Source organism: Hypomesus nipponensis, chromosome 23 (genome assembly GCF_054491055.1).
Source record: "Hypomesus nipponensis isolate SF chromosome 23, ASM5449105v1, whole genome shotgun sequence".
NCBI classification, from domain to species: domain Eukaryota; kingdom Metazoa; phylum Chordata; class Actinopteri; order Osmeriformes; family Osmeridae; genus Hypomesus; species Hypomesus nipponensis.
This window is the reverse complement of record NC_140383.1, coordinates 22061368-22133456: the sequence shown is the minus strand read 5'-3', so window position 1 is coordinate 22133456 and position 72089 is coordinate 22061368. Positions and strand designations below refer to the sequence as shown.

Genomic DNA, 72089 nt, shown 5'->3' with positions numbered 1-72089 from the left:
GTGTGGGACTGTGTGTGTCTGTCCAATTTGTGTGTGTGCATGTCTGTGTGACCTGGACACCCTCCCGACCTGGTGTGTGTGTCTGTGGGACTGTGTGTGTGTGTGTGTGTGTGTGTGTGTGGGACTGTGTGTGTGGGACTGTGTGTGTCTGTCCAATTTGTGTGTGTGCATGTCTGTGTGTGTGTGGAACTGTGTGTGTGTGTGTGTTTGCTTGTGTGTCTGTCTGACTTGTGTGCGTGTGTTTACGTGTGTGTGTCTGTTCGGTTTGTGTGTGTGTGTCCAGCTTGTGTGTGTGCACTTCTCTGTGTGTGTGCGACTGTGTGTGTGTGTGTGTCTGTTCGGTTTGTGTGTGCGTGTGTTTGTGTAAACGATGTGCATGCACTCAGATCCCACATGAACCTGTAGGATTGTTTATTCTAGTCATTTCTGTTCTCATCTTACAGCTTGTATCACACATTCCCAGAAGTGTCCATGGTGTTCAAATCATATGTCTTCTGTAGGCTGTCATCCACACACACCCTCATCCACCCCTGTATACCTCCTGTAGGCTGTTATCCACACCCTCATCCACCCCTGTATACTTCCTGTAGGCTGTCATCCACACCCTCATCCACCCCTGTATACTTCCTGTAGGCTGTCATCCACACCATCATTCACCCCTGTATACCTCCTGTAGGCTGTCATCCACACCCTCATCCACCCCTGTATACTTCCTGTAGGCTGTCATCCACACCCTCATCCACCCCTGTATACCTCCTGTAGGCTGTCATCCACACACACCCTCATCCACCCCTGTATACCAGTCTCCTCATATCCACACACACTCCTCCGTCCCCGGACTGAGCGCTGACCTTTCCCAGTGATGTTCTTATAATTACAGCACGGCAGCGCCTCTCCCCCACAGCAGGGCCTCCCCCCCAGCCCCCCCGGACCCCAGCCCCCCCGGACCCCCAGCCCCCCCCCCCCACCCCCCCCCAGACTGCTCAGACCGCAGCTTGACTCGCCATGACGAAACCAAGGAAAAGGTTGAGGATGTGTTATTTTTAGGATGTGTTATTTACAGCGGTGGGGGTAGAAGGAGGGGTGGAGAGATGAAGAGGGAAGTACTCTGGGTGGGGAAGGGGGGGATGGGTAGAGAGAGGGAGAGAGAGAGAGAGAGAGAGAGAGAGAGAGAGAGACAGCGAGCTAAAGAGAGAGTTATATGCACGTATAGGTGCGTATGCGAGAGTGTTCATCTCCATATGCCGCACAGTGGAACGCTTCTGTGCGACAGTAGGTTTGTGTGGAGGGTTGGTGTGTGTGTGTGTGTGTGTGAAGGTAGCCTTGCGTACGCAGCGAATGTGGCCCCCTCTAAACCCCCAGAGACTCTGCCAGACTAGAGCTTTCTGAAAAAGGCACTTAACTCAACAATATCACCAGATAGGCAACATTTTTCAAATCATACAGCACATTCCCCCCCCCCCCTTCCGCCATTCTGCTCTGACAGTGTGATGTACCTGACACAGGCCAGCTCACTTCCTCCTCTCTTTCTTCCTCTCTCTCCTCCTCTCTTTATACTCCTGCCATCCATCTTCCTCTCTCTGTTTCTTCTCTCTCTTTTACTTCTCTCTCTTTTTTCTTCTCTCTCATCCTCTCTCTCTCTCTCTCTCTCTCTCTCTCTCTCTCTCTCTCTCTCTCTCTCTCTCTCTCTCTCTCTCTCTCTCTCTCTCTCTCTCTGTCTCTCTCTCTCTCTCTCTCTCTCTCTCTCTTGTACCATCGATCTTCCACTCTCTGGTCTTTCTTTCCCTCTCTTTATCTCTCTCTCTCCTGTCATGTATCTTTTTCTATCTTTTCCTCCTTCTCTCTCTCTCTGGTCTCTCTCTCTCTCTCTCTCTTTGTCTCTCTGTCTCTCTCTCTCTCTGTCTGCTCTAATGAGTGTCTGCAGCCTGACAGGCAGCGTTGGATAACAGACAAGTTTAGAGACAAGCGGAAGTGCTTCAAAACTCTATGAATGTTTAATTTTCTGACAAGAGTTCTCCGCAGAAAGGGAGCAGAAGGAAAGGTAATTGCAACTTAGTTTTGAGGATGATAACCAGTGTAATCAGACCGATAACCAGGGCGGTAACCAGGATGGTAACCAGGGTAACTGGTTCCTCTGCAACTCTGCTCAGACCAACCATACACACACACACACACACACTGACAAATGACAATCTGCTGGAACGCCCTGAGGGTGGAAAAGAGGAGAGAAGGCAGGAGGAGAGAAAAGGTAGAGGAGGAGAGGGGGAAGAGAGGAGAGGAGAGTAGAGGGGGAGGAGAGGAAAGGAAAGGGGGAGGAGAGAGGGAAGAGAGGAGAGGGGGAGGAGAGGGGGAGTAGAGGAGAGGGGGAGAGGTGGAGAGGAGAGGGGGAGCAGAGGAGAGGGGAAGGGGAGGAGAGGGGGAGGGGGAGGGGAGGAGAGTAGAGTAGAGGGGGAGGAGGGTAGAGGAGGAGAGGAGAGGGGGAGGGGAGAAGAGGGGGAGGAGAGGGTGAGGGGGAGGAGAGGGGGAGGGGAGGAGAGGGGAGAGGAGGAGAGGAGAGGGGGAGGGGAGGGGAGGGGAGGGGAGGGGAGGAGAGGAGAGGAGAGGAGAGGAGAGGAGAGGAGAGGAGAGGAGAGGAGAGGAGAGGAGAGGAGAGGGGAGGGGAGGGGGAGCAGAGGAGAGGGAGAGGAGGCGAGGAGAGGGGGAGGAGGCGAGGAGAGGGGGAGGAGAGGAGAGGAGAGGGGGAGGGGAGGACAGGAGAAAATAACGAGAGATGGGATGTGCAACAGAGTGGATTCTGGAAGAGTATCATTGATTGCTGTGCATTTCAATCATATACAGGGCCACAGACACTGGGCCGTTGTGTATCTGTGTGTGCGTGTCTGTGTGTTTGTGTCTGCGTGTGTGTGTGGGTGTGTGTCAGGTCACTTGTGTGTTGTGAGGTGGTGAGCCTGGGTGAATGTGTTGGCATGCTCTCCCTTCCCTGAGGCGAGCCTGTTAACACGCTTCAGGAGCACTCCATTACAACTACACCCATCACACACACACACACACTCTCACATGCACGTACACACACACACACACTCTCACATGCACGTACACACACACACACACACTCTCACATGCACTTACACACAAACACACACACACACACACACATCCGGACAGAACAGCACTGCAGGCTGTATTGTTGGTGTGCCTCTGTTCAGAGAAGGGCTATGTGTTGGGGAGGGAAGGTCAGCTATTTCAGAGTGTGTGACTGACTGCGTTCTCAATGCGTATGCATGTATTCATCAACGCAGAGATTATGCTGCGGCATCTGATTGGATGAAGAACAACAAGCGAGGGGTGTGTGAAGAAACGACCTGTGTGCCACACTTGGACACACACTCCGTCTCGCCAACAAACATCCTCACACACACACACACACACCAGCTCCGTAGCGTGAGATGATGGTGCCATTAGCTAGAATGTGATTCAATGTGGCTGGTTCCTGTAGCCCTAAGCCCCTCAGTGCGAACATCATCGGTAATGAGTTTGTCTGATCCCCTGACCAGCACACACACTTCACCACTGTAAAGGATGTGTGTCTGTCTGTGTGTCTGTCTGTGTGTGTGTGTGTGTGTGTGTGGGGGTCACGTTTTCAGTTTGGTGGCCTACATTGTAACGATCTTCCGGTAATTTCTTTGTCGCAAGCCTGCGTGCACAACGCCTGTGCTCACGATGACACACACCACTCAACTGCTCGGCCAATCACCCACATGGGGAGAAGGGCCGCAGAGCGGGATTGGCTCAGCAGCAGGACCAACGAGATGATTGGGAGGTGCAAATGAGCTTCCTCCGTCAAACCCTCCATCTCTTTATCCAGATAGGGTCCTCAACAGAAATGTCATTTCCCCCAAGGCCGAAGGAAGGGCACCTAAGTACTGTCTGAGGACCCCCGTCCCCTGCTCCCCCCACGCCCCTTCACTTCCCCCTCCCCCCTCCAGCAGGATGGAGGTGGGACCCAAACTAATCCCTCCACTTCTATACAACAGCCCATACTTTGACCTTCTGTGGGCTTAGAGGGACACTGGTACTGCAGAGAAACAGACAGACAGAGAGGCAGGCAGGCAGGCAGGCTGTGTGTATGTATGTGTGAACGCATGAGTTCAAGTCAAATCAAGTGAGAGCGTGGAAACCATTGAGATTTGAACTTCAAAGGAAACAGGGTGCCAGACTGTTTTAGGTCGTGTTGCCTTTTCCACTTCACTGGCTGTGAGAGGAGAGGCCTCAGCAAAACCCCTTGATTTGTCTGAGGGTGTCATCTCTCTGCAAGCACAGCCTGGTTTGTCTTCTGTTTACTAAACAAACACGCAGATCCCAGTCTTCAACTTCTCTGCTGACTTTTACATAGTAAGTTGCACTTTTTACTCCCTTCAATGCCATTAACCGCAATTACAGCTTTCTCTCCCTCTCTCCCTCTTCATTGGCTCCTCTTCCCTCTCCCTCTCTCTACCCTTCTCTCTGTCAGTGTGTGTGTGTGTATGTACACTCATATCTCTCTGCCAATCTCCATTTTTTTGTTTTAGCTTCCAGGGTCTCCAATAAACCAGAATAACTGGAAGTCTTCAAGCCCTCCTCCACCTTCCTGATGAGGATGATGGTGGGGGTGAGGATGGTGAGGAAGGTGACGATGATAAGATGATGATGAAGATGACAGTGATGATGATGAAGATGATGACAGTGATAAAGATGACAGTGATGATGATGATGATGATGATGATGACAGTGATAAAGATGACAGTGATGATGATGATAATCATGATGAAGATGACAGTGATGATGAAGATGATGATGACAGTGATGATGATGACGACAGTAATGATGATGATGATGATCATGATGAAGATGACAGTGATGATGACAGTGATGATGATGACAGTGATGATGATGATGAGCATGATGAAGATGACAGTGATGATGACAGTGATGATGATGACAGTGATGATGATGATGAGCATGATGAAGATGACAGTGATGTTGAAGATGATGATGACAGTGATGATGATGACAGTGATGATGATGATGATGATGATCATGATGAAGATGACAGTGATGATGAAGATGATGATGACAGTGATGATGATGACAGTGATGAAGATATTGTTGACACCCTGAGTGTCCTCCTGTGGCCCTGTGGCATGTGTGCTCCATGATCAGATACCGAATGGCTGAGCAGATTATCAGTGAAGTCATGCATGTGTTCACCATCTGCTGCCTGGCAGGCATGCAGACACACACACACACTCACACATATACACCCCCCACTCGCACACACACATATACCCACCCACACACGCACACGTACACACAGTGAGCTCACAGACCGTGCCTGTGGTCACTGCGAGAACGGCTGAATGCTGCAACATGGAACTACATGGAGGGAGGGAGGGAGGGAGGGAGGGAGGGAGGGAGGGAAAAGAGGAGGGGAGAGAGAGGACAGGAGAGTGGAGAGGACATGAGAGGGGAGAGTGGAAGAGCTGAGACGACCTGATGTGTGAAGCGTGTGTGCTTGGAGATTGAATCTGCGGGGGCACCCAGCCCCTTATCCGAGTGACTGGGAGGGAAGGGAATAACCTCTGTCTGACCTCTGACCTGTGTGGTTGATCATATATCTCTGACTGATCTGAGAATGAGAGACAGTTATGGCCATAAAAAACATCATCTGAATGATTCTTGTGGAGGACAGGGATGACCTGTCAGTCATTGGTGGACATGATTGATAGAGGCTCGGATGCAGTCTTTGCTGAGAGACCGTAGACTGGGACACTGCTGGGCTGAATGTGCTGCTGTATGAATATTAAAGTGACGTGTGTCTGTCTCCAGAGACTCAGTCTCCCACAATCCTCCTCTCCCTCTAATCCCCTTCATTAACACAGCTCAGACCTGCTTGATATGCTCGGCTGAATGATGTGTGTGCGGAGTGTGTATGACTGGCTCTGTGTGTGTGTGTGTGTGAAGAAGGGTTGTGTGACAGAGAGGCTCACCGGAATCACAAATTGACTCGTCATTTATTTTTGGCGCGTCTCATTAACTTTTCGTCTTGTACTGCGAGCTTCTGGGTTACCCCCCCCCCCCCCATCCTCCCCCCCGCCCCCTCCCCCCCCCCTCCTCAACCCCCTTTCACCTGTGCCCCCTCTCTAGGCTGTCCTCACCACACCCCCTCACCCATGCCCCCCAGACCCAGATTGTCTCAATGCATACCAGGCTCACTGCACACCTGTCTCACGGCATACTAGTCTGACTGTCTCACTGCATACCAGTCTCCCTGCAGACCTGTCTTGCAGTTTCCCTGTGGACCTGTCTCATTGTAGGCCTGTCTCACTGTCTAACTGCTGACCTGTCTTGCAGTTTCCCTGTGGACCTTTCTCATTGTAGACCAGTCTCACTGTCTAACTGCTGACCTGTCTTGCTGTCTCACTGTAGACCTGTTTCACAGTCGACCTGTCGAACAGCATACTAGTCTGACTGCAGACCTGTCTCACTGCACACCTGTCTCACTGCATACCAGTCTCACTGCAGACCAGTCTGACTGTCTCCCTGCAGACCTGTCTCACTGCACACCTGTCTCACTTCACACCTGTCTCACTGCAGACCAGTCTGACTGTCTCCCTGCAGACCTGTCTCACTGCACACCTGTCTCACTGCAGACTCTCACGGTGGATGTGTCCACTGCAGAATGGCTGCCCGTCTGTTACCATGGCAGTGGTCTGAGCAGGGCAGAGAGAGCCAGGCTGACATGATAATGTGCTTCATATTAATACTGGATAATGAGTTTCTACCCTGGAGTTCAGCTGACGCTGCAGACACCGCCTCGGACTTTATTACAGCGTGGGTACGTACACACACACACACGCACACACACACATGCACGCACACACCTCCACACACAGTAGATGACACAGACTGATACCCCACTGATTGGACAGGAGACTGGAGGCCGGGACCAATGACCAAGGGAGGAATGACTCCTTGGTCCCTGGTTAGGATAGAAGGTATCAAGCCTCCTGGATCCTGACTGGCCCACAGCACCGCTCCAGTGTCCTGGATCCTGACTGGCCCACAGCACCGCTCCGGTGTCCTGGATCCTGACTGGCCCACAGCACCGCTCCGGTGTCCTGGATCCTGACTGGCCCACAGCACCGCTCCGGTGTCCTGGATCCTGACTGGCCCACAGCACCGCTCCAGTGTCCTGGATCCTGACTGGCCCACAGCACCGCTCCAGTGTCCAGGCCCTGGGTGTGTGTGTGTGCATTCTGGTACGGAACATGGAAAACCTTTGGCCCAGGTTCCCACAGCCTTGCCCAGACGGTAAAGAGAGGAGCAAGACATAAACGCTGAATAACCAATCAACAGGCACATGCTTATGAAATGTGACCTCACCTCCTTTCTCTCTCCTTCTCTATGTCCCCCCCCTCTCTCTCTCTCTTTCTCTCTCTCTCTCTCTCTCTCTCTCTTTCTCTCTCTCTCTCTCTCTCTCTCTCTCTCTCTCTCTCTCTCTCTCTCTGTAGCCTCTCAATCAATGAGCCCTAGGCTGCAGATGCTGAATCGAATCAATATCCATCTCATTTCTCCGAGCCATCAGGCTCACAGAAGGTTTTACCCAGGGTAGGGTGCCAGAAAGCCAGCCTACTGTTCTGCCGTCGTCAGGTAATAGAGATGAATACAGGGCCGGCTGCTGCATCAGCGGGCCAGGTTCCTGAGAGAGAGAGCCCAATCTCCTCTCTGCTTCATGAACATATTCATTATTTCTATTGATCGGTGTGTGGTATCCTTCCCTGAGGAGAACGAGACATGTGTGTGTGTGTGTGCATGCTTGTGTGTGTGCCTGTTTGTGCGTGTGGGGGTGCGCGTGTGTGTGTCCTCGTGTGGGTGTTTGTATGTGTGTACGTGCACCTGTCAGTGTGTAGGTGTGTGTTTATCTGTGAATGACTTGTTCACATGTGTGTGTGTGTGTGCAAGCATGATAAAGAAATCTGTTCAAAACAGGTGGGCAAGGTTCCATCCTTCTACTGAATGTAAATTCTGAGGCGGATTATTCCGGAGACTGGAGACAGCAGAAGAGGTTTGAACTGAGACTCTGCGCCCTTATCAACACATTCCTTTCATGAATATCTTATTCTGTTTAAGATGTCTGTCCAAACGACCCTCCTGTAACCCACACCGGACAGGTTCCGGGACGTTCTCCTGTCACCGTGACAGTGGGATGCGCTTTAGAACCTTTCATCTTGTTATCCCATTAGCTGATAAGGCTGGAGAGGGCTTCTGGAACTCTCCAGGATTCTGACCCCAGGCTTACTCAGCACATTCCCTCCGAGGAATCCTGCCCCCCTCCTGCCAGCGCCTCAGCACACACACACACACAGACACACACACACAGACACACACACACACACAAACGCACACACACACACACACACACATAGACACACACACACACAAACGCACACACACACACAAACGCACACACACACACACATCTGCAGTGTGAATGTGACTGCCTGGCCAGCACCAGAGTGTGCTACCGTAAGCTGGGCCAGATCAGGCAGTGCGGTGTGTGGCTGGGGGGAGACCAGCTTCCTGGCCGCATTGATACATAGCTTCCTACTGGCAGAGTGCTGGGCAGGAACAGTGGACTCATCACTTTCTACTGGGCGAAGGAAGGATGATGTCAGTGCCCTTCACTTCTCCCCGACCCCCTTAAGCAGCTTGCTACCTCTGTGGTGTGTGTGTGTGTGTGTGTGTGTGTAGTATGGACTAGGCTGTCAGTGTTGCTTCCCCGTGTCTTCGTCTGTTTCCCCTCCCAGAACTCCTCCTGGTGTTCCGCTGCTATTGGTTGTCCTGCACGTCACTCATCGTCATCCTGTCTCCCTCGTCCAATCAGAAGATGGTCCGCCACGTTCAACAACATGTTCAAGTTCACCCTGTTGTAAAGGCTGTTGAAAAGGCTGTCATGACAAATGTTTGCCACAGTCACCTTGACACAGTTAAGCGCAGTGGTTCTCAACCCTGGTCCTCAGGGACCCCCTGTCCTGCATGTGTGAGATGTTTCCCTGCTCCATGGGTAACCCATTCAACCCAGGACCAAGGTTGAGAATCACCGGAAAAGATCCATGATTGTTTAATTTCCAGAAGAAAGATCCATGATTGTTTAATTTCCAGAAGAACCATTGAGAGCTTTTCATGGGTTTCAAGCAGGTAACTTTGGTCTAAATACACCAGTCAGTTGGGGGATGTGCCAAGGGTTTTTGTGTTTTTGATTACTTTAGTTGGTAGTTAATTATGATCGTAGATTAGGTTAGGGACTGTTTCTATTAGATTAAATCCTTCCAGCACTATTCTCTTCCCCTTCCTGCTTATTTAATGTGTATAAATAAACGCTCATTGTTTTCATTTTGTTGTCCTTGTTTATTTATTCACACTGTTCTTCACCACTGTCGTCCTTCTGGTATATTTTGTTACCTTTCCCAACATCCTCTAGACTTTACAGGGAAGGATGCATAACAATGTGTTTGAGAGAGCCACTTATGAGAGAGTGCGTGTGTCGGTGTGTGTGAGTGTGTGTGTGTGTGTGTGTGCTGCCTTCACATGAAAATATGGGTATGGGTGCCACTAACTGTGAGCAACACAGTGTGTGTGTGAATGTGTGTGTGTGTCGGGAAGATTAGACTAAGAGAGAGAGAGAGGGCCCGGGGTGTGTGTGTGATGGTGTCTCCTGGGGTTGGTGAGATGAGATTCTCTCTGTGCTGTGTCTACTGTGGAACCCCGCTGAGGGACAGTGTGTGTGTGTGTGTGTGTGTGTGTGTGTTCTGCCGTGTTCTAAGGGTGGATGTGTGTGTGTGTGTGTGCATGTTATTTGTGTTCTCCGACGCGTGTGCATGTGTGCAGGCGTTTAGCGAACCTCCACAACGGCAGCGGACTTCTGACTGCAGTGACGATGCGTCCATTTTAAATCAAGCACATTACCCGTATCCTGCGGGAACCAGTCGTTTTTCATCGTTAACTGAACAAAGAGGGTGTGTTCAGATGTACAAATGAGAATTAATGACGGAGCCCAAAGTCACATGCCTGTCAGACTCCTGAAGCCAGCCCTAATAGCAGGTCTAAATCAGCTCGTGTCTGGAACAAGGTTGGTCTGGGGCCTGAGAGGGCTAATGAATAGGGTAGCTGATTGGGCAGGGTAATACATGGGCAGGAATAGGTCTTTGGTGTCATGCGCACGTCTACCTCGCTCACGTGTACTTCTGTGTGCTGGAGTTCAAGTTCAAGTCTTTTATTTGTCAGGTACACAGAACAACACAAGGTCAGACTGGGCACTGACATTCTTAAGACAAGACAACGCAAGCACCTGGCATAACATAACATGTAAGTACACAGAACATAATTTACATCTATGCTGAGCTTAAATAAGTGAGACTTCCTAAATATACAGATAGAGTCACCATGTGAGGTAGAGGGCTGGATGGGTCTATGTCCTGGAGTCACCATGTGAGGTAGAGGGCTGGATGGGTCTATGTCTTGGAGTCACCATGTGAGGTAGAGGGCTGGATGGGTCTATGTCTTGGAGTCACCATGTGAGGTAGAGGGCTGGATGGGTCTATGTCCTGGAGTCACCATGTGAGGTAGAGGGCTGGATGGGTCTATGTCCTGGATTCACCATGTGAGGTAGAGGGCTGGATGGGTCTATGTCTTGGAGTCACCATGTGAGGTAGAGGGCTGGATGGGTCTATGTCCTGGAGTCACCATGTGAGGTAGAGGGCTGGATGGGTCTATGTCCTGGATTCACCATGTGAGGTAGAGGGCTGGATGGGTCTATGTCCTGGAGTCACCATGTGAGGTAGAGGGCTGGATGGGTCTATGTCTTGGAGTCACCATGTGAGGTAGAGGGCTGGATGGGTGTATGTCCTGGATTCACCATGTGAGGTAGAGGGCTGGATGGGTCTATGTCCTGGAGTCACCATGTGAGGTAGAGGGCTGGATGGGTCTATGTCCTGGAGTCACCATGTGAGGTAGAGGGCTGGATGGGTCTATGTCCTGGAGTCACCATGTGAGGTAGAGGGCTGGATGGGTCTATGTCTTGGAGTCACCATGTGAGGTAGAGGGCTGGATGGGTCTATGTCCTGGAGTCACCATGTGAGGTAGAGGGCTGGATGGGTCTATGTCCTGGATTCACCATGTGAGGTAGAGGGCTGGATGGGTCTATGTCCTGGAGTCACCATGTGAGGTAGAGGGCTGGATGGGTCTATGTCTTGGAGTCACCATGTGAGGTAGAGGGCTGGATGGGTCTATGTCCTGGAGTCACCATGTGAGGTAGAGGGCTGGATGGGTCTATGTCCTGGAGTCACCATGTGAGGTAGAGGGCTGGATGGGTCTATGTCCTGGAATAACCATGTAAAGTGGATAGGTCTATGTCCTGGAGTGTCCATTGAGGGAGCAGTGTCTGCAGAGAGCCGCTCCCTCCACTACCGTGAAGGTGACGGAGTCTCCCTGTTTCCTCCCAGCACGGAACATTTCCATATTATCTTCACGCATCTTAAGATTCGCTGAAGATAGAGATTGGTTCAGTGGCTGTTCCCTGCTTCACTTAATAGCTCTGACTAATGCCAAGTGGATTGGCAATTTTAACAGAAGTGTCGCGGCAACGCTTTCTAAACCTTCTTTTTGAAAGCGTTTGACACTTTAAAATGTATAATTAAGGCTCTGCACTGTTTCAATGCCGTTCACTTTTGTCCCACTCTGTCTCCCCCCCTCCTCCCTCCCCCTCTTCCTACCCCCACCTTCTTATCTCCCTATCTCCACTCCCACCTTCACCCCCCAGTCTCCTCTCCCTCCAACACCTCCTCCACTGCCTGCCCTTCCCCAACTCCCTCCTCTCCCTCCCCCCTCTCCCTCCTCCCCCTCCTCTCCCTCCCCCCTCTCCCTCCTCCCCCTCCCCCTCTCCCTCCTCTCCCTCCCTCCTCCCCCTCCTCTCCCTCCCCCCTCTCCCTCCTCCCCCTCCTCTCCCTCCCCCCTCTCCCTCCTCCCTCTCCATCCTCTCCCTCCCCCCTCTCCTTCCTCCCTCTCCCTCCTCTCCCTCCCCCTCTCCCTCCTCTCCCTCCTCCCTCCCCCTCCTCTCCCTCCTCCCCCTCCTCTCCCTCCCCCCTCTCCCCTCCCCCCTCTCCCTCCTCCCGCTCTTCTCCCTCCCCCCTCTCCCTCCTCCCTCTCCTCCCCGGCTCCTGGTCTGGTCTCCGTGTTCGTGACGTGGAGCAGCGGAGAGGATCAGCAGGGGCCGTGTCGTCGCCTGTCTGGATGTTTACATCTGCCTGAGCTCCAGAGGGACCACTCCTCCCTGGCCTGCTCCCCCGGCCATCCCCCAGCGAGCCTGGGGGCTCCACGCATGGCCGGATGGGTCCGCTGGAGGTGCGGAGTGCTTTCCGCTGTTCCTGTGTAGCGTGTTCGACACGGTGTCTCCCCGTGGGGCTGGGTGGGAGATGCAGGGCTTGGGGCAGGGTTGTACGTTGATGTGAGAGGTGCTGCGTGTGGGTGGGTGTGAGGGAGTGAGTGAAAAACGCGGCATTGATTGTTGCTCGGCTCCGGATTGCCATCAGCCCATCTGAGAACGATTTGTCCTTTTGAACCCTTGTAATGTGTGTGCATGCGTGTTCATGTGTGTGTGTGTGTGTAAGGGTGTGAGCCTGGTTGCTCAAGTGTGAGACAGCAAGGTACAGATTGCGGGGTTGAAGTCGAGAGCCTTTTCAGCTATTGAATTTTGTCCATTCTTCCTTTACGCCTGTGTGTGTGTGTGTGTGTGTGGGGGCATCAGAAGAGGCTATTGATCTCTGGTGTTTCATTCAGCCAGGGTCCTGGTGACTGAGTTGCAAGTAATTCTGTCGATTTAGCATTTCTTCCTGCTCCTTCCCTTCGAGCCGAGTGACCATCAGCTCTGCTCTCACAAGCCGCTCGACAGGAACGCTGACCGCTGTCGGGCTGGGTGTGTCTCCATTGGCCTGATGTGTGCATGTGTGTGTGCTGTGGTCAGGGCTAGTGCTGCAGACTGACATGGGACACCACAGAAACAGACACCGTGACATTGCTGTCTTTCGGGGATAGCTGATATCCTCACCGATACTGCCCTTACACCCCAAACAACACACATACACACACAGACAGATATATACACACGTACACACACAGACAGATACACACACACACATACACACAGACAGATACACACACGTACACAGGCACACACATACATACACATAGACAGATACATTGGACACACATACTGTACACAGACACACACACACAGACAGATCCACGTAGACACACACTCATGCTTGTGCAGTGGAGGATGCTAAGTGCTGGATCTCTCTTTCAATTTTTTACTGGTTTCTTTCCTTCTGTCTTTCCTGCTGCCTCTCTATCTCCCGCTATCTCTCTCTTCCTCTTTCCCTCCCTCCCTCCCTCTCTCTCTCTCTCTCTCTCTCTCTCTCTCTCTCTCTCTCTCTCTCTCTCTCTCTCTCCCTCTCTCTCCCTCTCTCTCTCTCTCTCTCTCTCTCTCTCTCTCTCTCTCTCTCTCTCTCTCTCTTTCTCTCTCTCTCTCTCTCTCTCTCTCTCTCTCTCTCTCTCTCTCTCTCTCTCTCTCTCTCTCGCTCTCTCGCTCTCTCCCCATCTCTCCGACTCTCTCTCTTCCTCCCTCTCTCGCTCCCCGTCTCGCCTTCTCTCCGTCTCCGGGGAATCGACGAGGCAGGGAAAGGACTCCTGACATTTACAGAAATCTCAGAGACAAGTGGCCACTGTGGCCTGTCGGCCTGTCTGGCCTGCTCCTTGCTGAGGTTAAGAGCCGTTGACATTTCACTGCCTGGCGGACGGCATCTGTTGTCGCGGCCTCTGCCGAGGGAGGTTAAAAGCAGGCTGACATTTGGCTGCCATGTCAAGCACTCCCTCCCCCCCCCCTTCCCACATCTTCCTCCTCCGCCCCTTCCTCTTCCTCTTCCGCCGCACCCCCCCCCCCCTTTCCTGTTCCCTCCAGAGGCTTGCGCTTGGTTGCCACTTCAATGGCACACACACACACACACACATACACACACCGCAGGCACACACACAACAGCTGTTACAGAACCGGGATGTTCCCACTGTTCCTCACCTTCTCCCTGGGCTTCATCGGAACCGCCGAACGGCACACAATCGCTAAACCTAAGGACAGACAGGTTTGTCCTCCTCCTCCAGCTGCTCTCCACTGATCACCCCCCGTCCAGGTGAACCTGACTCCCAGGTACGATCACACTGTTCCAGCACTAAGAATCAAGCCGCCTGCTTGGTCCAGGGGCCTGCTTAGTCTTCGTACAGAGCAGTGGATTTACAGTTTGCCCGGCAGCCAGTCTAAATATATGGCTGGCAGTCCCTGGCCACTGAAGTATAAGTGGGATTAAATAGTGTTTACACAGCAGTGTGTGGAGGGAGGCATGGGATGTGTTTACTGTGTGTGTGTGTGTGTGTGTGTGTGCCTGCGTGCCTGCAGTGAGGTGCTGCAGTCCTGCCATCCGTGCAATAGTGAAAGACAGCGAATGGATAAAGAAGAGACGATAGAGAGAGACAGAGGAGGGAGAGACAAAGAGAGAGAGAGGCAGCAGGAAAGATAGAGAGAGAGAGAGAGACGGTGAGGGAGGGAAAGAGGAAGAGAGAGAGGAAAAGAGAGAGATAGATAGATAGGAGAAGGAGGGAGAGAGGAGAGTGGGGTAGAGGGAGAGGAGAGTGGGGGTAGAGAGAGAGGACCTCCACATAGCTGTCCGAACTCATTACGAACAACGATCACAGTGCGCCACATTAGCATAGCATTCACGGATTAAACCCCAACCATTACACCGCCGCATTCACAGCCATAACAGGCGAATAATCTGGTCATCAAACAGAGTTCTACACTGAGCGTGCAGGTTGACTGGAGCGTCTGTAATGTATTCACAGTCCAGCTGCGGTGCAGCTGAGACGTGGGCCTGTTGAGGGGCAGAGCAGGGCTCAGGCTGGGCTCAGGTTGGGCTGCTCCAGTCTGCAGGCGGAGGGGGGGGGGGAGGTGGGTGCTAGGACCACGGAGAGCTCCACAGAGAGACATCTGCTCTCGTCGGCACGCCACTGGAGACACGGCCTCCTCTCTATGACGCTTCTCTCCTTTTACGCTTTGCTCTTCTCTTTTCCTCTCCTCGCCTCTCCTCTCTTCCCGTCTTTTCTCTCCTCCTCTCTTTACCTCTCCTCTCTTCTCCTCAACCTCTCCCCTCCTGTCCTCTCCTCCTATATGGTAACTTGAAACCGGTCGCTGGTTCAGGTAAAAGCTCAGCAGATGGATCTGCTCTTGAGCTGCTCTGCCTTTAAATCATAGTCAAACACACGCACACACACGCACACACACACTCACGCCAAGACGTACACACACGTACACACACGCGGGCATACACAAACACACGCGGAAAAAGAAACTGTGTGTGGGGGCGGTAGCAAATCTCTCTGCGCTGTAAATATTTATAAAGCATGAGCTGTGCTCAACTCAAATCAGGGAGTACATGCCAGCATCAAGGGGAAGCTGGGTCTCATGGAGGGAGCCGTTCACTCGGTCCCTGTACATCACTTCATTCTGCCTCTCTTAAACGCTAAGAGCTTCTTAGGAGCGTTCTAAAAGCGCTCTTAGAATGCTCTTCAAACGCTCTTCAAACGCTCCTAAGAAGTTCTTAGAATTTAAGAGCTTCTTAACGAATCTGGGAAACGCGACCAAGGACTGTAAGAAAAAGTATTGGTATGTCAAAAACAGGCGAAATACTAGAAGCATGGAATGAATTAGCTGGTCTCTCAATGCAATTGACACCATCTTCTCGAAGAGGAGCTCGGGTTCGGGGGAACCCAACTGTCCTGATGGGGCGTTCGCAGCTGGCTACACGTTGGACGCGTGGGCGAATTGGCGTGTCGTGTGTCTAGCGGCGCTTTCCGTGGAGGACGTTGAGGACATCTTCATATTCGGAACCGTAATTACAGGCTTTCTGCTGTTTGGAGTAGGCGGTTGGTTTGTATATCGGAAAGTCAAGGAGGCGGCTGCGGCCATCAAAAGCCCCGTTAGGCTGCCGACCTGGTTGATTCGGTGGGCAGAGCTGTTGGAGCTCAGACTGTGAACTTACAACGCAGGATGGATTACAACAGGGATAAGTTTGCGGCTCTGCAAAGGAAGATGGAGGAGTTGGAGCCCTTCCTGAAGGGTGGACGTGAAAATTGAGTCGCGGCTACTTGGCAAAACAACTACACCAATCTTATCTACTTTCGGCCCCGTAACCAGCACAGGCCTTGGCCAAGGCCGTTGCTGGAAAACAACTCCCCTGGAGAGCGCTGACTATCCTGCTCTTCCCTCCCCCCCCCCCCACCGACATCTGTGGTTTGGTCTCTACCCGGGTCATGACCAAGGATGTCTCCTTGCCAACACAATCTGCATAGGGAGAATCAGACTGATTGTGGCCTAGGTCGAGGGTGCCAACCCAGACCTACTCACACACACAAACTTTCACCTACTACAGATATCACCCATCCAACGCCTTCGCTTGCTTGTTTCCCCTGGGTGGCTGGCGGGTCTGTGTCCAGCGCCTACCATGGCTGCAGGTCCAGATGCTGCTGTCCTCCCCCCCCCCCCCACTCCCCATTGCAAGTGTCTTAAATGTTGTTGGGCTTATGTGCTGAGGTTTTGGCCTGTTCCCACACTGTACTCCTCCAGGAGCATTGTCTGGGGGTTGCCTTTTTCCCTCCTCCTCTCTCCTCATGTTATGGTGAAACTTTTCTAGTTGGCGCCGAAAATGGCTGCCTAGGTAGGCTCTCCTGCCAAAGTAAATTCCTTGTCTGTGCAAACTTTCATGGCGAATAAACATCAATTCTGATTTGGATTCTGAAAACACTGCACGGCCATCAAAATGACTGGAGATGGCTGGCTGAGAATGTTGTGAAACCACAACACAATTCCTCACAAAGAACAAAATAAACTGACTAAATAGGGTGCTCTAACGAGCGGCAGGTGAAAATAATCAACTAAACTGAACAACCGAACTGAACATAGACAATGGAGGACCGAGATTGTAAACATAGAAACAAACTAGACAAGTTTGCAATAAAGGACAAAACCCCAAAACGGACATGAAAACAAAGCCCATGGATGAACAGAACCTTCCATACTGTAGTCCTAGACCAGGTGGTGGTGCATGTGTTTACTATGTTGGGGCTAGTGTAAAGCAGAGCTGTCATAGTATTAATAAGTCCATGAGAGAAAATAGATATTATGGAATTAAGGGTTGTGTGTCAGTGGCAGTGATCGGGCAGGATATGACATAATCATGTGTTCCAGTGAGTAATCTATCAGAGGGATTATATTCCTCAGTGGAGAATGTTCTGGTCTGGCCGGGTCTGGCTGGGTCTGTCACACCCGCATTAGCAGATTATGCTGCCTGTGTCGTCACGCTACATTTGGCAAATCACACTAACGTCTTAATGAGTGGGGATGAGAGGATGTGGTGGTGGGGGGGGGGGGGGGGGTGAGATGGGGGGTGAAAGGGGGAGGCATGCCAACATTCCCTCAGTGTTTGCCAACAATAGAGGAGTAGGAAGGAGGGGAGGAGGGGAGGAAGGGAGGAGGGGAGGAGGGGAGGAGGGGAGGAGGGGAGGAGGGGAGGAGGGGAGGAGGGGAGGAGGGGAGGAGGTTAGGGCAGAGGGAAGGAGGAGAGAGCAGGGGCAATGAGGGAATAAGGGAATAAGGGACAGAGGACGGAGGGGGGGTGGGGGGAGGGGGGTGGGGGTGCCAACGGTAATCACTGAGGGCCACATGGCGGATCGTCATGGTTACCGCCCTGGCGGAGAGTGGACAGCTTGAGCAGAAATCTCGTCTCTGCCAAACACACACACACACACACACACACACACACACTCACACACACACACAGAATCAACTGTTATTTTGTGGCAGTATGGAGTTAGATTCCTCAGGGCTCGAATAGGCCATTTACAGAATATAGCACAGAGTTACATAGTTGACCATTTAACATGCTTACATCACATCCCCAAACATGCCAACAACATATCATGCCAACAACATGCCAACAACATGCCCACATCAGAGCCATGATCAGAGCTGGACGGCCCAGGTATAGAGATGGGTGCCGATACGTTCTAGATGTAGGTCAGCACCACCAGATCTACACAGTAAACAGCTAATTGGTAGCTTTTCTCTCCTCCCAGCTGTGCTGCAAGGTGATGCGAAGACAGCCTACCTCTCCTGGTATGAACCAGCTAGTTAGTGAATCCTATTATGCAGCCAACATTTAGTGGGTCTTCCACAGATCTCTGCGAATCAAAGAGGAATGTAAAAATAACATCAAAGCTTTATGAAATAATCATCAGTGCACATCCAGATAAACAACAGAGCAGGCTGGCTGAAGAGGTCCTCTTCCTCTGATAATCTGATTGGTTGAAGATTTCTCTGATGGGGAGGGTCTTAAGATGAATCCGCACTGGTGACTACATCCTAACTCTACCCGCACTGGTGACTACACCCTAACTCTACCTGCACTGGTTGGTGACGAGAGAGAGAGAGAGAGAGAGAGAGAGAGAGAGAGAGAGAGAGAGAGAGAGAGAGAGAGAGAGAGAGGGAAGGAGAGAAAGAGACAGATTGAAAGACAGGTCCCCTGTGTCTCCCTCTAAGTGTGCTCAGCCGGATGTGTTTTAAATGTCCACACCCAGAGTGCTAGTCTCCAGGGGCCTCCTCACCCCCCCCCCCCCCATCAAATCTTAATGATGTGTCAAAGACTCCGCCCCCGCCTCCTTCCCCCTCCTTCCCCCCTCCCCCTCCTCCCCCACTTCCCCCTGCCTCCCCCTGCCTACCTCCTCTTTAATTAGCAGATGGACTGGAAACGAGCTGTTTAAAGTTTGATGGGAAACGTATACTTTCAGCACATCTGGCACATCTCTGAGAGGCATTTAACCAAACCACAGAAAAACCCAGAAAGTGACATTTACCATTACATTATTTATTCATGACATCTGAATGAGTCATTCTTATAACTGTTTGGGAGTTTGATGATAAAGCATTGCTATTGTGGGAGAACGTCTTGCTGAGAGAGCCCGAGTGCAGTTTTTTAATCTTGAGAAAATACTAAGTGAATAAATGTGATTGGATTGTTGGCGGATCAAAGTCCAGTGTTTTGGTAGTCAATGTTTGACTGATTGTTTGTCTATACCTGCCAGTCTGAATGTCTGTCTGTCTTTCAACCTGACTTTCTGTCTACCTGTCTGATTAACTGTATGTCTGTCTACCAGTTTGTCTGTCTAATGATAATAAATTATAATTATTTATTTGTAATGCACTTTATATTTAGGTAAAATCTCAAATTGCAACAGGTTCAAAAGTAGAAAGGGCGCATAGAAAATCCTGTAGAACAAAAAAGAAAATAGAAAACAGATCTGCCTTTCTGATGAACTGTATGTCTGCTTGTCTGTCTGTCTACTAGTCTGTCTACCAGTCTGTATGTCTGTCTACCAGTCTGTTTGTCTGTCTACCAGTCTGTATGTCTGTCTACCAGTCTGTATGTCTGTCTACCAGTCCGCCTGTCTGACCACATCAGACAGGGACCAGGGAAAAAGCAGTGGACAGGAGCACCTCCACCGTTCCTACGCTCTTTGCTCCTCCACCTCCTCCACCTCCTCCTCTGTCTGTGAGTGTGGACGTGAGCTGTCACTCCCGCCGCTGCCCTCCCTCTCATTCGCTCTCTCTCTCCTGTTCTCCACTTCACCTTCCTGCATCGTCCTGACTCGGCAGGAAGTCGGGCCTCGTTCAAACGCAGTAAATCACTCCCCAGCAGACAGGGACCGCTCTCCTATTACGGTGTGCAAATTGCACCCCCTCCCCGTGCCCCCCCCCCCACCCCCCCACCTCGTTCCCTGGCCCCCCCACTCTCTCCGCGATCACCGCAAAATGCCCACTTTGCCCGGATGACAAATGTCCCGGCATCGTCCGGGTGATTTATCCCTCGCCGACGGCGCCCCGCTCTGCTGCCGGTGATGGACGGGTGAGGAGTCTGGGGGGGGGGGGGGGGGGGGGGGAGGCAAGGGGTGAGGACTGGGGGCGGGGCATCAGATGCTGATCCATCATGTGACCAGTCCTCATTTGTGTCTCACTAAGTCGGAGGAGGTGATATATGGTGCTTATGTAATATTAACCATCTCCCAGGAAGCGGAGGGCCCGCCACGCCCCCCTCCCCGCCGCCCGCGCGGGGCGGCGGAAGGACGCATCTCCGTCATATTTCACACGCGGAGCTGCCGGAGCCCAACTGAACCACTTTGGCTGTCAGGCTTTTGCGGCCGGGGGGAAATAATACTGGCTCTCAAGGAGAACGCTTCCTTTGACGAGAACTATTTTCTGCCACGCTGAAACGAAGCAAGAAAAAAAAAAAAAAAAAAAAAAAAAGGACATCCTGCCCGTCCATCATCAGTTTGTGTTCCACAGCTAGTTCTGTCTCTCATAGACGCAGCCGAGCAGATCCCACAAGGACCTGACGCAGAACTAATAACCTACAAACCTACTGCAGACGAGATGACAAACAGGCCTTTACTTACATCGAGGTAAAAGACTGTGGGAGGACTGGCCTGGGGACTGCAGATAGGAAACCAAGCAAAAGATTCCTCATCGATCAGGCTTCCCTGCCCCCCGCTGCCAGCCCTGTCTGTGTAGAAAGAGACCAGCCCTTTAGAGAGAGACCAGCCCTTTAGAGAGAGACCAGCCCTTTAGAGAGAGACCAGCCCTTTAGAGAGAGACCAGCCCTTTAGAGAGAGACCAGCCTGCAGAGTGCTGTCCCTGTCTTCCATGCTTGTCCACCCCCCACCATCTCCCCTCCTTGCTCACACCCTCCCCTCCACCCATCCAGCCTTGTACAGTGAAATCCTTCTGCGCCCTCCCTCCCTCCCTCCCTCCCTCCCTCCCTCCCTCCCTCCCTCCCTCCCTCCCTCCCTCCCTCCCTCCCTCCCTCCCTCCCTCCCTCCCTCCCTCCCTCCCTCCACCCATCCAGCCTAGCCCACTCTACCTCTTCACCCCTCCTCACCTTTCAGCCCTCCCTCCTTTCCTCCCTCTTCTCCTCGCCCCTTCACTGCTGCACTCAGAGCAGGTGTGTTTCAACACTGGGAGTAATCACATCAGGATAGGGAGAACTTGATTTGGAACAAACCTTTCCATAATAGCCCACAGTTGAAAAAAACCTTCAGTGCAAGAAATGTGTGTTTTCTGCACACTTCAGCAGAGAAACTTTACGATCGTGCTAGTTATGGTCACATTATATGCAAATGCTGTGCCATTTACTCTGATTCTGTGAATAAATCTGTGATGTTAATTTATCTTCTGAGTGCATAATTTCAGCCCGGTTCATTTATCCAAGCAGTCCACCCAGGAAAGTTGACTCATCCCTCAGTGATAAAAGAGTTTGTGCTAGAAATTCACGCAAAGAAAAATACAATGATTATTCATGTAATTACTAAGCATTATCAGTACAAGGCGAGTTCGCAATCAGGGCCTCTCTGGTTCATCTGTCCTGGTCTACATGAGATCTGGCTTGTGTATCCTATAGAAAGCAACAAAGGAGCCATATTTGATTCATCACAGTACAGGACACAGGTCAACCCCACGACATGAAGATCATTGTCATTATTATCATCACCATCATTTTCCTCATTGCCGTCATCATCCTCTTTATACTCATCGTCTTCACCGCTGTCACCATCCTCCCCTCCACCATCATTATCACCACCACCATCAACACTGCCTTTAACTATCATCACCATCATTATCACCATCATTATCACCACCACCACCAACACTGCCTTTAACTATCATCACCGTCACCATCATTATCACCACCACCATCAACACTGCCTTTAACTATCATCACCATCATTATCACCATCATTATCACCACCACCATCAACACTGCCTTTAACTATCATCACCATCATTATCACCATCATTATCACCACCACCACCAACACTGCCTTTAACTATCATCACCGTCATCATCACCATCATTATCACCACCACCATCAACACTGCCTTTAACTATCATCACTATCATCATCACCGTAATCATCACCAGCATTATCACCACCACCATCAACACTGCCTTTAACTATCATCACTATCATCATCACCATAATCATCACCAGCATTATCACCACCACCATCAACACTGCCTTTAACTATCATCACTATCATCATCACCATAATCATCACCAGCATTATCACCACCACCATCAACACTGCCTTTAACTATCATCACTATCATCATCACCATAATCATCACCAGCATTATCACCACCACCATCAACACTGCCTTTAACTATCATCACCATCATCCTCATCACCATCATCACCATCCTCATCATCCCCAGTACCATTTACTGTCATCCTCATCACCATCCTCATCACCATCCCCATCATCACCACCACCACCATCACCCCTATCATAACCCCCCATTTCATTATCATCATCACCATCACTATCATCAGCGTCACCATCAACACCACCATCATAACCACCATCACCACCATCATCATCACCATCATGTTACCAGACGTCTCAGTGATCCATTGGGTTGGTGTGACGTGATATGGTGTGATCTCTACAGCTGTGCTGTGGCGATGGAGTCTGGCGGTTTCTCATCGTCGCTGTGAGAACATCAGATCGTCTTTCAGATCTGATCGGCCTTAAGTGCTTTTAGGTTGCAGTCAATTCAGACTGTTATTGACTCATGTGTGTAGTGTGTTTGTGCTGCCGGATAGAGTTGCACTTTAAAAGAGTATGTATGAGTCATTATGATGGAGGTCTGTGGAATACTTTCACTCGGTACTGCTGTTTTTATGAAAGACAACTGGAGACATTTAAATGCACATATACTCACACAGCAGGTACACACACACACGTTCACACACACACTCACACGCACACACACACACACACACACACACACACACACACACACACACACACACACACACACAGCAGGTACACAGATACACTCACACGCACACACTCACACACACACACACACACACACACAGCAGGTACACACACACACTGACACACATACACACACTCACACGCACACGCACACACAAACTCACACAGCAGGTACACACACACACATACACACACACACACAGCAGGTACACACACACACTCACACGCACACATACACACACAGCAGGTACACACACACACTCACACACACACGCACACACACACACATACACAGCAGGTACACACACACACACATGCAGGCACACAAAAACACACACCTACTGTGATAGTTTTGTGATAGTTTGCTGGTGTTGTCATCTTAACTGTGACCTCGCTGGGGCCAGGTCAATCTAATCTGTGTGTCTGAGCCGGCAACTGTGTGTGGCTGTGTGTGTGTGTGTGTGTGTGTGAGAGAGAGAAGAGAGAGAGAGAGAGAGAGAGAGAGAGAGAGAGAGAGAGAGAGAGAGAGAGAGAGGGAGGGGGAGAGAGGGAGAAAGAGAGAGAGAGAGATAGGGAGAGAGAGGGAGAGAGAGAGAGAGAGAGAGAGAGAGAGAGAGAGAGAGAGAGAGAGAGAGAGAGAGAGAGGAGCAGGTACAACACACAAGGTCACAGCCTCGACCCCCTCAGAAAGAGGATGACGGGAGAGTCCAGGTCTCTCTCCTCTGTTAGGCTATTATGTAGGAGATTGAACATGTGTGATGAAATATAAAATGATTCATAACCAGGTGAGGTGTGGATAAAGGACAGGTTCTGTTTTTCCAGCTTACTCAAAGGGTCCTGAGTTTGGTTCTTGCAAAGTGCCATTTGTTGGAGTAAACGTTGCCCTTGTCCTTAACCTAACCACTCAAGCATTTATCATAACCCTTACGCCTGGTTTACATTATTACATATTTTTACCAACCTATTCGCACATACTGAAACATCTGTGTTCTTTAAAAAAATGTATCGAGTCAAATTCAGTTGCAGTACAGGGATTGCACTGACAAGATGAGCAGACTCCAGGCATATATCAAAAGTGTAAATCAACAATGACCCTCTCCCATGCTGTTCACTTCTCCTCAGTTGGTTTCTCTCCTCCACTGGTCTCTCCTGTACTGGTATGTCCTCCACTGGTCTCTCCTCTACTGGTATGTCCTCTACTGGTCTCTCCTCCACTGGTCTCTCCTCTACTGGTATGTCCTCTACTGGTCTCTCCTCTACTGGTCTCTCCTCCACTGGTCTCTCCTCTACTGGTATGTCCTCCACTGGTCTCTCCTCTACTGGTATGTCCTCTACTGGTCTCTCCTCCACTGGTCTCTCCTCTACTGGTATGTCCTCTACTGGTCTCTCCTCTACTGGTCTCTCCTCCACTGGTCTCTCCTCTACTGGTATGTCCTCTACTGGTCTCTCCTCCACTGGTCTCTCCTCTACTGGTATGTCCTCTACTGGTCTCTCCTCCACTGGTCTCTCCTCTACTGGTCTCTCCTCTACTGGTTTCTCCTCCACTGGTCTCTCCTCTACTGGTATGTCCTCTACTGGTCTCTTCTCCACTGGTCTCTCCTCTACTGGTATGTCCTCTACTGGTCTCTCCTCCACTGGTCTCTCCTCTACTGGTCTCTCCTCCACTGGTCTCTCCTCCACTGGTCTCTCCTCTACTGGTTTCTCCTCCACTGGTCTCTCCTCTACTGGTATGTCCTCTACTGGTCTCTCCTCCACTGGTCTCTCCTCTACTGGTATGTCCTCTACTGGTCTCTCCTCCACTGGTCTCTCCTCTACTGGTCTCTCCTCTACTGGTTTCTCCTCCACTGGTCTCTCCTCTACTGGTATGTCCTCTACTGGTCTCTCCTCCACTGGTCTCTCCTCTACTGGTATGTCCTCTACTGGTCTCTCCTCTACTGGTATGTCCTCTGCTGGTTTCTCCTTTACTGGTCTCTCCTCTACTGGTATGTACTCTACCGGTCTCTCCTCTACTGGTATGTCCTCTACTGGCTTCTCCTTTACTGGTATGTCCTCTACTGGTCTCTCCTCCACTGGTCTCTCCTCTTCTGGTATGTCCTCCACTGGTCTCTCCTCTACTGGTATGTCCTCCACTGGTCTCTCCTCTACTGGTATTTCCTCTACTGGTTTCTCCTTTACTGGTATGTCCTCTACTGGTATGTACTCTAACGGTCTCTCCTCTACTGGTATGTCCTTACTGGTCTCTCCTCTACTGGTATGTTCTCTACTGGTTTCTCCTTTACTGGTATGTCCTCTACTGGTATGTACTCTACCGGTCTCTCCTCTACTGGTATGTCCTTACTGGTCTCTCCTCTACTGGTCATTCCTCTGCTGGTCTCTCATCTGCTGTTTTCACCTCTCCTGGTCTCTTCCCTGTTGGTCTCTCTTCTAAATGGCTGTAATACTATATTGATCATGTGGGCCCATTGTTTACCTGGGGCATGTCAGCCCTTTTTGATTTGCATTCCACATGAAAAGAGCCCATTGATTTGTTGTGCTTTCTCTGGAGAGTCAATGACAACATGGATTGTGCCATGGCCACTGGGACAGCTCACCACTCTCATGATGACATTCCGTGCAGTCGCCAGGCAGACAGACCCCCTACACCGAGTCCCTGCTCTTTGAGATGGTGTCACCTAAGCTCTCTCTGTCTCTGGAGCGTGTCAAATCCACCAAATTAGACGCTGGATGTATTTCAGCGGAGATGATACACCATGTCACACCCTTACGTCATAAACAGCCTTCCTCAGTCACACACACACACTCACAGTCTATCTTGTAGAGTCTATCGTAACAGTCAGCCTCCCTACAGTGGCCTTTTGTCTCCGAGGGGTACATTACTATATATATGCTAATATGTTGATGTTTATTCTGATCAGGAGGATAACACACAGAGAGAGAGGGGTGAACGGAGATAAGAGTGGGGGGAATGGAGAAATGAGGAGGGAAGGTACAGGGATGGAGGGAGACAAGAGAGAGATGGAGAAAAGAAGGGAGAGAGTGGTGCGAGAGAGCTAGATGGCTCTGCAGTTTTCTTTTCTTTCTCTCTGTTCGTCCGCCTCTCTCTGTCTCTCCTTCTCCCTCTTTCTCTCTCTTCTCTTCCTTTTTATCTCTCTCTCTCTCTCTCTCTCTCTCTCTCTCTCTCTCTCTCTCTCTCTCTCTCTCTCTCTCTCTCTCTCTCTCTCTCTCTCTCTCTCTCAGCCGGGGGAGCCAGGACCTTATACTTCTACCTCTCACATCTGTTAAATCAGTGGAACTGTGATCTACTTTATGGTCTGCTCCAGCTCTGTGATCTGCTGCTCATGTCTGCAACTGCCACCAGACACACTGGGGACAAGCTCAGGAAGTTAGGAGTAATTACTGAATCTTCTCCTCCAGATTGAATTCTTTGTGTGTGTGTGTCGGCAGGGGGGTGTACGTGCGCACGTGCGTTGAGTGTGTGTGTGTGTCTTTGTTTTAATTAGATCTACCTTCCAGTATTGATGTTTTCAAAACCGATACTTCTTGCCTCACGTTAGTGATCTCAGCAGCGGTCCTGTTCAGGAATTATGGTGTGCTTAATCCCAGATATACGCTGCGGCGCGGCCAGCCCTGTAAATCCTGGTCTCCCTCAGGAACATAAACCATTCGGTAATCTGCCAAATGTGCCGCAGGAAACACAGCATCAGCTGACTTCCCGATTCCGGAGTTCTAGAATGTTGAAGCCAATAAAACAGCCGGTGTAGATTGAGGGGGGGGTGCGTGACAGATGGAATCACTGGAGAACTGTAAATGTACTATGAAGGACTATACTTCATGTTACTATAATAAACCATAAAGTACTATACTACACTATCCTATAGTGTATTAAACTATACTTTACTACACAAAACTATACATTCCTATACCACAGTGAAACACTATGGTCAAAGGCATTGGTGCAAAGTTATCACATTTCTATCTAAGATTTGTATAGTAAAGTGTGCAATAGAGAAAAACAAAACATTAAACCTGCTTGGTAAGGAATTTGATGGTACACCATGGATAACAGTCCTATAAATTAACCTTTGTGCAGGCAGCAGCACATCCCCATAAACCACAAAAACATGACACGGCGTTATTTTATTCTGTGGCTAAACGACAGCCTGCTCTTACATCAGTTCTTATGCTGGGTCTCGATATGCAGGGTTGTGTTAGAGCTGGAGTGTGCAGCACTATGCTAAGTCAGAATATGCAGCGCTATGCTAGGTCAGGATGTGTAGCGCTATGCTAGGTCAGGATGTGTAACGCTATGCTAGGTCAGGATGTGTAGCGCTATGCTAGGTCAGGATCTGCAGCTCTATGCTAGGTCAGGATCTGCAGCGCTATGCTAGGTAAGGATCTGCAGCGCTATGCTAGGTCAGGATGTGTAGCGCTATGCTAGGTCAGGATCTGCAGCGCTATGCTAGGTCAGGATCTGCAGTGCTATGCTAGGCTGGTGTATGAGAGGGAGGAGAGTGGTGGATTTTGATCATTATTGAGTTCTCCAGTCTAAAGTCGTTAGACTTCTCTTATTGAATCTCAGAAGGCAGTGTGACACACATCTCTGTCTCTGAGCTCCGCTCTGAGATGTGTTTAGGAATGAACAGCCACTCATGCAGCCCGTCCATTTAGATAATTAGTTAATCTAGATCCATTTCCTCTTAACTAATGAGTAATCTACATCTGGGAGGGCTCTGATGGGATTAGGCTGCATGACGACGACGACCGGGCGGGGTTATTCAGATGTCAGGTCACCATGGAAACTCTGTAGCAACTGTACTGTAGAACGTCTGTGGTAATTGAGTGTGTAGCAATTGTGTAATCAGTCTGTAGTGATTGTGTAATATGTGTGTTGTAAATGTATAGTAATTGTGTGATTAGTTTGTAGTGGGCTGGTTAATTGTGTAGTAAATGAGTAGTAATTGTGCAGAAAGTCTGCTGTAAATCTGCAGTACTTCTGTTTAATAATGTTGTAGTATTATATAGTCAGTCTAATTGTATAGTGAGTCGGGTTAATTGTGCAGTAATTGAAGAGTAATTGTTTAGGAACTGAGTGTGTTTTAATCATGTATTAATTGTGTAGCAATTGTGTAGTATGTACTAATTGTGTAGTATGTGTGTAGTAAGTACAGGGTTTCACAGCTGACAAGAATATCTTAACAGCGCATCCAGAGACTATGGTAACTCAAAAGAAAAGCTGAAGTACCTTTGTGTATCTGTTTGGTACCGGTATTAACTGTGTCTCCTAAGGGTCTTCTCACAGTGCTGTTCCAGCACAGCAACACCGGTTTTTGTTTTCCTTTTGCTTCAGTGGACTTTCAACAGATGAGCATCGAACAGAGTCCTGACAGGTTATCTTACACGCAGCGCCTAAATTATTTTAGCCTTCATTCTACAGAACCGTTTGTGCGTGTTTGCGTGCATCTCTGTGTGTTCTTGTTTGCATTTGTGTGAGTATGTGTGAGTGTGCAGTACTCCTCACATGAATCTGTCGGATCCCCCAGGTTCTTTGGATCCTTATTTCCTCTTTGTACTTGTCTTCCACGAGGATATGGGCCGTCGAAGATTGCCAAAGTTTCTCTTGTTTAACAAAGCATTCTGGGAGTGTTGTTGTTGTGTGTGTGTGTTACTGTGTGTGTGTGTGTGTGGGGGGGTGGGGGAAGTGAAAGAGATACCTGATGGAACAAACATCAGTGTGGTGAACTTTCAGGTATTTTTGATGAGGCAAACACCTCTAATGAGCAGCATACTGTTCGTGTTCTGACCAAGGAGGGCCTGTGAAGGAGATAAGTCTCCATGCCAGTAACCTTTTCATAAAAGTTATCTTTCTCTATCCACATGATATTGCTGGTGTTTTTACTTGTGTCACTAATGCAAGCAGCAGTGCATGCATACTTGTTAATGCAGCACTAATGTCAGGACTGCTGGCTGATGATTGGCTAATGGCAATTTGGTGGTCGGCAATTGGCTAATGGCATAGTTGGTTAAATTGGCCCTAACCAAAGGAGGGTATTTGTTACGGGAAAGACATAGTGTGGACTTCCTGTGCTCGTGTGGTCTCAGTGTGGTGTCGTAAACAGAAACAAGCAGTGCCCCGCGAAAGCATCGGAATCAATAATGCATGAGTTTCTGTTACAGACAGGATCACCATGTCCGCGTGCATACAATACTGCTTTTTCGAGTGATCTTATCTGGCCGGCGACGTAAGAACTTAGACAAACGTAGATAGCGGGTGGTGTCTTGTAATGGGAGTCAAGGCTCTCCATGCTTCCACCCCCCCGCCCCCCTCCTCACTCGGAGGGTCTTGCACCACGCCCTGCGCTATCTAGCCCAGGCCCCCTGACGCCCCCAGCCCCCCCCCCCCCCACACACACACACACACACGCACACACACACACAACCCCCTCAAAACTCTTTCTCCTTTTATTCAAATCCTGACATTTTTCTCTTGCAACCCATTTTCATCAGCCGGCTGATTTGACTGCGATGCGGCGCTGTGATGTGCTCTTCCTCCAGAGAGAGAACCTCTCTGATCTTCCGCCGCAGACAGACAGAGCGGACGGAGGCACAGACGATCTGCCCGTGATGTAATTTCCTTCGTTTACAGAGCAGGAAGAGGGAGCCGAGGAGGGCTGCAGAAGTGGGGAGCCGCGGCGGCCGTCTTGGATACGCACGGCTCCCTGGCTTCCGCACACTATTGTCTTTTTATAGCATCTGTGGTTAAGATTAGCATAATAAAAGATGGATGAAGGGAGTTGCGGCGTGTTGGCTCCCCAGCATTACTGTGCTCCTCAGCCACTAAGCAGCACTTCTCCCGGCCACAGCTCTCTCTCTCTCTCTCTCTCTCTCTCTCTCTCTCTCTCTCTCTCTCTCTCTCTCTCTCTCTCTCTCTCTCTCTCTCTCTGTCTTCATCTGCTGGCTCAGCTGCTAGCGCACACACAGAAGAGAGGCAGCTCGATGGGGCGATAGTGTGTGTTTTGTAAGTGAAAGAGAATGAAAGCTTTTGCCACTGTTTAGGAGACAGAGAGAATATATGTGTGTGTCTGTGTGTGAACTCCTGCATCTGTATTTATGTGTGTTTGTGTCTGTGTGTGTGTGTGTGTGTGTGTGTGTGTGTGTGTGTGTGTGGGTGTGTGTGTGTATGTGTGTGTGTGTGTGTGTGTGTGAATGAGTGCAGAGCAGAGAGAGAGAGGGATAGAGCGAGGGAGAGAGAGAGAGAAATGGAGAAAGAGAGAAAGAGAGAGAGAGAGATATACAGAGAGAGAGAGAGAGAGAGAGAGAGAGAGAGAGAGAGAGAGAGAGAGAGAGAGACAGAGAGAGGGAGAGAGAGAGGGAGAGAGTGGGAGAGAGAGTGAGAGAGAGAGAGAGAGAGAGAGAGAGAGAGAGAGAGAGAGAGAGAGAGAGAGAGAGAGAGAGAGAGAGAGAGAGCGATGCTGCTGCATCCTGGTTGGCTGGGGGAACAGGGGCTGAGTCAGAAGTGGTGGGAGGTGTGACAGATGCCCCTCTCCTCCCAGCCCTCCCATCACTCCAGTGGCTCTCTGCCATTGGCTCAGTGCAGCCGACCGGCAACAGCAAACACACTATAACACCATGCCTGTCTCAGAGTCCGTATCAGGCGAGGAGAGCCGCTCGTCTATGCACACACGCAACGGGAGAGAGGGACGCGAGGAGCCTCTGCGCGCCGCGACACGCAGCTGAACGCGGACCAACGCTTCAGAACTGCTGCCTCTGCCGCCACTAAGCCAGCACATACCACGGGAGAGGACAGAGCGAGGCGGGGAGGAGGAGGAGAGGAGTCGAGTCAGGAGCGGAACGAGAGAAGAGGAGGAACGCGCCGCTGTGAAGACGAGAGAGTGGGAGAGAGAGACAGGGAGAGAGCCCACACAGCAGCTTGACAGCGCCGTAAAGTGCTTCAGAGAACGACTGCACGCCTCTCCTCAACTCTCTGCTCTTTGCCGCGATGAGAAACTCTCTCTGCTGAAGGAGTGGAGGACTGGAGGACTGGAGAGTGCGTCTCTCTCGCTCCACACGTGTGTCTGCCTGGCTGATTGCGGAACACCAGGTCAGAGGCACCTGTCCTGTCAAGAAGAAGACTCTGGAACTTCACTTTTGAGACCCTCGACTCTGACGTCTGGTGGGCTGTTTCTGAGAGTTAGTCTCGAGATAGAGAGTCATTCGATAAAGTTCCGGTTAGGATTTATCATTTGATGAAGTAGAGGCTAGGGTTAGTTTGTTTTTGCTGTCATTGCATGGCAACCCTGGGTTCCTCATGGCGTGTTACTATATAGTCATCAGCTCCACCCATCTGAGCAACGGACACCTGCGCAACATCAAAGGGGTGTTCCGAGGACCGCTCCGGGAAAATGGAACCAGAAACCTGGTAAGGACCTTGTAACTTCCTGTCATTTGAACCCCATCCGTGCCACAGAACCAAACCCTCTCTCCTCTGGGTTCCAAGGCAGGTACTAACGTCAGGTTCCTTACACGTGACCTCACCGGGTTCCACAGGTTTTGAAGGTTCTGTCGGTTCTGCAGGTTCTGGAGCTTTCACCAGGCTCGCCGAGTTCCCAGGGTAACGGTGTTGTTGTAGAAAATCTAAATAGAACAGATGTCACTGTGTGCTACATTCAATTGTAAGTGGGCTTCATATGTGCAGAAAACAGTCTCATCAGGGATTTATCAAAGGAAAATTTTATTAAGGACGTGACCACTGTCTCTGTAGAAATGTTTGTTGTGTCAAGTGATCGCCTTGCTGCTCTGCGCCGCAGTGTGAGAGCTGGCAGGACTTTGAACACAAAGTTGTGACTCCACTGGGTTCATAAACTGAAGAAGAGATGAGGAAACATTGATTTCTTCATCTCTGGATAATAGGAATGTTGAAAGTTCTAAAACTGGCGCTTTCAAGAAGTCACACCGTCAGATCTGGTGGAAATGCTTTCAAAGTCAAGACGCACTTTCTAAAATGTCTGTCATATCGCGGCAAGGAACCTGCTGTTAGGTTGTTGTGACTGTTGAGCTGTGAATATGTTGTCATCATCAATCAATTCAGATCAAATTCGACACGTATATATCCCGTTTAAAAAGCACAGAGGGCTTCACACTGAACATTTAACCCTTCCAAGGAGACGAAAACAACTTGCCGGCGGTGTTGAGCTAGGTCCCTGTCGTACCCGCGCAGGGCTCCGAGCGGACTCGGCTGTGCCGTCGCTGGGTTGTGGACGGGCCGGGGCGGCCGCGGTCTGTGTCGTGCGTGTCGTGCGACGACAGCGTCTTGGTGTTCCCAGCAGGGAGATGTAAACAGGGAGCGGTGGGTGGAGGATGGGGGGGGGAGGGAGTGGATGTGACAGCGCCACAATGTCAGTCTCTCCCAGCAGTGACAGTCGGTGGAAACAGTATGAGCCGCATGCCGGGATGAGCGCTCCGACCGCGGCTAAACTCCCAGCAGATGGGGAGGGACGTGGCTAATCTCCACGCGGCCAGAAAACGATGTCATGGGATTTGGTCTTAATCGTCGTTTTAGAGCTTTGGAGGCAAATTAATCCTTCTGTTTTGCCCAGGCAAAGACAGCCCCTCCCCACGTATCACAGTTTGGCGTGAGGTGTGAGGGGAGCCTGGGACGGGTCAGGAGGTGTGTGTGCTGTCATGCGGGGGGTGCAGTGGGGTGCGCTGGGGTCTGGAGTCACCTTGGGGGCCCCTGTCTGGGGGTCTCTGGAGGGGGGGCGTCTCACAGGAGAGGAGCAGACAGGTGGGTAATAGAGACACCGTCTGCATGGAGGAGACAGGTCTGTAATTAGAGGTACTTACTGCCTCTCCTCTCTTTCACTTTCTCTCCTTTTCTTCTCTCTCTCTCTCTCTCTCTCTCTCTCTCTCTCTCTCTCTCTCTCTCTCTCTCTCTCTCTCTCTCTCTCTCTTTCTCTCTGTCTCTCTCTGTCTCTCTCTTCCTACATCTCTCTCTGTCTCACTCTCCCAATCCCACTCCCTCTCTCTCCCTCTCCCACTCCCTCTCCCTCTCTCCCTCTCTCTCTCTCTCTCTCTCTCTCTCTCTCTCTCTCTCTCTCTCTCTCAGTCTCTCTTTATCTCTCACTCCCCCTCTTTATCTCTCTCTATCTCTCTCTCTCTCTCTCTCTCTCTCTCTCTCTCTCTCTCTCTCTTCCTCCATCTCTATCCTCTCTCTCCCTCTCCCACTCCCTCTCTCTCTCTCTGTCTCTCTCTCGCTCTGTAGCCTCACGCCTCGCAGAGCACAGCAGGGTAGCGAGGGATCTCCTCTCACATTAGACACACACACACACAGCTTACCTCGCTCAACCATGACACCATTAGTCCTGAACCAACACTTCCAGGAAACACAATGAGCCTTTAGGCTAGGGAGGGATGGGCCTCTGGTGTATCCCTCCCGGTCAGTTATGGACACAATCTCCGACGACACGAAGGCACACTTTGAGATGTGTGTTTAGAGGTTGTAAATAAAAAATCGCCACCCGGAGACTCAGAACTACGACCGGGCTGTGTGGTTGGGCGGCCAGGTGCCGGGTGTCTCTGATTGGTCAGTGGGGCGTAACATGTTTCTGATTGGCTAGCCAGGTGTAAAACGTATCTAATTGACCAGCTCGGTGCGTACGCTGTTTCTGATTTGTCAGACAGGTGGGCGATGTTTGTGATTGGCCAGGCAGGTGTGAGCGTTGTGATTGGCCAACCCGGCTGCGGAATGCTCAACATCAGGCCAGGTGTGAGAGTCAAACTAGCAGTGTGCTCTCAGAGACATGCATGCATTATTAACAGGCAGGCAGGCAGAACAGACAGACACACACACACACACACACACACACACACACACACACACACACACCACGTCTGTAATACAAACAACATCAGTTATCTCTGCACACACGCAGGTCTGATTTGCAAAATGAGAGATTAAAATGCATGCTGTTTATGAATGGCAGCTTGATTTGCAGAACTACACACAGCGGTGACAGAACCGAGCTGGGCTAACCGAACAGCAGCTGCATCTCCCACTTCCCACTCCCTGGCCTGCAGGCCTTCCCGTGCAGGGGTGTGTGTGTGTGTGTGTGTGTTTGTGTTTGTTTGCACATGTTGATCTATGCTTTGCGTGTGGGCTTGTGTGGGTCTGTGTTTGACTGTGAATGTGAAAACACACGTGTGCGTGCGCGCGCGTCCGTGTGTGTGCGCGTGTGCGTGTGCGGGGACGTGCGCGGGCGGCGATCACATCCGTTTTTCAGAAGGACCCACGGCCTCTCCTGAGTGTAACGACAACATGTTGTCTCTCCGGAGGTGAACATGTAACTCTGCTTCCCTCCAGATCCCCCCCTGGATAAACACCCCTATTCATGAGGCACAAAGGCCCCAGCAGGAGACTGGAGAGGCCCGCTGCGAGGCTATTACGGCGCGATTACACAGTAGCGCGCTAGCATTAGGCTGCTCTTACCTGGAGCCGCTCAGCCATGGCTGTCGACACGCTCATACATATTTACAACCCACCCCACAAACCGCATCTAGATGAACTGCCGCTTCGGAAACACACACACACACAGGCACACACACAGGCACACACGGCATAGACACACAAACACAATCTCCGGCGGACACAAACGCTATGACCTGCCCCCCCCCCCCCTTTCTCCCCCCCCCCCCCCGTCATAAGAACATGGTTCTGTAATATGCTAAACAAAGAGGCAGTTACGAGTCAAACCGTGAGCAGGTATTCATCCGAGCGTTGACAGCACCACTGCTTCTTCTTCCACCTCTCCACCCTCTCACTTCCTCCGCCTCTGTCCCCAGCCTCGCAGCCCCCCCACCCGGCCCCTCGGCCTCCGACTGAGCCTGTCACCCTTCACCGGCCTCTCTCCGGCCTCACAGCCTCCACCCAGCCTCTCCCAAGTCTCTCCAGCCAGTCCTCATCTGGAGGATGTCTCCTTCTCACATTATTGGAAGTGAATGTGATTGTAGCAATTTCATGCTGCCATGATTTTGTGCCTCATAGCTTGCAGTTTTATAATCTGGTAAAAGAGAGAGCGACGGCGAGAGAAGGAGAGGGAGACAGAGATGAAGAGAGCGAGGAAAAGAGAGATACAGAGAGAGAAGGAAAGAGAGGGAGGGAGGAGATCGAAGGTTTACCAAACAAATACGGACAAGAAAATCAAGAGGTGGTTTCGTTTCATGACATGCGGTGCGGAGTTGCCGCGAGAGTGTGTGTTTACGAGCGGAAGAGGTCACGCGTGTGTGTGTTCAGTGTTCTACTTTGCAGCGCTTGTTTGTTTGTCCGGGCATTGCAAGAACCCTAGCTGTATGATTGGACCATTTGAGAGTAGAGGCTTAAACAGTCATAAACTCACTGTCCCTCCCCAAACACCATTACTGACCTCCAAGCCTATACCCTCTTCTTTCCTCCCACACACACACCTATTACTGACGCCCCCCCAACCCCCCCACCCCCCTTCCCTGACCCCCCCCACACACACTCCTGCACGATGACATCACTGCTGGACCTGGGACTGTTCTGCAGTGTGTGTGTCTGCAGAGAGGTCCAGTCGGCAATACCGGTTGGGTGTCTAGGGAGTGTATAAATCTAGCTGAATGTGCTGGCTGAGCAGCAGCAGTAAATCAGCGTTCCGACGCGCGTGTGTGAATCACAGAATCACACAGAGGGACCTGGCTCATTTGTGACAGCCAAGATTAATTACCCCAGTCTGACAAGTGACTGATGCAACACACACACACACACACACACACATAGATATATATCCACACACACACACACACACACAGTCAGACACAAGCGTGCACAAAAGCCCAACACACACACACACATACACGTACGTAAATGGTTTGTCAGCAAAACCGCCCCGTAATTGAACAAGCGTGTGCCTGTCATTAAATGGATCCAGGAGAGGAATGCTTTTGATAAGAGTGTGTTTGATGTGGGAGCCAAGCCCCGTCTGATCTGTCCATCCATTAGGCCTGGGCCAGGCGTCAGACACAGAGGGTCTGCTGATAACATGGGCCAGTCATCTGTTCAGCTGCCCTGGAACCACTCCCTCATTAGAATTCTCCCAGAGATAAAACATTGATCTGTGTGTCTCAGCTAGGAACGGCTCCGAATTTATCTTCCTCTGGCCTCTCGTTTAATCTGGCTCGAGACAGGACAGAATAGGCCTGCCCCACAGACCTGTCTTGGGAGTGTGTGTGTGTGTGTGTGTGTGTGTGTGTGTGAGTGTGTGTGCGTGTCCTCTCACTCGTGGATGTCTTTCATCAGTAGTTTGTTTTTGGTTTTCTATCTGGAAGTATCTTTATTTGTGTTTGTTGATAGTGTTTCAGTTGGGAGTGCGTGTGTTTTCTCCAAGAGTGCTGTCTCTCACGGCTGGAGTCTACACGGCCAGTACTTTCCAGAGGTAAATGTGATGCCAATAACAGTAGAATGAATACAATTTGTACAATAAAACTTTTCTATTAGAATCGCTTTTTTTTTGTACAAATAACTCAAATAATTTAAGTCGTATAAAGGTATTGAAGAAAGTTAGTTGTCATTGATGGTCTTGCCCTGAATTTTTCTTCTGTTGTTCAAAGTAAGACAAGAGGTCTGTTTCCGTCTGGTAGATTTTGTCAGCATAGCCTAAAAGATTGATAAAGTAATACGAACGCTTCATCTTTTGTGGAACAATTCTGCTTCACACGGCTCCTTGCCCATGAAACTCAAAACTACAGAGAGTGTCTCCACATCCGTGGTATAGAGCTACACAATATCCATCATTCCCCGGACAGATACGCACAGAACAAAAATGAAGTGTGGTTTTCCTGGTATTATACATACCCCTCAGTCAGGTGTTGGTGAGTGTACAGTAACTGGAAGTTTGTAGTGTGAGAGTTGTTTTGCCGACCAACTGTCACTGCGTGCCATGAATGTGTCCCATCAAAACCATCTTTTACACTTTCTTAAACTGATATATTATGGTGTAGCATTCTGTGTATTAATACATTCTGCATATGAAAATATGCATTATTAAAAATCATATGTCATTTTTCCCAGCACCATTGGCTTGATTCATCTAAATACCTTGTCAACCAGTCGCCTACACAGCTTCCAAAATAGTTCTGATTAGCTGCCAAAATACCCAAACAGCTCATCACTACAAACATCCAATAAGGATTCAAGCTGGAACACAAAGGCCCTTTGTTCAACGTTTCCGCAACATAAAACTAATCCCATCACTTGGGATCCGGAGCTTAATTGCTGATAGGCATCATACTCTTAAGAGGTGTTATAAGTGTGGAGGCTGATTCTTTAAATAGATCCCGCGCTCCTCATCCCCTCCTCCTCCTCTTGCTTTTCTCTGGGTTGCCACAGGAACGCCAGCAGAACATGATGCTTAACTACTTAATCAAATTCATTAGCCAGTGCATCTAAAGAAGGATGGGTGATTAAGCTTTTTTGAAGGGCTTGTCAGAAGCAGCATGTCTGAAAGGCCATCTTCTCCAGCTCCCTGAATCTTCTCCTCCAGGAGATGAAGCCACCACGGTGCCAGCCAGGAACAGCTCGACCCAGGCCCTGAATGCCTTGTCACTCTCTCTCTTCCGAGCAGAAAACAATCCCATTACACGTTCATCCTCGAGTCATTCCCAAACATTTAATCAAGCAAATTGAGCAAGGCACTTACTAAATACTAGATAATGCAATTAGCAAACGATCTGACCCCCGACCCCTAACCTCTGATCTCCGATCCCCGACCTTTCCAGCCTTTAGGTATGTCCACGGCTCCGGCTATAGCTAGAGGCTTTGTGATGTTGAGGTGAGGTAGGTTTTGGTGCTAAATGAAAGCTTGGCGTCTGTTTCCAGCTCTCTGCTGTGCAGGTAACTCTCAGAGCCCCATTAGAACAGCAACTCCAGCACCAGCTTAATAATTAATGTGCGGCCGGTGTTTCTGCAGCGCTTACAGGGGGGGAGTAAAAGGTGATTTGATTTGCTATTTTGGAATGGCCCAATCAGGCGAGCAGGAGTGAGTCTGACAGATGTTGTGTGGGGCAGATGTCAGGACGTATCAGAGCCAAGACTGGCGGACAGCCAGCAGATGTACGGCCCAACCCTGCTAGAGAGAGCTGGGCTAAGAGTTAGCACCCTGCTTGAGAAAGCTGGGCTAAGAGTTAGCACCCTGCTTGAGAAAGCTGGGCTAAGAGTTAGCATCCTGCTAGAGAGAGCTGGGCTAAGAGTTAGCACCCTGCTTGAGAAAGCTGGGCTAGGAGTTAGCATCCTGCTTGAGAGAGCTGGGCTAAGAGTTAACACCCTGCATGAGAGAGCTGGGCTAGGAGTTAGCATCCTGCTTGAGAAAGCTGGGCTAGGAGTTAGCATCCTGCTTGAGAAAGCTGGGCTAGGAGTTAGCATCCTGCTTGAGAGAGCTGGGCTAAGAGTTAACACCCTGCATGAGAGAGCTGGGCTAGGAGTTAGCATCCTGCTTCAGAAAGCTGGGCTAGGAGTTAGCATCCTGCTTGAGAGAGCTGGGCTAGGAGTTAGCACCCTGCTAGAGAGAGCTGGGCTAGGAGTTAGCACCCTGCTTGAGAGAGCTGGGCTAAGAGTTAGCACCCTGCTTGAGAGAGCTGGGCTAAGAGTTAGCACCCTGCATGAGAGAGCTGGGCTAGGAGTTAGCATCCTGCTTGAGAAAGCTGGGCTAAGAATTAGCACCCTGCATGAGAGAGCTGGGCTAGGAGTTAGCATCCTGCTTGAGAAAGCTGGGCTAGGAGTTAGCACCCTGCTTGAGAAAGCTGGGCTAGGAGTTAGCATCCTGCTTGAGAAAGCTGGGCTAGGAGTTAGCACCCTGCTTGAGAGAGCTGGGCTAAGAGTTAACACCCTGCATGAGAGAGCTGGGCTAGGAGTTAGCACCCTGCTTGGGAAAGCTGGGCTAAGAGTTAGCATCCTGCTGGAGAGCTGGGCTAGGAGTTAGCACCCTGTTGGAGAGCTGGGCTAGGAGTTAGCATCCTGCTGGAGAGCTGGGCTATGAGTTAGCATCCTGCTGGAGAGGACTGGGCTAGGAGTTAACATCCTGCTGGAGAGGATTGGGCTAGGAGTCAGCACCCTGCTGGAGAGGACTGGACTAAGAGTTAGCATCCAGCTGGAGAGAGCTGGGCTAGGAGTTAGCACCCTGCTGAAGAGCTGGGCTAAGAGTTAGCAGGAGAGAGCTGGTCTGGGGTTGGAATTACAGTTAGCATGTTTCCGGCAAGCTGGGTTTCGCGCTAGGAGCCTGCCACTGCCAGATTATGAACCATCACTGTAGAGGAAGAGCAAGTTATGAGTCAGTTCCGTGTTATGCAGAGAAGCTTGGTGGTAAACCAGGGCCCTACTGGAGAGCGCAGCAGGGTTGTAAACCCGTAGTGTGGAGAGATATACTACACTGTAATGCTATTCACCCCAGAGGGAGGGCAATCATGCTGTGGAGAAGCTATGATCTCAGCTCTCCACTGAACTCCCTGGCGTTGATATAAAGGCTGTTCATAAACAGGCCAGAGGAAGTGCACCTGTAGAATTATCTCTCTGGCTACAGATGGTCTGGTCTGGTTTGGCTCAGCACAAACCAGTCGGGTCCAGTTTAAACCAGCACTGTGGGAGGTGAGTTGGAGCTTCATGTAGCACTATGTGCAGTAGAACCTGTTTGTCTCAAACCCACATTTGGTTTTCTCAGGAGACTTCATTAATGCAGTCTGCGTCTGCACCTGTCAGCATGGCGCATTATTGATCAAAGCGTTTATTACTGTTGATTTTAGGTCTTGTGACATTTACAGCCGCGGTTATTTTCCTCCACTGAAATTGGTGACATTTGGTTCTCATTTAGGGAGCGACCACTTACTTGATGACGGATTATAAAGCTGCTCAATAACAGCCGGACGCTCTCAAAGTCCCTAATGCGACACACCCACAGGTGCACTCGCAGTCTCCATCACCCTTTAAAGAGCACAATTATGAACACAGGCCGGCAGTCATTTACAGTGGCTGGACCGGACTTTCGAAGGGATCATACAGACGACAGGTCATGACGAATGCTTCTCTGTGACGGGTAGGAAACTAAGCAGAGGAGAGGAGGGGAGAGGCGGGAAGCGGAGGAGAGTGGAGGCTGGACGGAGGGAGGGAGGGAGAGGAGGAGAGAACAGAGGAGTGGAAAGGAGAAGGGGGGGGGAAAGGAGGAGGGGATGGGAGGGAAGACGCGAGGAGGGGATGGGAGGGAAGACGCGAGGAGGGGAGGGGATGGGAGGGAAGACGCGAGGAGGGGAGGGGATGGGAGGGAAGACGCAAGGAGGGGAGGGGATGGGAGGGAAGACGCGAGGAGGGGAGGGGATGGGAGGTAAGACGCGAGGAGGGGAGGGGATGGGAGGAAAGACGCGAGGAGGGGAGGGGATGGGAGGGAAGACGCGAGGAGGGGAGGGGATGGGAGGGAAGACGCGAGGAGGGGAGGGGATGGGAGGGAAGATGCGAGGAGGGGAGGGGATGGGAGGGAAGACGCGAGAAGGGGAGGGGATGGGAGGGAAGACGCGAGGAGGGGAAACGGAGAGGAGGGAGGGGAAAGGAGAGGCAAGTGAGAGGAAGAGAGGAGAGGATAGGAGAAGAAAGGAGAGGGAAAGAGAACAGACTCCGTTCGGCTCCACCACTTCTCAGTCTCTTGTATCTCCTCCACCTCTCCTTCCTCTCTGCTGCCGTCCTCCATCTGAATAGAGTGTATCGTATTCGGCACCACACAGCACAGGGAAAAGCAATCCTCCTCCACTTGATAGATTTTTTCCCTTGGACAATCCTATCTTTTCCCTCTGTCTGAAAGGATGGAGGGAAAAGCTATAATTTACTGATTAAATAGAACTCACGGCGGCAGCTTCCAACGACAGCATCCTTGGAATTTAACAGCAGAGTGTTTCTAAAAGGAAGTGACAGGGTTCTGTCTGAAAGATGGATGGTGCTGTTAGAGGAAGGAGCCCACAATGACTATTGATTTCTTCACTGATGGGAATTTATTTTGCCACAACTGCTACCAGATCGTCCATTGTCTCAGGGAGTTGGCTTTCCATTAAAGATCACCTTGGCTGCCCTCCGTAGCTCTGTTCCAGACGAGCTATGGCGACAAGGGGCAACACTTGAGGAACACTGCGTTGAGCTGATGAAGTTCAGTAAAAAAACATTAAAAAAGAGGAAATTGCGAGTAAAAGAATGTAACACACCTATCTCGAGCACTTTTGATTGGTTCTGGGGAGAACTCGGCTGGGAATAACCGAATTGTCTCTGTATGTATAAGAAGATAAATGAAGATGGTGAGAGAGGGAGAGGGAGAGAGGCATAGTGAAAGGCAAAAGGAGAGATGCAGAACGAGAGAGAGATGTAGAGGGAAAGAGAGAGAAAGAGAGGTGGAGGAGAAGAGAGGTGGAGGGAAAGAGAGAGAGATGGAGGGAAGACAGCGAGAGATGGAGGGGAAGAGAGAGATAGACAGAGAGACAGAGAGAGAGAGAGAGGTGGAGGAGAGAGAGAGAGGTGGAGGGGAAGAGAGAGAGAGAGAGAGAGAGAGGTGGAGGGGAAGAGAGAGAGAGAGAGAGAGAGAGAGAGAGAGAGAGAGTTGGAGGAGAGAGAGAGAGGTGGAGGAGAGAGAGAGAGAGAGAGAGAGAGAGAGAGAGAGAGAGGTGGAGGAGAGAGAGAGAGAGAGGTGGAGGAGAGAGAGAGAGAAAGAGAGAGAGGTGGAGGAGAGAGAGAGAGAAAGAGAGAGAGGTGGAGGAGAGAGAGAGAGAGAGAGAGAGAGAGAGAGAGAGAGAGAGAGAGTAGGCTGTGGAGGAGAAGCCTGTGGCGTTGTGGACATGTTCTCCCACGCTCCTCTGGGACAACACTGGGTATGCTCACTGTGATCTCCGCTGCACTACATCACACTACAGTCACAGCAACACAGTCTCTCTCTCTCTTTCTCTCTCTCTCTTTCTCTCTCTCACACACACACACACTTACATGCACATACACACACACTTACATGCACACCCATACACACACTCGCATGCTTACACGCACGAACACACACACATTTACATGCACACACACACACACACACACACACACACACATTCCCATAGCAACTCATACACTACAGACACACTCTGCTTCTGCCATAGCAACCCCGAAGACAGAGTTCTCTCTCTCTCTTTGATTGCTCCCCATTTAGACTGAGCTCTCATAAAGCTCCCCCCGTCGCCGTGCATGGGAGCACAGCCAACTGCTAACAAAGGCATTTGTGTATTTTTAGTGCTTATAGTCCTCGAGCATTTAATCTTCCCCCACTGTAGTCAATGTATAACTGATCGTACTGTACCAGACAGTTAGTAGGGTGTGCATCTGAGAGCCAGGGTCTCCTTTGAAGGAGCCGTACAGTGTTTGTCTACATGTGTCTCCGTCTGTTGAAGCGTCTGTCTTTTGTGGGGTTGCTGTATTTCTGTGCGTGTGTGTGTGCATGCGTGTGTGTGTGCATGCGTGTGTGTGTGCATGCGTGTGTGTGTGATTGCGTGTGTGTGTGCATGCGTGTGTGTGTGTTAAGCCCAGGAGGAGGGGTGTTGCTCGAACATTCCTAATTGGAAGTTTCGGAGAGGAGCAGCAAGGGTAAAGAGGAGGGGAGAGAAGATAAGAGAATAGGAGGGGAGAGGAGGGGAGAAAATTGGGAGGGGAGGGGAGAGAAGAGAATGGGAGGGGAGGGGAGAGATGAGAGCACAGGAGAAGACAGGACAAGACAAGTGATGGGTTGAGAAGGAGGGGGACAGACAGACAGACAGACACACAGACAGAAAGGATCTCCACGGTCCCAGTTTGATCCCATTGACGCTTGAATACCAATGAGGAGAGAGATAGACAGAAAAAGGGAGAGAGAGAGAGAGAGAGAGAGAGAGAGAGAGAGAGAGAGAGAGAGAGAGAGAGAGAGAGAGAGAGAGAGAAATGGGGGAGGGATGCTGGATGGAGAGAATCCCACCGGCTCTACCCTCATTATGAATCATAGTTCGCCCCCGCACCATCAACACCCTCACCCCACAGCCCCACTATGGATCCCCTCAGAGACACCCCCCACCCCCTCCCGCACCCTCCCGACCCATCCATGCAGTGGAGAGCTGTATAAATATGGATTCCCAGTAGAAAGCTATGGGCCAGGTGATCATTTCTGACATAGATGTGTTTCTAATGGCCAAGGTGTTCTGACTCACTGACCAGCTGACCGGGAACAAGCCTAGTTTACATCAAACAGATGCAACCTGTCCTTTTTAAACAGCAGTACTAAGTCAGTTGTATCTGACAGTGATACTAAGACAATCATATCGAACTGACACTACGACAATTGTATCTCAGAATTGTAGTTTAAAGAGAAGTCATAACACAACTCCAGTCAACCAATCAAATCACATAGCTTCAGCTTTAATCAACCAATCATATCACACAACTCCAGTCAGCCAGTCGTATCACATAGCTTCAGCTCCAGTCAACCAATCATATCGCATTGCCACAGCCATCCTATAATTTATCTCAGCTCCCGCTCCACGCTCCCCGCTCCCACACACACACACACACACACCAGCAGTCATAAACCATACAGGACTGCCTACTGGTCATTTTCACACAGACATACATATAAAGAACACAGCTTGATGCTGTAGCAATTTTCTGGATTCAATTACTTTTTCAGTGGTGACCTTTTGAAGAGAAGACTGAATTCCTCTTTTCAGAAACACAACATTCTCACACACACACACACACACACACACACACAAGCACACAAAACCTACGCATGTGCATGCACACGTACACCTACAGCATGGCTCGTGTATCCGGTTCGGAGCGCGGAGCGCGGAGCGCTAGAGCCCGCTGCGAAGGAACAGAGATTGCAGCCTTTCATATCAAAGTGATCAGAGTACCACAAAAGCTTTGATCCTATTGGCTGAACGTGTGGCAACCGAGCCATAAACTCGTTTCTCAGCTGAGCCACATCAATAATTAACTAGTGGGGAAGCGTTGGAATCTGAAGGAAATGACACCCATAGATACTCCCTCCTCGCCCACAAGGCACCAGGAAAAAGGCGCCGGTTTGAAGACGTTTCCACACTGAGCCGGTGTTCTAATGTTAAAAAAACACTGTAGGTTTGTTGGCAGCAATATCAAAACTCCTCAATGTCAAGCTCCTGTAGGTGGTCTGTGTTTTAAATACCTCAGGAGGGCCTGGATCTGTGTCTGGACATATGTCAGTTAACCCTGGGTCAGGGTGTGGGTGTTACGGGGTGGTGGTGGTGGTGGTGGACCCAAGTGCACAACACAGAGCACGGAGGGATGTTCCAGAGTGGTTTAATGTTGGGGTAAGTGCAGAGGGGAATGATGGTGATGGAAAAAACAGACAGGACGGCAGGGTAGGCTGTACGGGGTCTGGCAAGGTTGGTGATCCTGGAGGCACAGGCAAAAAGTTAGCACAGGAATGTCACACATAAAAATACTGGTCTACTGGAACCTGGAGTATACTACCGAGGGTAGACAAAACTGTTATCCGGCGATGAATGATGTGAAAACCAGGGTTGATAAACTGCAGGGCTGATGAGTTGATGGGAGACAGGTGTGAAGACTGAGGCAGAGTGAGTGGGTAATTGAGACTGGAGACCATGGCCACACCCACAACCGGGAAACACAAACAACCCGCCACTAGGGGGCAGTGGGCATGACAGTGTGTAGGTTAAGCCTGGGTCAGGGTGTGTGTAGGTTAACCCTGGGTCAGGATGTGTGTAGGCTCCACCAGGAAAAATGGTACAGTTACATCTCATTTAAATGTATTAACTGAGATTTAAAAATTTACATAATGTTTACCTTTTTCTACACAACTGGAAGTGTGCTCTAAATCTGCATATTTTGCACATACACACACTGCACAACTTGAATATATGTATGTTTGTACATTTAGTATAATATTTTTTCCGCTTGGGTAAACTGGGCCCTGCTAACCACCCTGACAACTATCCGTAGCAACTTGATTGCTTATTAGTGGTGTTCTAATTGAACTGAAGACGTTTTACAGAAGCTATGGTTGATAGAATAGGCTGGAGTTCAGAACTGGAGGCGTACACTATCCCTTCCTTAAGCAACAGCTGTTCTAAGTGTGGTAGGCGGCAACGCTTTACATGAAGGTGACATTAACTCCCACATAACTGCTAGCAAAAACAACATTGTTTTCACTTTAGAAATTGCTATGTAGTTATAAAGTAGTTAATCTAACCTTTATACAAAGCGCAAGCTACCTGTAGGCTCGCAGTTGTGATGTGTGTGGTCATGTAAGTATGCTATATTATTATAGTTCTTCTGCATGGGACGTTGACAGGCATGTGTCTGAGCACAGCTAGATATTTAACACCCGAGACACCAAAAAAGCCAAAGATTTGCTTTGGAATAGATAACTTACGACATCTCCTCAAGGTTCTTCAGCAAGAGCGTATCCGAAAAACAAAAACACGCTGACCTTTTGAAAACATCTCCGCGCAATCAGGCAAACACGTTTAATCTCTGGCTCTCACATCTAATCACCACGTTAGACAGCCACCGGGAGATCCTGATTCTGATACAGAGGAGCACTCTTTCCACTGACACTCATCTGGCTCGTCATAATTGCCTCGTAGGATATCCACCGGCGCTGCTGAAGCCTCTTTGGAGGAAAATTGTTTTTACAAGCAATTAGGCATGCAGCCTCATTTAGCTGAACGAGTCAAAGGGCCGTGTCGCGGAGACGACTCAGCAGGGGAGATCATCCATGGAGAGAGGAGCTGAGAGCTCCGCCCACTGCAGAGTATCTACACTCACTACCCAGAGAGTAGAGCTGGAGGTGTATATAAACTCACTACCCAGAGAGTAGAGCTGGAGGAGTATATAAACTCACTACCCAGAGAGTAGAGCTGGAGGTGTATATAACTCACTACCCAGAGAGTGGAGCTGGAGGAGTATATAAACTCACTACCCAGAGACTAGAGCTGGAGGTGTATATAAACTCTCTACCCAGAGAGTAGAGCTGGAGGTGTATATAAACTCACTACCCAGAGAGTAGAGCTGGAGGTGTATATACACTCACTACCCAGAGAGTAGAGCTGGAGGTGTATATAAACTCTCTACCCAGAGAGTAGAGCTGGAGGTGTATATAACTCACTACCCAGAGAGTAGAGCTGGAGGTGTATATAAACTCTCTACCCAGAGAGTAGAGCTGGAGGTGTATATAACTCTATACCCAGAGAGTAGAGCTGGAGGTGTATATAAACTCTATACCCAGAGAGAAGAGCTGGAGGTGTATATAAAATCTCTACCCAGAGAGTAGAGCTGGAGGTGTATATAACTCACTACCCAGAGAGTAGATCTGGAGGTGTATATAACTCACTACCCAGAGAGTAGAGCTGGAGGTGTATATAACTCACTACCCAGAGAGTAGAGCTGGAGGTGTATATAAAATCACTACCCAGAGAGAAGAGCTGGAGGTGTATATAAAATCTCTACCCAGAGAGTAGAGCTGGAGGTGTATATAGCTCACTACCCAGAGAGTAGAGCTGGAGGTGTATATAAACTCACTACCCAGAGAGTAGAGCTGGAGGTGTATATAAACTCTCTACCCAGAGAGTAGAGCTGGAAGTGTATATAAACTCACTACCCAGAGAGTAGAGCTGGAGGTGTATATAAACTCACTACCCAGAGAGTAGAGCTGGAGGTGTATATAAACTCTCTACCCAGAGAGTAGAGCTGGAAGTGTATATAAACTCACTACCCAGAGAGCAGAGAAGATAAGGCGATCTCTTGAGTACCATTAGATGATTTTCAGAACACCATCACAGCATCTCCAGATTACAAGCATATCCAGATTACCATGACAGTATCTCCAGATTGTCAGTGTCTTCAGATGACCAGCGTCTCCAGATCACCAGAGAGCCATCTCCAGACAATCAGAAAGGGTGTCTCCAAGGAACTGAGTCTCTCCCTCCTCAGGCTAGTGAGACCCGCCGTGTGGGTAGTGTGCGCGCGGACCAGAGGGGACGGCTCCGGCAGGAACACATCTCCCGTCGCCTACGAGTCCCAGATCCGAGGCGCAGCAGGGGAGGGAGCGAGGGGGGATAACAACTCCCCGAGATGAGCTGTGGGCCGAAACTCTGGGGCTCTCCGAGGTCCGCAGCCCCACCGATCACTTGTCACCGGAGCTTGCACGAGGTGTCCTCACACAGAGACGTCCTGGAGGGACGGCCAGCGCGAAGGACGCGACGGCGCCGGCCCTTCGGCATCGCGGCTGTGCTCCGCAGGGGTTCGTGGGAGATGAAAGACACGCAATGACTAAAGATGGGAGCCAATCTGCTGCGGCCAACTGGGACGTCGGGCCCAAGTCAAAGCGGGTTGCAGCGTCTCTGAGGGTTTGGGGTTGAGGGTCTCCACATCGCAGGTGCGTGGTTCCCGAGCCAGCTCCGCCGCGCTGATTGGCATCGTTGTTGTTTTGATCGGTTCCAGCGTTGGCTGCGGCAGAGCTCCAGGGCTTGTTGAACTAGGTCATTACTGTTCTCTCACCACGCTCTCTCTCTCTCCCATCCTTTCACTCGTTGTTTCACATTCTCCCTCTCCTTCCCTCACTTTCTTGGCACCCCCACCCCTCCTCATTTCCCCTCTTGTTCCCTCTTCTCTCTGTCTGCTCCAGTTCTCGCTGGAGGCGGAGCCAGGAGGAGCTTAGGGACATAAAAATGGTAATCACATATCATTTCATCAAAGCTCAGACTGTTTCAGCTACTTTGAAGTGTCTCGGTTTGGCCTTGTAAGGGATTATTCCTCCTTGTGTAGTTGATAGTGGGGCCCCTCCACCCTGTGGCCCCCGGTCAGACAGTGAGACGGGGGTCTCTGAGACGGGGGCCGCTCGCCAACGCAGGCTGCGCTCCGACCCAAGGTCGCGCACGTCAGACACAGAGGAAGCTCCCCTCTGTTCTGTGTTTGACGCGGACATAGATGTGCATGCACCCCCTTCACACACAGACACACACACACTGCGGAAACTCACACACACGTTCACACAATGCGTGTGCACAGACACATTCGCGCGTGAACTCCCAAAAGTACACAAACACGAGCATGTCTACAGCAACACGCACAGGCATGTGAGATCCAATCGAGACTTCAGCCAATCAAAAGTCAAGGCGGGTTGTTCGGGGCAGCTATGGCGTGGGAGGGAGAGATCTCTGGACAGACGGTGGCACATACACTACAGTATCGTGATGACAAACATGTCACCATGGCGACCAGGCAGACGGAGTGACTGTCAAGGCACTACCCATCCACCAGCTGGGGTGACTAAAACCGTTGTCATGAGTTAAGAGTGAGGCCAGCATTGTAGAGGAGAGAAGAGGACAGGATAGGAGAGGGGAACCGAAGGGAAAGGAATGGACAAGAGAGATGAGGCAGGAGAATAGCTAGCTCTCTAGTCTGCAGGGTTGTTAAGAGAGAGCAGCTCTCTGTGGATGAGGGGTTCAACTGAAGTGGTAAAGAAGGCAGCAAAGATGGAGAAGATGAAGATGGAGTGGCTGGGAAAACTAACTGGGGAGTCAATGAGCCAGTTATGATGGCGTCCTGCTTGAACTTTCTCATCGCACCCCCCCTCCCAACCTCTTCCATTCCCGCCCTCCCTGTCCCCCAACCTCCAATTCTCCCCGCCTCTATGTGTCTGCCTCTCAGCCTCTCAGCCTCACAGCCTCCCAGCCTTCACCCGACACAGCCTGATAGCACCACATTAGTCATCTCCCCCCAAACGTTTCTAACATCATCTGTTCCACTTCACGTCATATTTTACTTAGTTTGAGTCGATGGAGAGTCAGAGAATCATGTCTTCGCTCATCACTCAGACTAAGTCTTTCGAAGAAGGCCTTAACTGCTGTTTAGTGTTTCGTGTGTGCTCTGCAGCCCAGGTCTGGTCCAGGTGAGACACACGTCACTTTATTGATCAGGATAGGATCTATCGAACTAGGCTCCCTTCGTTTTGTCTGTAATCTACAACGTCTCTGTAATTACAGGTGACTGATCCTGATTGGATTGTTTCCTCCGGCGCGTCTTTGAACAGGAGATGTTCCTTCACCTGCCCTCTGATTGCAGATTATAATTATGCCATTCTCTGTCTCTCTCTTTCTCTCTATCTCTGTCTGGGCGGGCAGTGTCCCTTGATTTCTCAGGGGGGGGGGGGGGGGCACTCTGTTTCTCTTGAAGGGGAGTGTGATGTTCAAATGATAAGATGTCAGTTGATTCCTTCCTTCCTGGAGGACTAGTTGTCAATCACACTCATCTCCTCTCTTCCCCTCATCACTCCCCTCCCCTTTCCTCCCCTCATTTCTCCTCCCCTTCCTTCCCCTCCCCTTTCCTCCCCTCATTTCTCCTCCCCTTCCTTCCCCTCTCCTTTCCTCCCCTCATTTCTCCTCCCTTCCCCTCTCCTTTCCTCCCCTCATTTCTCCTCCCTTCCCCTCTCCTTTCCTTTCCTCGCCTCATCTCTCCTCGACCCTCTTCCTCTAAACACCTCTCCCCGGCCTTCCTTCTGTGATTTCATCCAATGCTGATGGATGCAGTCCAACAACCCTGTAGAAAGCTGAACATCGAAGATTCCTAATTGCAATGTTTTGAAGCTAATTCGTCTCTTCATTCTTGTATTAATCTCCTCATTCTTGTGCCCCGAATCCATCCGCCTCACTGAGGGCCTGTGTGTGATCTCACCTCCCTGCCTGTCTAGAAGACTGCAGTATTGGGACTGAAGAAGAAGAGAGAGAGAAAGAGAGAGGGAGACAGAGAGAAAGACAGAGGGAGAGGGAAGGGATGGGAAGGGATGGGACGAGAAGGAAAGGGAAGGAAAGGAAGGGAAGAGAGAGGGAGGATTATAAACCTGTCGGACACATAAAGGTATTCACATATCTGACGTAGGAACATCCATCTACATAGTGACCAGGGAACTAACAGTCTTGCTGCATTAACCACACGCCGGAGCCAGGCCAGAAGAATCACTCACAGATAAAAGGATGGATCAATACTGATGACCCTGTCCTTTTTGCCACTACCGACCCTGCATCGACAAAGCTATAAGGAGAATTAAACAGCATAATGATTTTGCATTCAAAGACAGGCTGCTGTTAAACACGGGCTCAGTTGAGGGCCGTCACAGCGAGCTGGCTTTCACCATGTTTGGAACAGGCTGGGGCCAAGCATCTGAGGACAACTAAGATGCTGTAAAAGCTAAATAGATCCCCAGAGAAGGTTGTATAAGTTTAAGCAGAGTTTAAGGTACTGCACTGGGGTCTTTATACAATTCAGAGTGCTTGAGATACTTCTGTAAATACACTAGACAGACAGAAGTAATGGGACACCTACTGTTGCAAGAAAGCTTTTATGACAAGTATGAGATGAAGGCTATACAGAAAGGTTTTGTTAAGTTTGGTGTGGAAAAACTTTACTGGCCTTCACAGATCCTGGATCTAATCACAATCAAACACATTTGGGATCAATTCTAACATTGGAAAGCCAGGTCTAATCAACCAACATCAGTGTACAAACTCCCCAATGCTCTTGTGACTAAATTATCTCACATTCCCACAGACTCAGTCCAAAATTTTGTAGAAAGAATTTCCCATAAGAGTGGAAGCTGTTTCGCTTCAAAATGGGCCCTAACTCCATTGTGAAATACATTTTGGGCCTATGTACAATGAATATGTTTCAGGAGAAGTTTACAGTTGGATAAAAAGCTATTAATGCCTATAGATTTAGATGTCATAAAATCTCCTGTAGGTGTCCAAAGACGATGGGCCCTATCTAGCACCCAGCGCAAATGACTTTGTAAACCGACGCAGGTGTCATTCCTATTTTGCACTCGGCGCCCAGTGGACTTTTCCCTCCACAGATGGACGTCGGTAAATTAGGGAATGAATTTGCGCTCCCGGGGGCGGTACAGCGAAAAAAGAAGGCATGTTCCTGCGCAAAAAAATGCTAATTTGGGTGGGTTTCTTCTCCCATCCCCATACAGTGTCACTTCTCTATCTTTTACGGCCCTGGCGAGAACGTCTGTCTCCTCAGCTGTGAACGCTCCTGGCGTGCGCCTGGCAAATCAGCCATTATAAGAGCAATCCGCGACGGAACAAACGCCCCTGCTCTTAAAGGGAATGTGAGATGACGCTCTGATTAGTTTATTGCACGTTACGCCGAAACCACACCGAGTAATCTAGCTTCTTCAGACCAACCCATTTTAGATTTGCATCGGACGCAAGAGTCAATTATCCCGCCAGTATAATAGCAACAGCCTCATAGTCCCGCCCACATAGTTACTTGCGTTACGCGTTTGATACTTGCGTTTCAGATCTTTAAAATAGTGGGCCTTTGTCAATATAGTGTATGTATGAAGACGGTTCTGAAGAAGCGTTCTACAAACAATATAATGGTTCTATAAATATTCTAAATGTAACTACAAGTTCTGGAGAAGTGTCACCTCCTGTGGAGTCGTTCGGCTAAAAGGCAAAGATATTCAGAAGTGACTCAGTTCCTGGAATGCAAACGTGAATTTTCCATCAAACGGCGTGTAAATGGTTTTGATATCATAATCACGCAATCAACTATGTTAATGAGGACGCCTCTGTGATGAACAACACTGGGGGAACACCACCCCCCTCACACACACACACACTTACTCAGACACACACACACGCACTTACTCAGACACACACACACACATGAGTACTCAGACACACACACACACACTCTCGCTTCCTGGCCTCCACCCCCCGGAGACAGCTTGAAGCAGTTCCATCATCACACAGAGTTTGATTATGATAGCTGCTCATGAAGCCTGTCTGATTGTGTTATTACCCGGTGATTAATGTGCGTGCTGATGGAGCAGTGTTGTGTGTTTGGTACCAGGGTGGAGCACAGTGACAGTGTTGGGTACCAGGGTGGAGCACAGTGACAGTGTTGGGTACCAGGGTGGAGCACAGTGACAGTGTTGTGTGTTGGGTACCAGGGTGGAGCACAGTGACAGTGTTGGGTACCAGGGTGGAGCACAGTGACAGTGTTGTGTGTTGGGTACCAGGGTGGAGCACAGTGACAGTGTTGGGTACCAGGGTGGAGCACAGTGACAGTGTTGTGTGTTGGGTACCAGGGTGGAGCACAGTGACAGTGTTGGGTACCAGGGTGGAGCACAGTGACAGTGTTGGGTACCAGGGTGGAGCACAGTGACAGTGTTGTGTGTTGAGTACCAGGGTGGAGCACAGTGACAGTGTTGGGTACCAGGGTGGAGCACAGTGACAGTGTTGTGTGTTGGGTACCAGGGTGGAGCACAGTGACAGTGTTGGGTGTTGGGTACCAGGGTGGAGCACAGTGACAGTGTTGTGTGTTGGGTACCAGGGTGGATCACAGTGACAGTGTTGGGTACCAGGGTGGATCACAGTGACAGTGTTGTGTGTTGGGTACCAGGGTGGAGCACAGTGACAGTGTTGGGTGTTGGGTACCAGGGTGGATCACAGTGACATTGTTGGGTACCAGGGTGGAGCACAGTGACAGTGTTGTGTGTTGGGTACCAGGGTGGATCACAGTGACAGTGTTGGGTACCAGGGTGGAGCACAGTGACAGTGTTGTGTGTTGGGTACCAGGGTGAAGCACAGTGACAGTGTTGTGTGTTTGGTACCAGGGTGGATCACAGTGACAGTGTTGGGTACCAGGGTGGATCACAGTGACAGTGTTGGATACCAGGGTGGAGCACAGTGACAGTGTTGTGTGTTGGGTACCAGGGTGAAGCACAGTGACAGTGTTGTGTGTTTGGTACCAGGGTGGATCACAGTGACAGTGTTGGGTACCAGGGTGGATCACAGTGACAGTGTTGGGTACCAGGGTGGATCACAGTGACAGTGTTGGGTACCAGGGTGGAGCACAGTGACAGTGGAGTTGGTGGAAACTGACCTACTCTACTGTTTCACTCCTCACTGATCAGTTGTTTGATTAGTAGAGGCTTATTCCAAACACGCTGGACTCAACACACACACACACACACACACACACACACACACACACACACACACACACACAAACACACATTCCTTTCTTTGCTGGGTACATAGCATACATGAATTTAAAACAGCATTTTCTGAGACAATTTGCAAAGCTAATATTTTCTAAATTATGCAAGCATCTCTGAAAGTATGATAGTGCAGTAATACATTTTCATTTTATTTTGCCGATGAGGTGTTTAAAGGGCTCTAGAAACTACCATGAATAATTAACGATCAAATGTTTAATTTCCATCAGATAGAAGATATTGTCATCTAAAAGGGGCTGTTAATATTCTAGCGTCCTAGTTTCACAGCCTGACTTTGTCCTCAGGTAGAAACGTTAAAATATGAGAGTATCTGTATTTTGCTTACCAAGTGTGTAGCTTTTAGATTGGAGTACGTAGTGTGCAGAGTGAAGTGTGTCTCTAGGCTACAGTATTCATTGAGTAGTGTGTCTCTAAGCTACAGTATGCAGTGAGTAGTGTGTGGCGTGCAACCCCTGTGCAGCAGATTTTGAAGGATTTGTTTTCACCGCAGTCACTAATCCTCTGGATATAAATACCTCGTCTTTTGATGGGAGTTTTAATGCCTGTTTGGAAACAGTCCAGACAATGTAAAACAACAGGCACATGTTTGACTAACTAAACGCTACTAAATATGTGTATTCTCTCCCATCATCCCAGCTTAGAGAATGTGACAGGGTTAACCACTGCCCAATAAGAATATAATAGTTCATTAGTTCTGGTGTGGATCTTGTTTGTGTCAGGAGAGCAATACAATGACTGTGATTTATAATAACACTGCCCATTCTGGAGAGCAGGCAGACTGGCAGAGATCTGCTGAGTAGTAAAACTGACACACCTTGTGAAAACAGCTCAGGCCTGACAGCTGAAACTCTGAAGCAGGCCAACACTGAGGCAGACTAACACTCTAGCATCAAACACTGAAGCAGACTAACACTGTAGCATCGAACACTGAAGCAGACTAACACTGTAGCATCGAACACTGAAGCAGACTAACACTGTAGCATCGAACACTGAAGCAGGCTAACACTGTAGCATCGAACACTGAAGCAGATTAACACTGAAGCAGACTAACACTGAAGCATCGAACACTGAAGCAGACTAACACTGAAGCATCGAACACTGAAGCATCGAACACTGAAGCAGACTAACACTGAAGCAGATTAACACTGAAGCATCGAACACTGAAGCAGATTAACACTGAAGCAGACTAACACTGAAGCATCGAACACTGAAGCAGGCTAACACTGTAGCATCGAACACTGAAGCAGATTAACACTGAAGCAGACTAACACTGAAGCATCGAACACTGAAGCAGGCTAACACTGAAGCATCGAACACTGAAGCAAGCTAACACTGTAGCATCGAACACTGAAGCAGGCTAACACTGTAGTATCGAACACTGAAGCAGGCTAACACTGAAACATTGAACACTGAAGCAGATTAACTCTGAAGCAGGTTAACACTGTAGCATCGAACACTGAAGCAGGCTAACATTGTAGCATCGAACACTGAAGCAGGCTAACATTGAATCAGGCTAACACTGAGGCAGACTAACACTGAGGCAGACTAACACTGAGGCAGGTTAACACTGAAGCAGGCTAAATAAATCAAACTAACTGAAGTAGTCCAACGTCCTCATGTTCTTGTGCGTGTGCGCGCCTAGTTGTGTGTGTGTGTCTGTATTGTGTTTGTGTAGGTGGGCAGTTGTCTCGGCAGGCCACAGCCTCAGTTGGCCCACTCCAACCACTTCTCCAACATATGTACACTCTGACACAAATATACACACACTCACACACCTACTGTGATTAGCTTTATTTGTCGGGCAATTGACTTCACAGCTTCACACCCCTTCTCCCTTTTGTTGTTGTTTAATTGCTCTCACTCTGTTCTCATGCTCCCACGGTTGTGACACCCACAGAGAATACAGAACACTGAACGTAGAACACAGAACGTAGAACACAGAATGCAGGTCCACGGGTGCAGCGGAACACTAGAGGTCCCCTTTGCTGGTTCTGAGAGACCCGATACATGGCTGGTTCTAAAAGGATACAGGATAAAAGTGATGAGTCATTTTTGGGGTCGGTTGGAAAAACAGTGTCCCAGCTAATCTGTAATCCTCAAAGAACACTGTCTGATCAGATTAGCAATGCAGATTTTACAGTTGAGGGGTTGAAGTGAGACAACGGGAAAAGCCTCAAGAGAAGCTTAAAAGTGTGTGGAAGCTCTTCTCAGGATTCATCTGGGCGTCCCTGGTCTCATCTCACTTCTCTGGGAGAAATGAAGCATTGAATTATGTTCCAGATAATAAAATCATGGAGGCTCCTGTCTATAGGGAATCTTGGTTATTATTTTCTATTTTGCCTGTGTGTGTTTCCTCAGTGTCTCTGTTACAGCACAATGCCAGTGCTTGGGATGAGTTATCTATTAAATTGATGCAGATTATGAATGGGCTTGCTGACTGTTTTGCCACAGGACGTTGGAACAGATCTTCTGGGAATACGGGTTTAGTGCATCCCTCGATCCAGCTGAGTAGTGCAATGCTGAGTTTTCACCAACACTAAGCATCGACAAAATTGTGTGATGTGAGAAAACATTTTCCCTCAGTGAAGATGGTCTTTTCCCCGTTTTGATATAAATCAATATTTAATAAAGAATATAAAAACCGAAAATGGGGTCACCGAAACAACTAGATTGGGTTTGAGGGGGGCTTTATATCAAAGTACGACATTGCAAAACATTCCTGGAACAAATGATGAATATAAACACCAGTGATGTGTATTTTGGGGATGTGTGTGTGATTGAGTCTCAGGTGAAAACACAACTGGACAGGTTTAGCTTTTTCCATTTGTCAGGAAAGGATTTCTGATTAGATGACACAGACCCAAATGTATCTGGAAGCAGCCATGCGGCCATGTTGGTCAGTCCATCCTGGTCCCTCCTGTTGCCTGGAGGAGCTTGTCGAAGCAGCTGTTATTACTGTGGTTGCCTTCAGTCGTGTTAATGGTTCTCTCTAGAGTACAGTACCTCAGTCTCTACCTTGAGAACCTCTGTACCTACAGAACCTAGAGAACCTCAGTCTCTACCGCTAGAACCCTAGTGTCTACCTAGGGAATCTGTGTACCTAGAGAACCTCTTTACCACAGTACCTACAGTACTTACAGTACCTCAGTCTCAACCTAGAGAACCTGAGTCTCTACTTAGAGAACCTCTGTACCAAGAGAACCTCCGTACCTACCCACAGTACCTACAGTACCTCAGTCTCAACCTAGAGAACATCAGTCTCCATCTAGAGAACCTCAGTCTCTGACTGCAGTACCTCAGTCTCTACCTCGAGAACCTCAGTCGTGAACTACAGTACCTCAGTCTCTACCTAGAGAACCTCAGTCGTCAACTACAGTATCTCAGTCTCTACTTAGAGAACCTCAGTCGTGAACTACAGTATTTCAGTCTCTACCTAGAGAACCTCAGTCGTGAACTACAGTATCTCAGTCTCTACCTAGAGAACCCCAGTCGTGAACTACAGTATCTCAGTCTCTACCTAGAGAACCTCAGTCGTGAACTACAGTATCTCAGTCTCTACCTAGAGAACCTCAGTCGTGAACTACAGTATCTCAGTCTCTACCTAGAGAACCCCAGTCGTGAACTACAGTATCTCAGTCTCTACCTAGAGAACCTCAGTCATGAACTACAGTATCTCAGTCTCTACCTAGAGAACCTCAGTCGTGAACTACAGTATCTCAGTCTCTACCTAGAGAACCTCAGTCGTGAACTACAGTATCTCAGTCTCTACCTAGAGAACCTCAGTCGTGAACTACAGTATCTCAGTCTCTACCTAGAGAACCTCAGTCGTGAACTACAGTATCTCAGTCTCTACTTAGAGAACCTCAGTCGTGAACTACAGTATCTCAGTCTCTACCTAGAGAAACCTCAGTCGTGAACTACAGTATCTCAGTCTCTACTTAGAGAACCTCAGTCTCTACATCATGTAGCTCAAGCATTACACCACCACAGCAAGCCTGTAAGCTTCGTGTGTACCCAGTATGTGTGTGAGTCTGTCTAACCGGCCGTCTGTGTCTCAGGACTACGCTGAGAAGGAGAGGACGATGGCGTCTGCTCTGGAGGACCTGAGAGCCAACTTCTACTGCGAGCTGTGTGACAAGCAGTACCTCAAACACCAGGAGTTTGACAACCACATAAATTCCTACGATCACGCACATAAACAGGTAACCCGCACTTCCGCTTCGCAAACAGCCCGATCCAGCCAGTGTTTGTAGTTGTTTCTGTCTCTGTCTCTGTCTCTGTCTCTGTCTCTGTCTCTGTCTCTGTCTCTCTCTCTGTCTCTCTCTCTCTCTCTCTGTCTCTTTCTCTCTGTCTCTGTCTCTGTCTCTGTCTCTGTCTCTGTCTCTGTCTCTGTCTCTGTCTCTGTCTCTGTCTCTGTCTCTCTCTCTCTCTGCTTTGGCTGGAGGAGATGTGAACCTTCTGGTAACAGAGCTAACGCTCCACAGCTCTGCAGGAGTCTCATGTGGACCTCTATAGCTGTCACAATATGGAGTTTGAATGGTTTTGAAGTCATTGTTGCTTTTAATACGACTGAACTGCTTTTCATACAGAGGGCCCTTTTCTTCAAGTAGCCCTTTCTGGAGTGATTTATAACCCCACCACAGCTCTCTGACTGCGCTCCGAAGCCAAGAACATAAAGCACCTCTCTCTTGCTGTACTGCACAGTCAGAGAGCTACATACATTGGAGCACAATGACCTCAGCAGTGGCATTATGCGTGTTCCTTTCTTTGCCCGTCATCACTGAACAGGTCCGCTTTTCCCGTCCCGACGCGTGCTAATCCAGCGATAGCCGCGAGCCGACAGTTTCCAGAATCGCGGCTAATGGAGAGCTAAAGATTTAATTCCAGCGTTTGTCCTCCTGTTTGATACGAGTGCTGACCCTGTGTCCTCTGCTGCTCACGCCCGCTGCATAGCAAGTGTCTCGGGGGTCTGGCCTGCTGTCAATAGCAGGGCTCAGCGCACTATTGACTGCTCCCTTCTCCACCCCTGCACCGTGACAAGGCTATTGAACACAACAGCGGGAGAGACGAATGGTGGATTACGGCTGGGGATTCTCACAGCCAGACACACACACAGGCAAGACCGACACACGGACACACCTGTGAATACAAACCGTGTACAGTGACACGCATGCACACCGTTACGCACGCGCACACAGGCGCGCTCACACGCATGGGCACACCCTAGCTTGCTCTCTGAAGATAAAACAGAAACACAGCAGGCCACTCCAGTCAACCTTCCTTCTGCCCCTTATTTCCCCTGCAACCTTTTCCCTCCTACCTCACATCCTTGGTCTCGCCCCATGGCCTCCCCGCTGAGCTCCCCTTGCCCCTTGTCCTCAGCCCTTTATCTGTTCTCTGCCCTCTGATCTCCCCCCTCTATCTCCCCCCGCCCTCCCCTCTGCCCTGCCCTCTGCCTCCTAGAGTTCTATAGATGAGGTTATTGCTCTGCTTAGACCTCTGCTGTTCCTGTCTCTGGCCCCCAACCAATCAGATGATAGATGTGAGGTCCAATCCCTTGCTCCCGTTGAGAGCAGTGTCATTAATGTGCGGGACCGAGGTGGCCTTTTTATTGCGGCAAAAGTATCCATCCAAACTGTCACAGGCTTTAGTTAATATCTCTGTCTGGCTGATAGCTTTTCATAAATGTATAAAGTGTGGCACATTCAACTGCATTTCAGTTCTTCTATTGACACAGCAAGAGAGACTAAATGATAGTAGTGGTTTCTGCAGTCACATGATGCTCTATTAATATCCTAGATGGCAGACCAGGTAGTGCCAGAGGTCAGCCTACCTGATGTCAGGTGAAGACTACATCCGCTTGACATAAATCCTCCCCCTCTTCCCCACTCCTCCCCCTCTTCTCCACTCCTCCCCCTCCTCCCCACTCCGCCTCCTCCCTTTCACCTCCCCTGCCAGGGGAAATACAATTACGGCAGCCTCCTCAAACAGGAAGGTCAGAGTGTTACTGAACTGTGTCTAACAGGTCTCAACATGACAGGAATAGCTAATGTTAGCATCTCCCGGGGCATCCTGCAGGATCCAGAGCTGTTTATATCCACACAGCCTGGCTGGCTAGCAGGGCCACGGCTAGCACACCACCACACTGCGCGACTTGTATTCTCACAGAACAGCATGTATTAGCACAGTGCGGTTAAGCACCACAGTTTATAAACATACTGCCAGGTAGGGTACACAACATATTTGCACAACAGAGAAACGTAGAAAAACATTTCTGAGCGTTGGCTAACAAACATAACGCAATACCACAAAAGCATACTGTGGTAAAGCTTCCCACAGACAGCACAAAGCCCAGCATGTAACATCACACTCACTAATGTGGTAAATGAAGCGTTATTGTAGAGATTGCCATCACTTCCTAGTAAAAAAAAAAAATATATATATATATATATATATATATTACCAGCATTGTGTACAACGCATTCTTTTTCTCCATCTCCTAAAAAATATGTCTGCCTGTGTATGGGGTCAGCACATTACCTCTCAGTGGGTTTAGGATACAGGCGGTTTCATTTTGGCTCATTTCAAATGTATATCCCCGATTGACCATGTCTGAACAGTCTATTGACTTTTAAACTTTGTGTCTGTGCACACGATAAAGACGTGCAATCTTACAACCAGGTCCAATCCTGGTCTCAGTTTTCTGTGACATCACACCCAGGAAGTGATTCCACCACGCATCCTAGTATCAGATAGCACTCATCCGAGGAAACAAATGCAAATTCATATCAGCAAGTTTGATCTGGAGTAAATAAGACAATTTCATGCACTTTAGCAGTCTCAGCTGAATCCAGTTTCTATTTGGGCAGAAAATAGGTTTGATGAAGCATGAAGTTGCTGTGAAATACCTTTATTAGCCCACGGCTCTGAGATTTCTTATCTTCACTGCTGCGTAACACATCACAATATGGGAGACTTCACATTGCACTTTCACTCAGTTCACAAGCCACTATTGACATTGCAATGCAGAACTGTCAGGCACAGTCTTGAGATCACAATCCATTGTCGCTGAGTTTGTGTTTCATTCTGTATTCACCATCCAGATATGTAGCGTGAAGCCTATAATTACTTACTCTATAATCTCATATATTCACAATATGCTGCATCATTTTACTCACGTAATATAAGGACAAGAGCTGCAATCCATGTAACATATTGAATACTATGTTGCCTTGGTGATAAACTGTGCATGAAGTATATTGAATTATGTGATACACATGATAACTGAACCCCTAAGAGGCCATGCAGTCACACTATACATTTTGTCAGCTTTACCATGATGACGAGTTAATTAAAAACATTTTTTTCAAGATCTCAAACAATTTGTCATGATCTCAAAATAACTAGTGTAATTTTTCTGATCATTTTCTCAAATGTGGCAAGACTAGTGTGACTGCACAAGTGTGTTTGGGAGCGTTAGTGTGTGTTTAGCTACGTTAGCGTGTTTTTAGGTACGTTAGTGTGTGTTTGGGAGTGTTAGTGTGTGTTTGGGTGTGTTAGTGTGTGTTTGGGTGTGTTAGTGTGTGTTTGGGAGCGTTAGTGTGTGTTTGGGTGCGTCAGTGTGTGTTTGGGTGCGTCAGTGTGTGTTTGGGTGTGTTAGTGTGTGTTTGGGTGTGTTAGTGTGTGTTTGGGAGTGTTAGTGTGTGTTTGGGTGTGTTAGTGTGTGTTTGGGTGTGTTAGTGTGTGTTTGGGAGTGTTAGTGTGTGTTTGGGTGCGTCAGTGTGTGTTTGGGAGCGTTAGTGTGTGTTTGGGAGCGTTAGTGTGTGTTTGTGAGCGTTAGTGTGTGTTTGGGTGTGTTAGTGTGTGTTTGGGTGCGTTAGTGTGTGTTTGGGAGTGTTAGTGTGTGTTTGGGTGCGTTAGTGTGTGTTTGGGAGCGTTAGTGTGTGTCTGGGTACTGCAGACTGTCTTTCTGAAGACTTACTAATCGTCGCCCTGTAATTATCCGTAACAGCAAGGCACAAAGCCATTTTGCCTGACTGTGTCAGGGCTTGATTGAAGAGACTTGTGACGCTGATCAATATTTTCCTCCTCCTCTGACACTGCTACACTGAATGATGATTCCTGCTATAATTTAATACACCAGACAATATTTTTTTTTCTGAAGATCTCAAATAATTTAATCTTGGGAAAACAAAGTTTCATAATTTCGAGATCTCGAGCAAATTATCCCGCTATCTTGGGAAAACACAATTTGTTATTCTAACGACAAAAATAACTTCTCGAGATCTCGAGAAAACAAATACAATTTAACTTATCAAAGAATAAATATATGAATGAAAGGCCTCTTAGGACTTCCATACAATTAACAACTTGCAGTTATACAGACTATTGGTTACATGCTAACAGCTCAAGAGTTTACTGTGTGCTACAAGATGTGGTGACAGACTGCACATGCTACTTACTATATGCCAACAGATGTGGTGAAAGATTAGACATGTTACTATATGCTAAGGTACCGTGTACCTGTTCTGTCCTCACAGAGGCTGAAGGAGCTGAAGCAGCGAGAGTTTGCCAGGAATGTCGCATCCAGGAGCCGCAGGGACGACAGGAAGCAGGAGAGGGCGCTACGACGGCTGCACCAGCTAGCAGAGCAGAGGAGGGAGGCAGCATGGTAGGTGGAACAGCCAATGCATCCGCAAGCACAACAGGGGAGGGAGGGAGCCAGCAAGCAGAACAAAGGATGTAGTTGGAATGGTATGGAACAGCCGGCATTCTAGCTAGGAGAGACGGGGATGGCATCATCAGACAGAGAGAGTCGACACCAGGCAGAAAACAGACAGCACACCGGTTAGCAGTGCAAGGGAGGAAGATGCATGGGTTTCTCTGTAGCCCCTTTTCCACAGCCTGTTCAAGCTGGAAATGTTGCCCCTTCCTGCCGCCTCACAGTTTTGTGTAAAAGGTATTAAGACGGAAAGGGAGGTCATATAAGTAGTGCGCTGGTCATATAATGACGCTGCGATTGCTCCCTTGATTCCAGAATGCCAGCAGGCTATCCAAAATCATACACGGGGCGGCATGATGCCGGCTTTGTTTTGCTCTTCTTCACAGCAATGCTGAGGGGTCTCTGACTGTCTAATTTCCTTTTTCTTTCAGTGCTCCAGGGAGTGGGCCCAAGTTCAAGTCAACTACTGTGGCGGTGGAAAGCAGCGTCTGGCACACCTGCAGCCGAGATACCTTCCACGTGGACGCGTGCAGTAGAGAACCCCTGCTGGACGGGCCCCCAGACTGCCAGAACCCCTCCCTCCAAGGGGCAGGGCACCACACCCAGTCCTCCACCAGCCCCTCCCCCAGCTGCAGCTGCAGCAGACAGGCCTCGTGGCCCTCCAGCGGCAAGGTCAAGAGGCAGACGTCCAGACGCAAGGTGGCCTTCTCCATCTCCCTGCCCAAGAGAGCCTCTCTGAGGCTGGAGCCGTCCGCCGCCGTGTTCTGCGAGAGCAGGGAGGAGGGAGCCAGAGACTGGGCCGGGCGACAGAGAGTCTCCCTGCCTCTCATGGAGCTCCTCTCCTCCCCTCTTGTGGACCACAGTAGGGACACTGGGGAGACAGGACTCGACCACAGCCGGGACGTTGGGGAGACAGGACTCGACCACAGGGATGACGCTGGCGTACCAAACAATGACCTCCCTCACCCTGCCCTCTCTCCAGACAGATGCAAGGTAGGGGTCGCGGGTCATGGGCCATCTCATGGATGGGAGGCACCAGACCCTGAAATGTGTGCTCCTGTGTTGTGCTCTGGGGAAGGAGCCAATCCTCTCAACCTCCCTCCAGCCCCAGCCGTCTCCAACAGCAACACCGCAGCCTCTGAGATCGGTGCCACCACTGCTTTCACAGAGAGCTCAGACTCACCAGCCAACAGCTCTCCACAGAGCAGCCAGGAAACCATAGAACCAGAGAGGCAGGAGACCCGAGAGCATGTCCCTGGAGGAGAGGACAGTTTGCCTGGGGAGGAGAGCCAGCCAGTCAACCTTTCTATGGAGACGATCCCCTCTGAGACTCCCTGCTCTTCTCCCCACAACCCAGAGGTACAGAGATTGACAAGCTCACCTCTCAACAGTCCCAGTAACCCCCCCTGCGGCCTCGCCAGACCCAGCCAGCCTATCTCTAACTCCAGCCAGCCTCTCTCCAGACACAGCCAGCCTCTCTCCAGACCCAGCAGGCCCTTCTCCTCAGTAGTGAGCCGGGACGGAAGCACGGTGCTCCAGTGGCCATCAGAGATGCTGAGCTTCACCCAGACACAGCCCTGCTTGTCGTACAGCTGCAACCCCCTTCTCTTTGACTTCAGGGCCTCTCAGGGAAGGACGAGCCAGTCTTTACCCTCATTGGCAGAGAAGTCCGAGGAGCCAATAGATGTGGACCGGGATAGCAAAGAGGCGTGCCTTGACCAGGACCTCAGTCCAGTCAGGAACGTGTGCGAAGAGGGCACGCTCCAGAAGCACCAGGCCTCCCTCAGCAGATGCGAGCATTCGGACACTCACGGCCACTCAAGCCCAAGACGAGCCGAGCGGTGGAGGAGCAGGGACGGCCGCCATTACAGGAGCCACAGGAAAAAGAAGAGGCGCAGGAGGAGGAGGAGACGACGGGAAGAAAGGCGGGAGGACTCCGACGGGGGAGCGAGAGATGTGGGGAATTGCTGCGCATTTCAGAGACGAGCCGAGTGTTGGGAGGGACTTGATAGCCAATTTAGAGGCCCCACTTCACAGCAAGTGCAGCCATTAGACAAGTCAAAGCAATCAGCTCAGAGCGTTGCTGCCACTGCCGAGGTGGTGGAGCAGGGAGAGAGGGAGGAGGAGCAGCAGCAGAGAGAGGACAGGGAGGAGGAGGAGGAGGGGGAGGAGGGAGGGCTTGGGGCAGGCTTGGCCGAGGAGGTGGGCAGCAGGAGACAGGGCCCAGCAGGAGGTCTAAACGAGCCAGCAGGAATTCTTTCTGATGAGACTTCCGTAAACACAGGCCAGGTGCTGGGGAGCCACAGGGGAGAACATTTACTGACAGAACTACAGACAGAACTACAGACAGAACTACAGACAGGTCCATCCCAGACACAAACACGTCTGAAAGAATCCCAGCCGGAGGAACCGATGCAGACGGAACCTGCACGGATAGAGACAGAGCTATGTCAAACACATCCCAAACTGACAGCAGAACCGCAGACAAGGATTCCACCGACCGGAGAAGAACAGACAGATCGACAGCCGAGGGAGTTGGAACCTGCGACATTGCGACAGTCATACTTACACGGCTGCCGCAAGAGTCCGAACTACAGCCCACCTCCGCAATCAGCTGAGAGAGGAGAGAGTTTGTGTAATGAAAGGGTGGGCATGCACAGCGTGCATGGGGAGACTCTGCTGAGCGTGGGTAGAAAGCGGAGTGCAAGCCGACCAGAGGTGGAAGAGGACTGTGGTGTCAGGACTGGGTCAGGGCTGCGGTCCCAGGGCTCCTGTGGTCCAGAGAGAGCTGTGACTGAGCTGGGGGCAGGCTCTGGGGCCGGGGGGTCGGAGGGGTCCACTGGGATGGGGGCATGTGCTGAGGCTGGGGCATCGGGGTGTGTCTGCTGTCAGGACAGCCCCCATCAACGGAAGAGACCACGAATGCACAGTGCCAGACCTCTGAACTCTTCACCTCTCCAGAACACTGGGACAAAGCTTGATAGAAACGTGGGAGATCTAGTGAACACAACCACAAATAGCGTTCATCTTGAAGAATCCCTTTGCAGTTCCGGTGCACAGGTTGCTTTGCAAGATAGTGTGGTTTCCCCAGCCTGCTCCTCACAGCCCCAGACCACCTCGGTATCTCCCCCCTCTCTACCTGTGACTGTCGACCCCTCTTCAGCCTCACCTGACTCCCCCCAAGACAGGGCTATAGACCAGCCAAGAGGACCTGGGGCAGACCATGAAAGTCCTCCTGAAAAAGCAGCTGTCTCCCTGTTGGGTCAAACCCCTAGCCACAGTGTCCCCAGTCAGCAACTACCCACCCCCTCCATCCAAAGACCATGTAGCCCCTACCAAAGGCCATCTAGCCCCTTCCACAGAGCCACTAGCCCTGCTTGCACTTACCACAGGTCAGCTAGTCCCTACCATAGAGCACCCAGCCCATATGCTAATCCAGCTAGCCCATTTGCTAGCCAAGCTAGCCCATATGGTAATCATGCCAGCCCGTATGCTACCCCAGCTAGCCCCTATGCTAATTCAGCTAGCCCATATGCTACCCCAGCTAGCCCGTATGCGAGGCCCTGTTTCCTCCCCCAGGGTGAGCCGGGCCCAGGAGTGGAGAGGCATAGCTGCCTGGTTCAGATCCACACCCACAGACGCCTCCTCCAGCAGGTGTTTCCTGCCAAGATCAAGGGCGTCCTCCCAGGTTCACCTGTCCACGTGTCTCCGCCCCCCATGCTTCACCCTGTCCACCTGACCTCCGGTTCCATCACCCTCCTCCAACACCACACTGCCTTCCTTCCCCCCCAGCCTCCCCTCTACCCTCAAGTCTGCCCTCCGCCTGCCCCCCCTCCTCCCTTCCCCGCGCCACCTCAACTCTCTGTGGTGCCCCCCCCTAGTCTGCACCCCATGACCCTGACCTTTCACCCCCTCCCAGGTCCACCCCTCTACCCGTCTCTGTTGCAGTCACGCACCCTCCTCCCTCTGCAACCCATGTTCTAGCCACGCCCCCTCCACAAGCCACGCCCCCTCCCCTGCAACCCACATCCCAGTCACACCCCCTCTTCTAGCCACGCCCATTCCTTCACCTGCAACCCATGCTCTAGCCACGCCCCTTCATCTATCCACGCCCCCTCATCCAGCCACGGCCCCTCCTCCCCCTGCAACACATGTTCTAGCCACGCCTTCTCCTCTAGCCACACCCCGTCTTCTAGCCACGCCCATTCCTTCACCTGCAACCCATGTTCCAGTCAGAGCATGTCACTTCTCTTGGAGTTTTACAGGGAATGGAGGCGAACAAGTAAAACAAAATGCGGAGTAGTTCGAGTTTCCACAGTAGACTTGATTGTTAAAGTGCACAGTAGAGATAGAGAAGGAGATGAGGAGACTATATGTACAATTCAGGGGCTAAGTGCTTTTTATTGTTACTGTTCTGGTTAACATGTTTCCGTCTGAGAGACAGCCAAACTGGAGTAACAGAGGAGGAACATCACTGGAGATATCCTACAATCTGTAGATATCTGCTAAAATATCCAACCCCTCTATAATGCAATTCCGGTTCATCATGAACAGAAGCACAATATAACTCAAATATAAGCCTTTTGTGTAGGTGATATGCATTCTAAATATTGTATTCCAGTGGTCAGAAGGGATACCCCTTAAGAAATGTGACCCCAAGCATTTATTCACGCAATGAAATGTGTCTTAGTGAAGGAGAGGACCTATCCAGTTTAAACCCTGTAACTCTTAATAACAACGTGTCACCATGTTGTTTGGTCGTCATCTAGGTCAGTGGTTCTCAACCCTGGTCCACGGGACCCCGTGTCCTGCATGTTCTAGATGTTTCCCTGCTCCAACACACCTGATTCAAATGAATGGGTCGTTATCCAGCTCTGCAGAAGCCTGCTTATGACCATTCATTTGAAGCAGGAAAACATCTAAAACATGCAGGTGTTTTCCCTGAGGACCAGGGTTAGGAACCACCGATCTAGGTAGCTTGTAGCTCGTTTTTCCTGTTCAGAGGTTTCCCCATTTGAACTCAAGTGGAATTATCAGTCTTGTGATGGCTACCATGCAGAGCACCACCTCACAAGGTGTGTGTGACAGTGTGTGTCACCTCTGCAGACCGGACAACCAGTCTGTACACATATGTCACGTGTGGGTTAGTCTGACACCCATGCAGGCTAAGGGATAAGTCTGCTGGTTGACCTAGAGAGTAGGTGGGTTAACCAGGTATCTAGTTAGCATTAGCCTCCTGGTAGCCCTATGTGGAGCTGTGTTAGATTCCCGTCCTAGGTAGCTCAGGTGTTGGGCTGCATAATCCTCTAGCTTTAGAGAAATTGTACATGTTGTAAACTAGACATATTTATAATCCACTGGCAGAATTTATTGTAACATACATTTCTGTTTTTATAGTGAAATGTATCCTATTGTATTGTTATTTAGATAAAAAATATGTTTTTACACCAACATTTGTCAACAGAATAATGTTGAATTAAAATGAATAAAGTAGATATTCCTCCAGTTCCTCCTCTGTGTCTGTGTCTTGAAATGTGTATGGAAGAGATATTGAAAATAATGTTTTATTCTAAATTATTTCTCCTTTCTAAGAAGGAATTCATGGGGGGCTGGGGGTTTGTCATATATGTTTCCTTTTCTCTTTTTGTTCCCATCTCTTTTTGTCCCGATCTAACTCCCACTTATCTTTCTCTCATCCCCCCCCACCCTCATTCTCTCGATCCTTTTCACTCATCCCCCAATCTCTCTCTCCATGCCTTTTCTCATCCTCTACTCTCCTATTTTCATCCATTTGTCTCATCCCCACTCTCTCTCTCTCTCTCTCTCTCTCTCTCTCTCTCTCTCTCTCTCTCTCTCTCGCTCTCTCTCTCGCTCTCTCTCGGTCTCTCTCTCTCTCTCTCTCTCTCTCTCTCTCTCTCTATCTCTCTCTCTCTCTCTCTCTCTCTGCCTTCCAGCAGAGCAGGCTGTGGTGTAGTATTAGTCACAGCCTGTGGTGACTCAGGGCCCGGTGTGACACCGGACACACAGCTACTCCACCTCTCATTGGCTGCTGCCAGGAAGTTCCACCAGGAACTTCCACCTGTCCCCAGAACCTGCTGTACCTCTCCTTGCCAACAGGACAGGCCTTGTGCGGTGTCCGTGATGCAGATAGTCCGGTCTGACTGCCGGGCGATTTCCCGTAAAACAAGGACAGATCAGATGCGCTGAACATCAAGCTCTCTCATCTCCACATCTCCGTGGTTACCGATAGACTCGGAGATGAAGATGCCTCCAGACAGTTGGAGCATCTTCCTGCCGCCTCCCACACAACGCCGCTCTCCCCTGCTTGGAATGCACAAAACAAACACATGCATGAACAGACACACAAAGGCTCACAAATCCTCCCAGATGTCCACACTCTCCCACACGCCAGGTTCCATATGTCGCACTTACAGCTCACTTTGCGTCTGCATCGCAAATCATATTGTTTGATCAAATAATGTTTCAACGATGCAACCCGACAGATAACGACAAGGTTGTCAAGGTTGCTTCCTGTCAGACAGGAAGTCTGTGATCCACCTGCAGGTGGAATCAGTCACAATCAGCGGGGAGTGCTTGTCCTGCTAATATACAAAATAAAATACAAAACTGTATAATAAATCTCTAATACCCAATAATGTACAAGGGATACACAGAGTAGTAATTCTACAGGGTGCTGACAGGGTATGACCATTATAAATGATGCATACAATACCGGTAATGCAGGGTACATAGGATAATGTCAGGGTAATGTCATGGTAAGGTCATGGTAATGTCAACAAATGCCTTTGCCTGTTGTTGATGTTGATGTTGTTGTTGTTGTTGTTGGTTTGTGATTGAGTGGCTGACAAGGGCAGCCAGACGGATGTCTCTGTCCTGGAGACGCACACGGTCACCGTGTCGCTAAATGAGGGCTTAATTAACATTTCCATTTCTGAGAGCAGATTTTATCAGCTGATGAAGTGGTCTCCCTGGGTGATCCGATCGTTATTATAAAAGCACAGAGAGCTCTCCTGGCTGGAAGCAGCTGAGGGAACAGCTGCATTAGGGCAGTAAACTTTAAAGGCCAGAAGTAATTTGTTTAGGAATCAGTCTGCAACACATATAAAAAGTTGACCTTCAATGAAATTCTTTGTAGCCTGGCTTAAAAGGAAGTCTTTGGGCAAGTTGGGGGAGTTCTACTGAATGCTATTTAACAGGTCTTGATCTTTCTATTCAATCAGCATTTAATTAAATTGTTATCATAAACCCCGCACAAAGAAGCTCTGCAGGAGAGGAAACATACGCAAGAAGAGGAGGCTAGTCTGGTAGTTGGGCTAGGTGTGCTGGGTTTGGGCTAGGTTTGGGCTAGGTTTGGGCTAGGTTTGGGCTAGGTGTGTGCACTGTGTGTGCTAGGTGTGTGTCATGTGGGTGCTAGTTGTGTGTCATGTGTGTGCTAGGTGGGGGCTACTGTAAGTGTGGGCTGGGAGTTAGAAACGAAAATGATGAAGGAATGAAAGAATGAATGAATAACAAATGGATGAATGAAAATCGGACCAGTTTTGTCATATATTGAGCCATCTGGAGAGAGAGATATGTACTTGTATGTATGCATGTGTGTATTTTCTACAAGGGAAAGACACTTCCCTATTTAGAGGATTTTGTCACAGTCCTCTCTCCATAAAGATGTGTCATCTCACTGATCGGCTAGTAATGTCTGGAGAGACAGACAGACAGGCCTCTGTAAAGATAGGGGGAAGACAGACAGGGATGCAGACGGAGAGGCAGGCAGGTTGAATCCTCCCTGGTGGATGGGTGTCTTCTCTGTCAGGGCAGACGAGGGTAAACGGTGATACCACTCCTGTGTCTGCTGCCTCCTCCCCTGATCCTCCCACATTGATCCAGCTGTCATTGAATTACACTCAGCCGGTCGGAGAGCCTGTCTAATAGCTAGATACAGGATCACCCCTCTCCTCTCCTCACAGATACAGGATCCCCCCCCCTCCTCACAGATACAGGACCCCCCCCTCTTCTCACAGATACAGGACCCCCCCCCCCTCCTCACAGATACAGGATCCCCCCCCCTCACAGATACAGGATCCCCCCCCCTCCTCACAGATACAGGATCCCCCCTCCCTCCTCACAGATACAGGATCCCCCCCCTTCCTCACAGATACAGGATCCCCCCCCCCTCCTCACAGATACAGGATCCCCCCCCCCCTCCTCACAGATACAGGATCCCCCCCCCCCTCACAGATACAGGACCCCCCCCCCCCTCCTCAGTCCATACAGATAGGGGGTTTCACTCTAACTCCTATGCTCCCTATTGAGAGACAGAGAGAGTGGATGAGACACCCTCGTACTATTTCTGTCCCCACACTGACATCTGGCAGGAATATAGAAGCACTGGGAGCTGTTCTCTTTTAGAAGTCTGAGCGGGGGGGGGGGGGGGGGCGCTTTAGTGGGTGCAGCACCTGTGCATGTTGTCTAGGTGACCTGAGGTGAGGAGCTTTGCTATGTGCTTACCTCACAGGTGTTCACTATAACCAATCATTTTGCTGGGGATAATTAGGCTCTCAGGTGAACATTTAAAATGAACGCTTTCAAAGTACTTTAGTTTGTGAAAGAAATGTTGGGCTTTTGGGACAATGAATGTGTTTTAAGAGAAGTTTATAGTTGGTTAAGAAGCTTGATACAATGAATGTTGATTCAACTCATTTGGTAGAGATGCCACCTGTAGTTTTATAACACCTAACTAGGAGACGTGAAGTCTTAGAGACGGGAAGTCTGGGTGACCTGAAAGAGTTCTTGTCACCTGGAGGGAAGAGACAGTTGGTCTGAAGACAATGTGGATTCAACTGTATTGTTCTAAGGATTTAACCAATGACAAAAGAGATTTGGTATAGCTGCATGTCTGTAGGATGGACCAATGACTTTTGAGAACTGTCGTATCTATAAAATGGTCTGTTGAAGAATGTTCTGGGGGGTTCAGGGCCATCAGCTGGGTAGTGCTGGTGGGCTGGATTCTCCCGGTTCCATTCTAGAATGCTAGATGGAGCTGTATGGAATTGTCTTTGTGTTATTGTCTTATGTTTGTGTGCTGATGATGCTATGTTGGTAACGTTCTTATGTTTACATCTACCTCAAATAAACATTAACTCTGTACTTCACCCGACTTGAGCTTAAACGATTGATTCTCTCAAAAACTTCCACGACACGTTTTACTTTCATTCTCGTAAAAAACGGATCTCACCATCTCTTGTCTTCAATGCGAGATGTTATCTCTTTGTAACCATGTGTAAATAATGGTTAATTTTCTCATAATTGGTTTTACGCTTCTCACAATCATACTGGAAGTTGGGTAATTAATCATTTCCTAAAGAGAATATTATTGTTTTCCTTTCCCCGTAGCTGCTTAGCCATCATAATTGATATACTTGCTGTCATATCATATCGTGTGGGGAAGGCTACGACAGGATAATTGGAGAGTGGGATCAAAGGTGTTAATCTAAATGGAAATGTTGAAAATGTAATTGCCATTAAAAACCATAATCTGTGTTCCTCTAATGGAGAGTTTATAATGGCCCACTCAGATAGCTTTGAAGTGATGTCGATGTTTGCCACTCCAGAGTAATTGATTGGGACTGTTTGTGTGAGAGGAGGTTAAAAGGCTGGATCCTCCCTCTCCGGAGGGGAGGTCATGCTTCTCTTACAGCTGGTCAGGGTTCAGATTCAGAGGAACGGATGGAGCCAGAGGGTTTCACTGGAAACCCTGTCTGCATAACAGGGTCGTCTGTCTGGCATCAAAACACTGTTTCTTTGCGGTTGAATTATTCAACACTGTATTATGTATGTATTACTGAATATGTGTGCACCAATGTTTAATCATGAAACATCGGGACATCAAAAAGGTGTTTTAGCTGTATTAATAATTTTGTGATTTGAGTTTTTCTGTACATAAAAACAGTCTAACTACCACACTATTGTAGTATTCCTAAGCCAATTTAAATGATGCATTATGCCACCAGCAAGCACAGACATTCCACATATCTACATATTTTAGAGATAAGATGTCTCCCCAGTCTGCGACTGTGTTTGCAGAGTTAATGTTTTAATACATTACACAGATCTTTTCAAATGATCGTAAAAAAATTGAGAAAAAGGCTGAACAATTGGAATGCCTTTTGAAACTGTCAAGGTTCTGTC

General features: G+C 49.7%; 2 protein-coding genes across 2 annotated transcripts in view; both read left to right on the top strand.

Moving 5' to 3' along the window:
- Positions 1–5404, top strand: part of LOC146234911 (uncharacterized) — a 7875-nt gene extending 2471 nt beyond the window's left edge. Inside the window, exon 3 of the mRNA XM_084689878.1 lies at positions 4569–5404. Within this exon, the coding sequence (XP_084546004.1) occupies positions 4681–5157 (477 nt within the window). The 5' untranslated portion in view covers positions 4569–4680 and the 3' untranslated portion in view covers positions 5158–5404. The remainder of the gene's footprint in view (positions 1–4568) is intronic.
- Positions 5405–31338: 25934 nt separating this feature from the next.
- znf804a (zinc finger protein 804A) lies at positions 31339–65870 on the top strand. The gene is made up of 4 exons (XM_084688421.1): positions 31339–31449; positions 57223–57366; positions 61705–61835; positions 62318–65870. Exons 1-4 carry the CDS (start codon positions 31339–31341, stop codon positions 65868–65870), a joined length of 3939 nt encoding a protein of 1312 aa, XP_084544547.1.
- Positions 65871–72089: the final 6219 nt, after the last annotated feature.

What these genes read in the sequence shown, in the direction of transcription:
- znf804a (XM_084688421.1), top strand. Translation starts at nt 31,339, where the DNA reads ATGGCGTGTTACTATATAGTCATCAGCTCCACCCATCTGAGCAACGGA. An exon ending in AAAATGGAACCAGAAACCTG is followed by an intron (nt 31,450 to 57,222) that starts GTAAGGACCTTG and finishes TCTGTGTCTCAG; the next exon opens with GACTACGCTGAGAAGGAGAG. An exon ending in CAGAGGAGGGAGGCAGCATG is followed by an intron (nt 61,836 to 62,317) that starts GTAGGTGGAACA and finishes TTTTTCTTTCAG; the next exon opens with TGCTCCAGGGAGTGGGCCCA.